The sequence below is a fragment of the Rhinatrema bivittatum genome, chromosome 6 (genome assembly GCF_901001135.1).
Source record: "Rhinatrema bivittatum chromosome 6, aRhiBiv1.1, whole genome shotgun sequence".
NCBI classification, from domain to species: domain Eukaryota; kingdom Metazoa; phylum Chordata; class Amphibia; order Gymnophiona; family Rhinatrematidae; genus Rhinatrema; species Rhinatrema bivittatum.
This window is the reverse complement of record NC_042620.1, coordinates 198,023,734-198,095,822: the sequence shown is the minus strand read 5'-3', so window position 1 is coordinate 198,095,822 and position 72,089 is coordinate 198,023,734. Positions and strand designations below refer to the sequence as shown.

The window sequence follows — 72,089 nt, the reverse complement described above, 5'->3', positions numbered from 1 at the left end:
CCTGAAAACCTTTAAGTTCTAAAATTTCCCCAAGCAGTGCTTAATGATTCTTTTCAGTCACCAGCAAGGTGATCCTCTCCTCTTAATGCTCCCACTGGATTGTTAATCAAAATTGTTCCTTATTTATATTAAATGTAATATCCTACAGAATGCAATCTAGTAAGAACAGTATGCCGTGCATAAACTGAGGGTTATTACATGCATAGGTTACAATTATTTCTCCCATTAAAATATATAAGTGTATTTTTATAAAATAAGTGCACAAACTATGCGGATCCCTACATTTAAAAAATTGTACGCATAATGACACATATGTGTACTTTCGTGGCAGAGAGCTTTGATATTTTATAAACTGAGTGACTGACTGCCACCAAATAAATTATAAAATACAGCCTTACCTTTAGACTCACTAACATATGGGGTCGATTTTCAAAGGGTTATGCGCACAATATACGCATGCAACCCTTTAAAAACCCTCCTGCGCGCACCGAGCCTATTTTACATAGGCTCGGCGGCACGTGCAAGCCTCAGGACGCACGTATGTCCCAGGGATTTGAAAAAGGGGCAGGAAGGGGGCAGGGCAGGGGGAATGGTGGCTGTGCCGAGGGATGGCACGCTGGCAGATGGCCGGCGCACGCAAGTTACACCTGCCTCAGGCAGGCAGGGGGAAGGTGGGGGGAGCAAAAGGAAAGTTCCCTCCAGGCTGCTCCGATTTTGGAGCAGCTTCGGAGGGAACTGGGAAAGCCATCGGGCCTCCCCTAGGGCTCAGCTCGCACAAGGTGCACAAGTGTGCACCCCCCTTGCGTGCGCCGACCCTGGATTTTATAACATGCTCGTGGCAGCACGCACGTGTTATAAAATTGGGTGTACATTTGTGTGCCAGGTAGCGCACACAAATGTACCCCGCACGCGCTCCTTTAAAAATCTGCCCCTATATGCGCTGACTTACGCACACTGGGGCAGATTTTCCCTGCACGCGCCGAGCCTATTTTACATAGGCTCGGCAACGAGCGCAAGCCCCAGGACACGCGTATGTCCCAGGGCTTTGAAAAAGGGGCGAAAAGGGGGCGGGGTTGTGGGCGGGCACCGGTGCGTGGGTAGGGGCGCTAGTCGGGGGCGGTCCGGGGGTGGGGCCGAGGCTTCCGGCACAGCAGCCAGCCGGTGGCGCAAGTTATGCCTGCCCAGAGGCAGGCGTAAATTCAAAAACAAAAGTAGGAGGGGATTTAGGTAGGGCTGGGGGGCGAGTTAGATAGGGGAAGGGAGGGGAAGGTGGGGGGGAGCGGGAGGGAATGGGGAAAGCCATCGGGGCTCCCCTAGGGCTCGGTGCGTGCAAGGTGCACAAGTATGCAACAACACGAGCGCCGACCCCGGATTTTATAACCTGCACGCGCATGTTATAAAATCGGGCGTAGGTTTGAATATCTGGCCCACTATTATTTTATCATTTCTTAATAATTGTAAATCTGTGATATTTTTGTCAATATATTTTGACTGTATATAAATTCAAATTAAAAAAAAAAAAAGAAAGAAAATTAACCTCCTTAAGTAACTCTTGCTCTAATTAGCTTATCTCAAATATCCTGCCAGATACTAGTATACCAGACTTTTTAAGTAAACTAATTCTGTTTCTGATTAGCCTGCTTAGATGCTCTACTGGGTACCAGTATGAAACTGGAAGAAACATATCTGTATTCCCAGTTTCTAGTATGTAACCTAAAATAATCATATGCGCCACCACCTTTCTGCTTACTGATTAGACCTCTCACCTCTGCTCATTCTTCTACACAGCTACAAAATGTAGGTCAAGACGTCTTCTATAGCAACATTATATATTAGGGTCAATTTTTAAAATGTTTCAGCGCACAAAATTAGAAGTTACACTTGTAAGTAACATGTACATTTGCAAGCAATATTTTGCAAAAGCCAGAAGCATGGACACATTAGCAGTGTCACATTTAAATGTTAAAGGGGGGAAAGGGGCAATTTAGGGGCATTCCCAGGTGGGGGTTCAGTAGTTCACACACAAGTTGATATTTTATAAGTGGTATATGTGCCTACATTACCAAATTATGGGGATAATTTTCAAAAGGCTTTACGTGTGTAAATGTAACTACTATTATAGCAATTTTCAAAAGCCATTTACCCACATCTCTTCGTGTCCAGAGTTCTACGTTGCTTGCCATGACCTCCGCATGCCGCCGGTCCTGATCCTAGCCTTTCAGTGACGCCTCCTCTAGCCTATTCCCTGGACGTGGACTCACAAGGCTCCAGCCTTTCTTTGCTTAAGCATCTCCAGTTACTTTCTGTTCCTTTGGCGCCTGAGTTCCTGCACCGAACCTAGTCCAGGGTAGAGCTACGCCACCTATTGACTGCTGTCTCTGGGCTTCACCTATACCAGCCCTCGAGGGGAACGAGGGCTGGTATAGGTGAAGCTCCAGCGGCCTCTACCTTCAGCCCACTCCACCTGCCGATGATGGGGACCCATAGGTCCCTACCTATGGGTTGCATCAACCCCACCTCGGCCCAAGGGTCCTCCTCCGATGCAACATGACCTGGGGAAATGTCAGGCAGCATCAAAGGAGGTTATATTGGACATCAGGGAAAAGGAGGTTATATTGGACATCAGGGAAAAGGAGGTTATATTGGACATCAGGGAAAAGGAGGTTATATTGGACATCAGGGAAAAGGAGGTTATATTGGACATCAGGGAAATGATTGTTTGGATGAACAGGCAAGTGATGGAGAATGTTGGATTTCGGAGCGGCCTCAGAGGGAACAGAAGCAGGCTGCGTGGCTCGGCATGCGCAGGCTGCCGATTTTGGGCAGCCTTGCGCGCGCCGACCCCAGATTTTAATGGATACACGTGGCTACACGCATATCTATTAAAATCCCGCGTACTCTTGTTCGCGCCTGGTGCGCGAACAAAAGTACATGTGTGCGCAGATTTATAAAATCTGCCCCAGCACATTTAACAGTAAACTGAAACCAGAAAAACTACTTATTACAAACGACATCAACATTTATAACAGGGTATATCTGTGATCAAACCACATTTATTGGGTGAGTAAGTCTGGGCAATGATCATTAAGTATTTTCGAAAACATTCTAGCATAAAACGTTCTGTGTCATAGTCTTAGGGGTGATATTACATTTCCGAAAACGGTTATGTATTAGAAAATGTTATGTGGTATTAGAGTATATGGTACTGGATGAAGATATTTGTCTAATAGGCATCTCAGAAAATGGATGGGAAAAGGAAAACCAATGGGAAACAGTGATACCAGGATACAGAATATATTAAAATGACAGAGCAAATAAAAGTGGCACGAAAATATTTTTAAGGATTCAACAGACTCAAGTAATCCATATCCTTCAGGAAACAAACTATACTCTGGGGTGTTTATAGATAGAAATGTCATACATGGCAGAGAGGAGAATAGCACTAGGGGTTTATTACTATCCACCCCTCCAGGATGCTGAGTCAGATTGCAAAATGCTAATAGAAATTAGACAGACTGTTAAGCATTGAAACCCGACAATTTTGGGAGTTCTCAATTACCCCTAATATTAATTGGGTGAATGTCCGTCTCATTGGGGCATGGCAGGGAGGTTAAGCTTCTAGACTCTTCATACGACTACTTCGTGAAGAAATTGGTTCTAGAACCCACAAGAGGAAGTAGGGGCGGGCCCTATTTTAGATCTAGTTCTCACTGGAAAGCAGAATTCAATACATGAGGTAACCGTGGTGAAGCCACTTGGCAGCAATGATTATAAGGCAATCAGGTTTAAGATAGTCACTAGGGGAAAAAGAAAAGTATTGCCATTACATGGAATTTTAAAAGAGGAGACTATGATAAGATGAGGAAACTAGTTAGACGAAAAATAAAAGGAGCATTACATGGCTTAAAAGTAGCATAAAGCATGGAGACTGTTTTAAAAATATCATTTTGGAAGCCCAAATAAGATGCATTAAGAGAGGGTAAAAAGAGCAAGCACCTGCCAGCACAGCTAAATGGAACTGTAGTGTAAAGGAGGCTATCAAAGTCAAAAAGTCATCATTTGAAAAATGGAAAGCAGGGCCAATTAAGGAAAATAGGAAGGCACATAAGGACTGCTAAACTAGATGTAAAACACTTATAAAGCAGGCCCAGAGAGAATTTTACAAAAAGGCAAAAGCTAATAGAAACCTTTTTCAAGTACATTAGAAACAAAATACCTGCCAGGCAGTCACCTGGGCCTAAAAGAGGTACTCCAGCAGGATAAGATTATAGCAGAAAAACTAAATTAATTCTTCACTTTGGTCTTTACTGAGGAGGATGTTGTGGAGATACCCAAAGCTGAATCATTCCTTTTTTTTTTGGGTGACGACTCAGAAGAACTGAATCAAATCAGTGTGAATCTGGAAAAGGTGCTAGAACAAATGAGTTCTAAATGAACTCAAATATGAAATTACAGACCAACTAGTGGTAATCTGTAACCTGTCATTCAAATCTGCCTTTATTCCTGAGGATTGGAAAGCAGCAAATATAATGACAATTTTCAAAAAGGGATCCAGTAACTATAGACCAGTGAGTCTAATATTTGTGTCTGGTAAAATGGTGAAAGTTATAAGTAAGAACAAAATTACTAATCATATGGATACATATGGTTTAATAGGGAAGAGCCAGTATGGATTTAGCAATGGAAATCCGTGCCTTATTAACCCACTGGAATTCTTTGAATGAGTATATAAGCATGTGGAAAACTTATTGAGGTGGGCTTTATACTAGGATCTTCAGGGATAGACGAACAAAGTCCTCAGGTAAGTAAAACATTTAACATTTTTTAGAAATGGGGAAAAAGGGCAACATTTGGAAAGCTATTTACATTAATGCTCACAGTATGGGAAATAAAGTTCTGGATTTAGAGGCAGTCATGGAAGAAGATGACTTAGATGTAATTGCTGTCATGGAGCCATGATATATGGAAAACTATGACTGGGATATAATTGTACTGGGCTACAATCTATTAGGGATGTGAATCGTTTTTTGACGATTTAAAATATCGTCCGATATATTTTAAATCGTCAAAAATCATTAGAGCCGCGATACAATAACAAATCCCCCGATTTATCGTCAAAAAATCGTAAATCGGGGGAAGGGGGAGGGGAAGGGGGAGGGGAGGGGAAGGGGGAGGGCGGGAAAACCGGCACACTAAAACAACCCTAAAACCCACCCGACCCTTTAAAATAAATCCCCCACCCTCCTGAACCCCCCCAAAATGCCTTAAATTACCTGGGGTCCAGAGGAAGGGTCCCGGTGTGATCTTTTACTCTCGGATCTCCGTGCGTTGTAGAAATGGTGCCGGTGCTACCTTTGACCTATCATATGACAGGTCAAAGGTAACACCGGCGCCATTTTGTTTTTTTGTCCCCCGACGTCAGGAGTGTAGGAGATCGCTCCCGGACCCCCGCTGGACCCCCAGGGACTTATGGCCAGCTTGGGGGGGCCTCCTGACCCCCACAAGACTTGCCAAAAGTCCAGCGGGGGTCCGGAACGATCTCCTACCGCGAATCGTTTTTCTGTACGGAAAATGGCGCCGGCCATACGCTGTATGGCCGGCGCCATTTTCCATACGGAAAAACGATTCGACTGCAGGAGGTTGTTCCGGACCCCGCTGGACCCCCAGGGACTTTTGGCCAGCTTGGGGGGGCCTCCTGACCCCCACAAGACTTGCCAAAAGTCCAGCGGGGGTCCAGAACGACCTCCTGCAGTCGAATCGTGTTGCCGTACGGCCGGCGCCATTTTGCGCAAAATGGCGCCAGCCATTTTGAATCGGGGGAATTGTTATTGTATCGCGCAATTGTTATTGTATTGAGCAAAATGGCCGGCGCCATTTTGCGCAAAATGGCGCTGGCCGTACGGCAACACGATTCGACTGCAGGAGGTCGTTCCGGACCCCCGCTGGACTTTTGGCAAGTCTTGTGGGGGTCAGGAGGCCCCCCCAAGCTGGCCAAAATTCCCTGGGGGTCCAGAACGACCTCCTGCAGTCGAATCGTTTTTCCGTACGGAAAAACGATTCGCGGTAGGAGATCGTTACGGACCCCCGCTGGACTTTTGGCAAGTCTTGTGGGGGTCAGGAGGCCCCCCCAAGCTGGCCAAAAGTCCCTGGGGGTCCAGAGGGGGTCCGGGAGCGATCTCCTACGCTCCTGACGTCAGGGGACAAAAAAACAAAATGGCGCCGGCGCTACCTTTGACCTGTCACAGGTCAAAGGTAGCGCCGGCGCCATTTCTACAACGCACGGAGGTCCGAGAGTAAAAGATCACACCGGGACCCTTCCTCTGGACCCCAAGTAATTTAAGGCATTTTGGGGGGGGTTCGGGAGGGTGGGGGATTTATTTTAAAGGGTCGGGGTGGGTTTTAGGGATGTTTTAGTGTGCCGGTTTTCGATTTTCACGATTTTCACGATATTTAAAAAACCCAAACGGTGACAATCCGATTCCCTCCCCCTCCCAGCCGAAATCGATCGTTAAGACGATCGATCACACGATTCACATCTCTACAATCTATGGAGGAAGGAAGCAGGGTAGGAAAAAAGGGAGGTGGTTTGTCACTTTATATAAACAATATATGAAAGCAACAGAACTGCAGGGTTTACGAGGAAAGAAGGAGGAATCGTGGGTTAATCAGGAAAGAGAGAATGGAATATCAATTGATTTTGGTATACAGACCTTCATTGCAGACAGAAGAAATAGAGATTTAATGGAGGATATTCACAAAATTGTTATGAAAAGATAGGATATTCACAAGATTGTTATGATAGATATGCAGTAGCTAGGGAATTTCAATCTGCGGGATGTTGATTGGGACATCCCAGCTGCAGTGTCTTCAAGAAGTAGGGAGATCCTGGATGCTCTGCAGCATGAGCTGTGCCATCAATTGGTAATGGAAGTCACACAGGAGGGGGTGATATAGGACCTGGTGCTTACCAATAGGCTCAGTGCTTCTGGTGTCGTAGTGGATGACCATTTGGGATCTAATGATCACTAAATGTTGTGGTTCAACAATACAGCACAGGCAGAGATGCTTCATTCTAAGGCAAGGGTCTGAGACTTCCAGCAATCTAAGGTGTCTATTTACTTAGCCATGACAAAAAAAGAGCAAATATCATGCATTATTTCAGGAAGATACTGCTCTGCAAAAAGTGGGCATGTTTATTTATTTTATTTTTATTTAAATAATTTATATACCGGAGGTTCCTGTATAATATACATATCACCCCGGTTTACATAGAACAGTAACAATCGCTACATTTTGCGGTTTACATAGAACAGGATTAAACAACAGGATTTAGGCGAATAAACCAAATAGTTCTTCTGTAGTTATTTTACTGCTTCGCACTATATTTGTATAAATAACGTGCAAAGTGTTAAAACTCACAAAGTGCTAAAACTCACAAAGTGCTATTTACATACCATATGATATTTTACTGCTTTACACATTATGTTTTTGGCCTGTAAAGGCTAGTCTTCTGCAGCTGCTTCTTTGAGGATCTGTCAAGCATTAGAGGATTGAAAGGAGGGAGAAGAGGAAGCTTTTTCAAGAATTACCTGAGTGGATTGTCTTCTGTTTATCTGTTTTCCTATGTATTTACCTTTCCCTTTGTCTGGTGTCTGTCTGTTTGTGAAACAATCCTGTGTGTTTGTTTTGTCTGTCTTGTTCATCTTGTGTCTCTTTTGTTTAGAGAGCGAAAGAAGGGTGTGTGCATGCTAGGTGTGAGGATGGAGAGTGGCAGGCGTGGGCGTAGACATGAGAGGCATGTTCATAAGACAAGTAAGATTAGGAAGGAGAGAGAAGAAGTCAGTCAGGTGAGGAGGAAGGGCCTGGAGAGGGAGGTGCAGGAGAAGGGCAGGAATGCTAGAGAGGAAATGTTGGCAGAGAGGAGCAGCAGAGGAGTAGAGTCAGGGAGGTGGGGGGGGGGGGGGGGAGAAGGAGGTGGATGGAGAAGACTGGAGGGAGGAGAAAAGCTGAGACAGTTTAGCAAGAGGAAGAGGCAGTGGACAGATTAGGTGCAGGAGACAGGGGAGGAAGGGATGGGAGCAATGAGTAGGAGTGTAAGAAGGGAGAGCAGTGACTCCTCCAGAAGTAGCAATCTGACATGAAGGCAGCCAACCAGAGGGCAGGTAGCATGTATGTGGATGCAAGTTTACCGTAAACAATTAAACTCAGGTAGGCTAATTTTCAAAGCTGCATCTTCTTTCCCAAATACACATGTGCTCTATATGGGTGCATGTAAAATTGCTACAGTATTTTATAACCTGGGTGCAAATGATATGCAAATGTTATAAAATATGAGTACATATGCGAGGAAGATTGTCCAGGTAATGTCCAACAGGACAAAGATCATACAAGAGACTAAATGCTCAGTAGAATCTATATGGGTAGAAATCCCATGTGTGTTGGAAAGAGTATAGTGATAGGCGTATACTACCATCCACCTGGACAAAATGGTCAGATAGATGAAATGCTAAGAAAAATCAGGGAAGCTAACCAATTTGTATTATAGGGATGTGAATCGTTTTTTGATGATTTAAAACAATCGTCAGATATATTTTAAATCGTCAAAAATCGTTAGAGCCGCAATACAATAACAATTCCCCCGATTTATCATCAAAAAATCGTAAATCGTGGGAGGGGGAGGGGGAGGGGGAGGGCGGGAAAACCGGCACCCTAAAACCCACCCCGACCCTTTAAAATAAATCCCCCACCCTCCTGAAGCCCCCCCAAAATGTTTTAAATTACCTGGGGTCCAGTGGGGGGGTCCTGGCGCGATCTCCCGCTCTCGGGCCACGGCTGTGTTAAAAGAAATGGCACCGGTGGCCCTTTGCCCTTACCATATGACAGGGCAAATGTAGCGCCGGCGCCATTTTGGTTCCTGTCACCCGACATCACGAGTGCAGGAGATCGCTCCCGGACCCCCGCTGGACCCCCAGGGACTTTTGGCCAGCTTTTTTGCCCTCACTATGTCGACATAGTGAGGGTAAAAGTAGTGCCGGCGCCATTTTGAATATTGGCAATACGGCCCGCGTGCAGGAGGTCGCTCCCAGACCCCCGCTGGACTTTTGGCAAGTCTTGTGGGGATCAGAAGGCCCCCCCAAGCTGGCCAAAAGTCCCTGGGGGTCCAGCGGGGGTCCGGGAGCGATCTCCTGCACTCGTGACGTCGGGTGACAGGAACCAAAATGGCGCTGGCGCTACCTTTGCCCTGTCATATGGTAAGGGCAAAGGGCCACCGGCACCATTTCTTTTAATGCAGCCGTGGCCCGAGAGCGGGAGATCGCGCCGGGACCCCCCCCCCCCCCCCATTGGACCCCAGGTAATTTAAAACATTTTGGGGGGTTTCGGGAGGGTGGGGGATTTATTTTAAAGGGTCGGGGTGGGTTTTAGGGTGCCGGTTTTCCCGCCCTCCCCCGATTTACGATTTTTTACGATTTAAAAAAAACAAAAACCATGACGATCAGATTTCCCTCCCCCCCAGCCAAAATCGATCGTTAAGACGATCAATCACCCGATTCACATCCCTAATTTGTAATGCAGTAATAATGAGAGATTTCAATTACTCCAATATGGACTGGGTAAATGTAACATCAGGACATGCTAGAGACAAAGTTCCTGGATGGAATGAATGACTACTCCATGGAGTAATTGGTTCAGGAACCAATGCGAGAGGGAGCTGTTTTTAGATTTAATTCTTAGTGGAACACAGGATTTGGTGATAGAGGTAACAGTGGTGGGGCCACTTGGCAATACTGATCATAACATGATCAAATTTGAACTAATAACTGGAAGGGGGGACAGTAAGTAAATCTACAGCTCTAACACTAAATTTTCAAAAGGGATACTTTGATAAAATGAGGAAAATAGAAAAAAACTGAAAAGTGTAGCTGCAAAGGTTAAGTGTTCAATAGCTGTGGACATTGTTTAAAAATACAATCTTAGATGTGCATTCTAGATGTATTCCACGCATTAAGAAAGGTGGAAGGAAGGAAAAATGATTACCAGCATGGTTAAAAGGTGAGATGAAAGAGGCTATTTTAGCCAAAAATATCCTTCAAAAATTGGAAGAAGGATCCATCTAAAGAAAATAGGAAAAAGCATAAGCACAGTCAAGTTAAGTGTAAAACATTAATAAGACAGGCTAAGAGAGAATTTGAAATGAAGTTGGCCATAGAGGCAAAAACTCATAATAAAAACTTTAAAAAATATATCCAAAGCAAGAAACCTGTGAAGGAGTCTGTTGGACCATTAGATGACCAAGGGGTGAAAGGGGCTCTTAGGGAAGATAAGGCCATTGCAGAAAGACTAAATGAATTCTTTATTTCTGTGTTTACTAATGAGGATATTGGGGAGATATTGGTTTCAGAGATGGTTTTCAAGGATAATGAGTCAGATGAACTGAACCAAATCACTGTGAACGTGGAAGATGTAGGAGGCCAGAATGACAAACTAAAGAGTATCAAATCACCTGGACCAGATGGTATGCATCCCAGGATTCTAAAGGAACTCAAAAATGAAATTTCAGATCTATTAGTTAAAATTTGAAACCTATCATTAAAATCATCCATTGTACCTGAAGACTGGAGGGTGGCCAATGTAACCCTAATATTTAAAAAGGGATCCAGGGGCAATCCGGGAAATTATAGACCAGTGAGTTTGACTTCAGTGCTGGGAAAAATAGTGGAAACTATTCTAAAGATCAAAATCACAAAGCATATATAAAGACATGGTTTAATGGAACATGATCAACATGGATTTATCCAAGGGAAGTCTTGCCTCACAAATCTGCTTCATTTTTTTGAAGGGGTTAATAAACATGTGGATAAAGGTTATTGGTAGATGTAGTGTATTTGGATTTTCAGAAGCGTTTGACAAAGTTCCTCATGAGAGGCTTCTAAGAAAACTATAAAGTCATGGGATATGAGGTGATGTCCTTTCATGGATTACAAACTGGTTAAAAGACAGGAAACAGAGAGTAGGATTAAATGATTAATTTTCTCAGTGGAAAAGGGTAAACAGTGGAGTGCCTCAGGGATCTGTACTTGGACCATTGCTTTTCAATATATTTATAAATGATCTGGAAAGGAATACAACGAGTGAGGTGATCAAATTTGCAGATCATACAAAATTATTCAGAGTAGTTTAAATCACAAACAGATTATGAAAAATTGCAGGAGGACCTTGTGCGACTGGCAGATAGGGCATCCAAATGGCAAATGAAATTTAATATGGACAAGTACAAGGTGTTGAATATAAGGAAAAATAACTCATGCTGTAGTTACATGATGTTAAGTTCCATATTAGGAGCTACCACCCAGAAAAAGATCTGTGCATCATAGTGGATAATACATTGAAATCGTCAGCTCAGTGTGCTGCGGCAGTCAAAAAAACAAACAATGTTAGCAATTATTAGGAAGGGAATGGTGAATAAAATGGAAAATGTCATAATGCGTCTGTATCATTCCACGGTGAGACAGCACATTCGGGCGGATTTTAAAAGCGCTGCTAGCGTAAATCTGCCCAGATTTACGCGAGCAGGGCCCTTGCGCGCCGGCGCGCCTATTTTGCATAGGCCGCCGGCGCGCACAGAGCCCCGGGACGCGCGTAAGTCCCAGGGTTTTTTGAAGGGGGCGTGTTGGGGGTGGGGCCGAACGACGCGGCGTTTCGGGGGCAGGATGCGGCGTTTCGGGGGCGGGACCGGGGGCGTGGTGCCGGCCCGGGGGCGTGGTCCAGGCCTCCGGAACAGCCCCGGGGTCGGATGACGGCGCGCCAGCAGTCCGCTGGCACGCGTAGATTTACGTCTGCTTCTCGCAGGCGTAAATCTAGGGACAAAGGTAAGGGGGGGTTTAGATAGGGCCGGAGGGGTGGGTTAGGTAGGGGAAGGTAAGGGAAGGTGAGGGGAGGGCGAAAGAAAGTTCCCTCTGAGGCCGCTCCAATTTCGGAGCGGCCTCGGAGGGAACGGAGGCAGGCTGCGCGGCTCGGCGCACGCAGGCTGCCCAAAATCGGCAGCCTTGCGCGCGCCAATCCAGGATTTTATAAGATACGCGCGGCTATGCGCGTATCTTATAAAATCCTACGTACTTTTGTTTGCGCCTGCTGCGCGAACAAAAGTACGCGATCGCGCTTTTTTTAAAAATCTACCCCATTGAGTACTGTGTACAATTCTGGTCACCACATCTCAAAAAAGATATTGTTGCATTAGAGAAGATACAGAGAAGGGCAACCAAAATGATAAAGGGGGTGGAACAGCTCCCCTATGAGGAAAGGTTAAAGATGTTAGGTCTGTTCAGCTTGAAGAAGAGACGGCTGAGTGGGGATATGATAGAAGTCTTTAAAATCATGAGAGGTCTAGAATGGGTAAATGTGAATCTGTTATTTACTCTTTCGGATAATAGGACTGGGGGCACTCCCTGAAGTTAGCAAGTAGCAGATTCAAACCTAATCAGAGAAAGTTCTTTTTCACTCAACCCACAATTAAGCTCTGGAATTTGTTGCCAGAGGATGTGGTAGTGTTTTAAAGTAGCTGGGTTTAAAAAAAGGTTTGGATAAGTTCATTGAGAAGTCCATTAACTGCTAATATTCAAGTTGACTTAGGAAATAGCCACTGCTATTACTGGCATCAGTAGCATGGGATCTACTTAGGGGTAGATTTTCAAAGGGTTACGTGCGTAACCATCGAAAACCTACCCCAAACCCCCTCTGCACGGGCCGAGCCTATCTTGCATGGGCTGCCGGCGTGCGCAAAGCCCCAGGACACGCGTAAGTCCTGGGGCTTTCCTGGGAGGGGCGTGTCGGGGGCATCGCGGCCGGCGCATCATCGGGGCATGTCGGGGGTGTGTCACGGCGGTGCGTCATCAGGGGCATTCCGGGGGTGAGGCCGCGGCCTCTGGACCAGTCCCCGGACCAGACCATGGCGCGCCGGTAGCTGGCCCGGCGCACGCAAGTTACGCCGGCCTTGGGCAGGCATAACTTGTGCAACAAAGGTAGGGGGTTTAGATAGGGTTAGGGAGGGGAGGGTGCGGGGAGGTGGAAGAAAAGTTCCCTCCAAGGCTAATTTCGGAGCGGCCTCAGAGGGAACGGAGGCAGGCTGCATGCGCCGACCCCGGATTTTAGCGGCTACGTGCATATCTATTGAAATCCGGCGTACTTTTGTTTGCGCCTGGTGTGCGAACAAAAGTACGCGCGCGCGTAATTTTATAAAATCTGCTCCTTAGTGTTTGGGTATTTGACAGGTTCTTGGAGCCTGGTTTGGCCACTGTTGGAAACAGGATGCTGAGTTTGGTGGACCCATGGCCTGTCCCACTATGGCAATTTCTTATGTTATGTGCTGGTACCATTTTGCCCCATTGTGGGTCATTGGGCACTTTATGTCAGTTTTAATGTTGTGTTTACAGTCTTGTTGGCATCCTTTTCTCTTCTATCCTAAAATAGGATGCATTGCTTCTCCCATTGACTATAATGGGAAACAAATGAATGAATAAAATATATGAAAAAATATTTTTTGTTTGATCAAACCAAACAAATGACTGCAACCTACAAGACAAATAAATGAACCAAAATATGTTTTTCGCCTCTGCACTTGCCTATTCAACCTGTAGCATACATCATGGACATTTCTTCATCAAAAGAAAAACAGTGACCCACTAACCCTCATTACCTACCGCCCAGTCTCAAACCTCCCATTACTAGCTAAATTAATAGAGAAAACAGTACAGAAACAGCTAGCTGAACACCTAGACAATAATAACATACTGTACCCTTCACAACACGGCTTCCGAAAACACTACAGCACTGACACATTACTTCTCTCACTAACAGACAACTTACTAAGAGGTTTTGATAACAGTAAACATTACATCCTTATAATGCTCGACTTATCTGCAGCCTTTGATACAGTAAACCACAAAATACTACTAAAAAGACTTGAAGAAATTGGATTATGTGACAAAACAATAAACTGGTTCAGATCCTACCTAAACAACAGGTTCTTTCAAGTCCAGATAAAAAACACATTATCAGAAAAATTTAAACTTGAAACAGGAGTACCTCAAGGTTCAGCGCTGTCTGCTACCCTCTTTAACATATATATGCTACCCTTATGTCATCTGCTGGCAGGCCTAGGGATAATACATTACATTTACGCAGACGACATTCAATTAATTCTACCAATAGACGACACAATTGAAAAAACATTAAATCTAGCTAACATGTACCTAGACATAATTAAACAACTACTAAACCAAATGGAACTGGTTATCAACACTGACAAAACTGAATTCCTTCACCTTACGAGAAAACATACTGAAATCATTCAAACACCGATAACCCTAAGAAATAACAAAAAAATTGAGCTAGCTGAAAAAGTAAGGAACCTGGGAGTAATAATGGACCCAGAAATCAACCTGAAGCAACACATATCTATAAAAGTAAGAGAAGGCTACGCAAAACTTATGGTCCTCAGAAGATTAAAACCATTACTCACACCTGCCCACTTCAGAACAGTATTGCAAACACTTATCTTTTCCAGCACTGACTACTGCAATGCACTCTTACTAGGACTCCCAAGCACATCGATAAGACCACTCCAGATACTTCAAAATACTGCAGCCAGAATACTGACAGGAAAAAAGAGGAGGGACCATATAACCGAAACTCTAGCAGACTTATATTGGTTACCCATCGAATACAGGATAAAATACAAGGCCTTATGCACCATACACAAACTAATATATGATAAAGAAGCAGACTGGCTAAACACAGCCTTACGAGTACACTTTCCACAAAAAAACCTCCGCTCAGCAAACAAAGCACTACTAGCAATCCCTTCAGTAAAGTCAGCAAAATTAACCCAAGTGAGAGAAAGGGCTTTATCATTGGCTGGGCCCATACTATGGAACACGATGCCCCCTGAACTCAGATTACAGAATAACCTCAAAACTTTTAAGAAAAATTTAAAAACATGTCTCTTTAAAAAAGCCTTCACTAAAGAGTGTGGAGGGTAGAGAATGAAAGTACAGGGTAATGCAGATGAGAATGAATTTACTCAATCCTACATTTAAGAAGTAATATCTCAAAGAGATAGTAACTCAATAATATACCTGGACTTGACCAACATTACTCAAATAATGATTTTATTTATGAAATTGTAACCGAACATTATTGGCACCTGTTAGAATGTACGATATCCTACATTTACTTACCTTAGTCTATGTGCCTATTTGTAAACCGTTGCGATGGTATATAACTTAGCGACGGTATAGAAAAGTTTTTAAATAAATAAAAATAAATAAATATTTTAGCTCTGTGACACATTTCCAGAAGCTAGTACCTCAGAAGTGGCACAGACTGAACCCAGAACTTCTAATAAATGCAACCCTAATTTGCATATTCCCACCTATTTTCCCAAGACAATGAATCTCATTAACTATTTTGACGTACTACATTGCCACTGAGCATACAGTCCCTATGGTCTGAAAAATTCTGTAGCCTAAAAAACTGCTTGCCACTCTACTTCTTGATTCCAGCCCATCGGGTTTAATGTTTGTCACCTGTTAATAAAAAAAACTGTTCTCATAGTAATAAACTTGAAGACACGTCACCTCCATGCTTTGGAGATAATTTTCAAAGGACTTACATGCATAAATGTGTTTTTTGAAAATTGCTACTTTTTACACACAGAAGTCTGTAGAAAATTCACTCCATAAGGCTGAAATTTCAAAAGGTTTTACATCCATAAATGGACTTTATGCATGTAAATGGGCTTTTAAAAATTGCTACGATATATGCTACTTTTACACACGCAACTCCTTTGATAATTTACTCCTTTAAATCAAAGAATTTCAATTGTTTGGGGCATGTGCATCCAATGTTCAAGTGGTACTAGTTAAGGTAATTGGTTGCTGTAGAAAAATGGGCAGGGATATGCAGATTAGTATTAGATTTATAAGAAGTTCTAAGTTCAGTCTGCACCACTTCTGAGGCTGAAAAAACTGAAACAAGGGAGGGAGAGGAGAAAAGACCTTGTTGGGGTGAGGTTCCCGGCCCCGTTGCCCTGCTCCACCTTCCTGACGTCATTGACTGCGACTACCTTTTGCCTACAAAAACGCCGCTGCTGCGGTAGTGTCTGAGGAGGGAGAGGAGAAAAGACCTTGTTGGGGTGAGGTTCCCGGCCCCGTTGCCCTGCTCCACCTTCCTGACGTCATTGACTGCGACTACCTTTTGCCTATAAAAACGCCGCTGCTGCGGTAGTGTCTGAGGAGGGAGAGGAGAAAAGACCTTGTTGGGGTGAGGTTCCCGGCCCCGTTGCCCTGCTCCACCTTCCTGACGTCATTGACTGCGACTACCTTTTGCCTACAAAAACACCCCTACTGCGGCGCGTAGCGTCTGCCGGCGCGTCGTCGAAGCCGCGCACCATCTAAGGGGCGCGCGACTTATTTTCGACTTGCTTTCGACAGCTGGAAGACGGCAGAGAAAGTATACATTTTTCGTTTGTAAGGAAGTTTGTGTGGTAGGAACCTTCTTTCTTTTTAATTGATTATTACTATGCCACATACTAAGCGAAAGGGGCGATTGCATATGGATTCCTCTGTATCTGCACAACCCCCCCTCGAACAGCAAGTGATAGAGGGTTTCTTCACACCAATCGCAGTATCGACACCGGGAGCTGGGTCCGCTGAAGGTTTAGGGATGGAGCAAAACCTTACCTTCCCTTCCTGGACATTCAAACTTCTCTAAGCCCCGGAGCACCTCAAATACCCGCACACCCAACCCCGGGACACTTTCAGGGTTCACTTCATGAGAAGCAGACAGATGTATGCAGTCTCATGAATACAGAGGAGAAACCTGGAAGTGCCATTATAGGGGGAAAAATAATATCAGATAGGTGTGATGGAAACCTGACAACAGAAATCTCACAGATTTCACAAGTTTGTCAGGAAGGAGTGGTGTCATCTAATCTCATTATGGAAAAATTAATACAACCAGAGGTGATTACACTGGACTCCATATGGAAGTCCTTGATGACAACAGAAAATTCTATAACATTGTTAACCAAATCTATAAATGTTTCTAATAACAAAGTGAATGATATTAATACCGTAGTGAATACTCATGAGGTTAAGATGAATGAGATTTCTGTCCAATTGTCTGCTATGAAAGATATACAAGTTAACTTGATTAAATCTGACGAGTTAATGAAAAGAAATTATGAAAGAATCGAGAACAGGATGAGATACTTAAACTTGAGAATAGTTAATTTCCCAAGTATGAAATTAATTTCATCGAAAGAATTATTTAAAAAATACTTGGTTAATGTTCTCTTGATTCCACAAGATAAAGTACCAGTTTTCTCAAAAATTTACTTTGTCCCAAATATAGGAGAAAGAAAAGAAGTTAAAGTATCTGATGTTAATATAGAAACAGAATTAACAGCTTATCTTAAGGCACCCTCGGAAGAGCAAATAGATTTTAGAGGGACATTGCTAGTTTCCTTCGTAAATGAAATGGATAGAGACATGATTTTAAGAATATTTCTTCAAAATCGTGAAAAAAAGTTTTATGATCAAAAGTTATGGATCTACCCAGATCTTACGAAGGATACCCAGATAAGAAGGAAAAAATTTGTAGAAATGTCACAAGAGGCGAAATCCTTGGGGATCCAAGTAGTAATCAATATCCGTGTAAATGTACGTTTACATTTAAGAACAATAAGTACGTTTATTATGAACCAGTACATTTGAGGGAATTTATAGATAAATGTAAGAATGAGAATAATGACACCCAAGCCAATTGAGGTGTATATATAGAAGGGATTCTGTCTAAACTTCCTATAAATTTAATTCAGAATTTTCTTTGTATGCTCCTGTTAAATCTCTGTGGTCCTTGTTTGCCTTAAAAAAATGATACAGAAGAATGGCTTATATTGAAAGCTAAGATTTCCTTCTTATTAAGTTGAAGTGTTAAATAGTTGTAAGCTAAGTTATAAGCTTATTTCTTGTCTGTAAAGTTGTGAAAAATTTATAAATAAAGAATTAAAAAAAAAAAAACTGAAACAAACTCATCAGAAGGAAACTCTGGGTCAAGTGTTTTTTTTCTCAAAAAAAAAAAGTGTTAAATAAAAAAAATAAATAAGTAAAAAGTTTGCATCGCTAATTTTTTAATTGTTTATAAACTTTTCTTGCAGAAATAGGAGAAAGCTGTAAGCATTTGAAATTGAATGTAAGTGTTTAATCAATGGAAGGTTTATTGGCTTCATGAACAATAAGATACAGTAAGTGTAGCTTTGTTAAGAAAATAAGAAAAATTATTTTTTGCCATTTAAATTTGGAGTTTTCCCGATGAAGCCAGTTTTGCTGGTGAAACAACGGCCTTTTGTTGGGATGTTGTATTCAGATTTTCATTGGAATTAATAGAATACAACAAGGGCATATGACATTACAAACATGCTTATTTCTATGGATACAAAACTATATACAAAATTAAAGCCGCGCGCATGTTATAAAATCAGGGGTCAGCGCAAGCAAGGGGGTGCACACTAGTGCACCTTGCGCATGCCGAGCCCTTGGGGAGACCAGCTGGCTTTCCCTGTTTCCCCCCCCCCCCCCCCCCCCCCCCCCGGGAAAAAAAAAAACAAACCTGTACCTTTGTTTTGGAAGTTACGCCTGCCAGAGGCAGGTGTAACTTGCGCACGCCGGCCGAGTACTGTGCCGGCACACGATCCCCCGGCTGCTGTGCCGGAGTCCTCGGCCACGCCTTCCGGACCACCCAGGACCACCCGGCCATGCCCCCAGACCGTCTGCCCATCCTATCCTGCCTGCCCATTCAGAAAAGCCCCGGGACATACGCGCGTCCCGGGGCTTTACGCGTGCCACCGGGCCTTTTGAAAATAGGCCCGGTGTGCGCATAGGGCTTTGAAAATCTGCCCCTAAGAGACTTAGCAAGAAACTGTTTGGTTAGCTCTTTTATTTTTGGAGAGGTTTCCTAATTAGCAACACTAACACCTGTTTTGTTTTGCTCAGTTTTTCATATTATTGTTCTGTCCCAAGTAAATTATTCTTGCATGCTGCCACTGAACAGTGCTGAGTCATTTCTGTTTCACAGTGATTGTTTCTCTTTCAGGCGAGGGGGATCCCCTGCTGCACACACCCAGTACTAACCCTGAACCACTCTATTGAGCCAGACCGGTACCAGAAACACCCGGACACCTCTTCCTTTTCCCAGATGAGTCTGTCATAATCCTCACTAGAGGGGTCTCTGTTCCCCTTTTCAAAACTCACTCAGTTCCATGCACACTCAAAGGAGTGTTCTTATACATGAAATGTAACATTGCAGTTCCTCTACTAGAGAAAATACTACTAGTGGAGAACCCAGGGGGGTCCCAGTATCAGTATAGTACTATATTAATGGTGAGCTAAGTAGTGTTGCTGTCTGATATCAATAAGTTATCTATACAGTGGAGCAATTTTTCAGTTAATTGGTGTCACTATGGTAGTTTAACACTATAAAATCATAGAAATTCCCCTATCAATGTTTCCAGGTTTAGACTGTTCTTCTGCACCATTTATATTGGAGTTATAATGCACTCACTAGGGAGCATGAATTATTAAGTTCTGCTTGGTTGGATAGAAACAGTCACAGCTAAGGCCTAATTATGTTTTATAAATGTCACTTTTTCTGAGAAACCATAAAATTTTTCAATTGGTGAAAAAAATAATAATAATGTATTCCACATACCCAAAATAATAATTGACTACTGAAATGAAAAAAGAGAGACATTTACTCACTTCGCAGATGAGGTTCTTCTAGTCATCTGTAATCAATTGCTAATAACAGTAGTAAATAGCATCCCATATCCTGAAAATTTGTAATGTTAGTGCATTGTGTAACTGGTGGTTGGACAATATTTTTGTACATGACATTGCTAAATGATAATCAGTATTATGCTGAAATGAGACAACAGTCCCAAAGGGGGAACCCCACCAACATGTTACTTGATGCGCTGCAGTGCTGGTGGTCTTGCTGGTGGGGGGTGGGAAACCCACCAGTGTATCACTCGCTGTGCCATGGTGTTGGTTTTCTTGCTGTTGGGGGACGGGGGACGGGGGGGGGTGGGGGGAGGAACCCTGCCAGGGCATCATTCAATTGTGCCAACACTCTGACCTTCCTGCCTACATGCCTGAGATTAGCAGGGGCCTGATGTTGCATGAGCCACATATAATATAAATTATAGGAGAGATAGATGAGCCGCAAGAAAGATTGTGATGGGCCAGATTTGGCCTGTGGGTCAAAGTTTGCCCACCTCTAAACTATAACTTCAAAGAAACTGTCCCCGTTAGTCAGCACCAGGTCCAGAATCTCTCCCTTCCATGTGGATTCCGTTACCAGTTGACAGAACAATTTTCCTTGAAGAATATATTAAGTATCTCCCTCCTTCTAGAAGACACTGCAACTGGGATGTCCCTATCAACATCTGGCAGATTGAAATCCCCTAGTAATAGCAATTACAATTGGACTGTGATTTCACTAAGCATACAAAATTCATTTAAAGACCGATGATTATACTATTGCTGCTATCAAGTTCATGCTACTTAGCATCAGCATTTATGCCCACTTATGAGGTCTACCAAATGATACAAAAAAATCGTTATCCATGGTGATAAATTTTGGTTGTAAAATTTCTGGTACTTTAGCCTGTTTATGTTATTACTGTATATGACTACTACTTAACTTTAATTATTTTTGAGAGACATTTGTGATAACTATATCCCAGTCATGGTTTTCAGTGTACTAAATCTCCATGACAGCCATTACATCCAAATTAGCTTCTTTAATGACTGCCTCTAGATCAGAGACTTTATTTCCCATACTATGAGCATTAGTGTACATAGCTTTCCAAATATTGTTCTTTTTTACCTAATTCTATAAAAGTATTTGTTTTACTTATCTTAGAATTTTGTTCACCCATCCCTGATGATTCTCGTTTAAAGCCCTCCTCAGTAAGTTTGTCAGTCTATGTTGGAAGACGCTGCGTCCCTTCTTCGACAGGCCTCTATCTGTGCTCAGCAGACCTTAAAACATCATCAAATAGTGCAGGAAGCCAAAATGCTCTCATTAACACAATCTATGCAGCCATTCATTTATCTCCAGAGTACAAGCTTCTGTGCCTGGGCCTTTATCCTTGACTGAGAGGGTGGAGGAGAATACCACCTGTGCACCTATTTGCTTTACCCTCTCTCCCAGAGCTATGAAGTCATTTTTGATACAGTCTGTGTGGTACCTGGCAGTATCATTTCTGCCAACAAGGATGAACAGCATCAGTAGTCTTGAGGATATTTATTAATCTCTCTGTAATGTCTTGCATTTTAGCACATGTCAGTCAACATGTCTGGTTGGAAGAAGGATGCTTCATGCCCCTCCTGAAGTGAATCACCAATCACTACTACCCTCCTCCTCTTACATGCAGTGACTGTTGAGCCCACAGCTTTGGGGGTCTGTATGGTTTGGTTCCTCCTCATCTTGGAATGGCTTCTCCCACTCCACATTCAGGGCTGCACACCGGTTCTTCAGCTCAAAGGAAATCAAAGTCAGGGTGTAGGGTCCAACTGTCATTCCGTGGTCCAGTTACAACTTCTCCTCTGCTTGAACTCTCCATCTTTGATACCTTGATAATCATTTTATTGATGATGTCTTCATTCTCCTGGATGCTTCTCAGTCTCACCACCTCCTCTCTGAGTTCCACTACCAGTTTCCTGAGGGAGTCAATCTGCAGACATATTTTACACTGAAATGGTTCCTCACTGTGAATTAGAATATTTGTTTGGACTTCAGTAGAAATGGTAACAACTGTGACAGCTTTGGCAGTACGATGTTTCCCTGTCATCTTTCAGTTGTTGGTAGCTTCTGGTATATGTTGAAAGAAATGAGAAAGACCTTATTGACTCTTGTTTTGAAATAATTCCCTGTTAATGTATCAGCAGGTAGAGCAGGACTTGTGCCCTTCTTCACATAGGGGCCACTCATTGCTAGAACACCTCAAAGTCATGACTGCCTAGACATTTTTGACCACCAGCAGCTTCCAGATACCTCTAGAGGTCATGGCTGGAATAAGCCAGCCTGTCACCTCCATATATATCAATCAGTTCCTAGCAACATTTCTTAGGAAAACACATCATTATATATCTTTCCCTCAGAGATGACAGCAACAACAACAAATAATGACTGATTTCTACAAAATTGCATTCTTCCCCTTTGCCTTGATGACTGCACACACATCCCTATAAGGTCATCAGGTGGTGACGAGGCCACCTACTGCAACCCCAAGAGTTTCTTCTCCCTCAACAATGGTGATCTATAATGTCAAGGGGTTCATCAAGGAAACAACAAAGAAGTGGATGCCACAAAAAAGTCTTTTTCAATTCTTTAATAGTGGAGACGAGTAGTGCTTGTTAAAAGTTGCCCGACTCTGGCCGAGTTTCGCCACATCAATTTTGAATTGATGTGAGGAGAGGCGATCTGAGTTTGCATGCAGAGAAACGATATATGTGCACTGCGGATGTTTATTTGGAATTCAATTTTGAATTTTATCAATGTGCTTACAATTAAGCCCCTGAGGCAGCCACTACATGTGGCGAAACTCGGCCAGAGTCGGGCAACTTTTAACAAGCACTACACGTCTCCACTATTAAAGAATTGAAAAAGACTTTTTTGTGGCATCCACTTCTTTGTTGTTTCCTCACGGCTTTATTGGATCACCTACCTTGCTGTTTTTTGGGCCTAAGGGGTTCATCAAGGACATTGTGCCTAAATTTTCTGGATCCTTTCATGATGCGTACATGCAGTCAAGAATTCATGACCACTTTCAGGAAGGGCATATCATTGGAGGATGGCTTCTAGGTAGGAATGCAGCTTTCACTACCACCACACAGCAACTAACCTCTTCTCTTTTCTCTTCCTCATATCTAAGTAGAGTTACAGCATTGGCCCAGGAGGCCCACTCCAACTTCCTCACTGCATAACACTAAGGGATATCTGTTCTTCTCTACCTTCTCCCCTACAGGTGATAGAGGGTATCCACACAAAACCTAGCTCAAGATACCCCTAGCTAACCCACAGACATGAGCAGATGCTCACAATAGGGCCCACAAGCAGAACAGGTCAGTCATTGAGAGAGCCTTTTACCTACTCAAAACACATTTCCTCTGTCTGGACAGATCTGTCCTTGGTTTATTTTTGTTGAAGGGTAAAGCCTCTGTGGGCTTAGGGAATGAGTCCTGGTTCAAATGAGGAGTCAGAGAGCTTTCCTTCATTTAAGGACCATGTTTATAGAATTTCTTTCCACTGAAATGGGATTTTTTTTCTACTCTCCATTACTTTCACTGGTTTGTAATTATTTGGGTTTTATTGAGTTTTTCCATTTTCTAGGGGCTCAGTTATATTTTGATTTAATATTTAAAGAAAAGGTAACATCATTGAGAGGAAACCCAGGATCATCCATATCCTTGAGAAGAGATGGCTTACAGTTGTCCAAAAGGGGATAAGAAGAAATAAAGGATGAGAAGTGTCATCATAGATCCCTACTAGGGTTCACTTATAGCAATTTAAGATAATTGGAGAAGAGGAGAATATTCAGTACCATCCAGAAAATATGAATTGGGAAAAGATAAGATCAGTTTTACTGGAGAGGTAGGAGACAAAAGAGTGTGTCACTGGATACATCTACACTGGAATATAACCTTAAGTTGCCCACTACATAGGAGAGAAGCTAAGTCTTGCTTGCACCCGTGTATGAAGGGAAAAGGATGAAATTCTGGACTGAACAATTTGGGTTAAGGTGATTTCATAATTTAATAACAGAAGAGAAGGATCAAATTTATGGTTAATGGTGTAACATAATGACTGGGAGTCATCACTGTAAAGAATGTTTATCATGTCACTATAATTCAGTAATGATTATGCTGGAAAAACTCATTGTTTCCAGTGTAGTTATCCTGCAGTGTACCCATTAGAGAGATCATCAATGCTGTTTACATGAAAGGATATAGAATAAAGCAACAACAGGGCCCAGGAGAGCCTTCTTCCCCATCTCAGGCAATCATAGACACTCAGATATTTTAACAATATAGGAAGACTTGACTATGAGAACTGGACCTTTGTGGGCCTTTATCCTGGACTATCAGCCCAAGAGTTACATATATGTATGGTATTAGAGATTATTATTGTCATTACATACTAGCATTTTATATGCTTTTCTGTTATAAACTGCATACAGTGGTGGCCTTCAGAACAAGAAGTGTCCAGCTCTTCTACACTTCTCACATTTGCCTCAAACATGGTGCTGAGGATCATCCATCCTGGGAAGAAAGTAATCTGGTTTGCAGGCCCTACTGCCTTCATGCTTCATTTTTACCTGACATTAGAGGCCTTGACACTTGTAACATAGGTCTTACATACTCCGATTACTGCAGAAAACCACATTGAGCGGATCTTCTCTCAGTTCTGCTCTTTCCTATATGAGCCCACTCTCCTGGACTGTTTTCTATACAAGACATTCTGTACCTTCACCAGAATGTCCACCTGCCTTGGCTAGAAGTTAGGTTTCCTAAGCAGGGCTCCCCTTCTTCTAGACATGTGGGTTCAGTATTCAAAACTGGACGGTTAAGTAGCTTAGCCGGTTAAAACATATCTGGCTAAGTTACATTGTACATTCAGTGGCAAGGCTATCCTGCTGAATATACATATATAACTGAGTGCTTAGCCAGATAAGTCTAACTGGCTAAGGTTAGACCTGCTTTACGGCATATCTAGCTTAGCCTTACAACTTATGCCAAATAACAGCAGTTAGCTATATAAGTTGTACAGTCAACTCACTCTGCCCCAATCTGCCCACAATATATGAGGCTAACCTTTTAGCCATATTAGTGACTTATATGGCTAAGCAGCAGCCTTTGAACATAGACACATATTCAGTGGCTGCAACTTAGCCACGAGCCCCTGAGGATTGTCTTAAATGGCTGGATCCCTGCCTAAAAGGGAGGTTTAGGTCAGTTCACAGTGTGGTCTTTTGAGCTGGTGCTCAGAGAGTTAGGAGTTGTTTTAGTTGTCCCTGTCCGAGTTAGGGCCTACCCACCTAATTTGGGGTTTTGACAAGGAGCAGATTCTTTTAAAGTGTACTCTCTACCTGTGAAGATCTGCCTCAGAGTTTAGAGAAGAGATTTGTAGGACTTTGGAATTTTTTTGGATTTTTTTTTGTCTGAGGGTAAGACCCTAGTTTACCCTTGGGGGAGAGACATGCCCTGTATCTGGCAGCCAGGAAGAAGAAGATCTGAGGACCCTCACCTGTTCAGTGAAAGGAGTTGCAGTGACTGCATTCACCATCAGTGGAAGAGTTGTAACTGTTGAAAAATGTTTTTCCCTTTTTGGTTGTGAAGAGGTTCAGAACCAGCCCTCTTCACAGTTGTTCCCTTGTGAAAAGGGATACCATGGAAGTTCATGAAGTGCCTCTGTTCTGGGGTACTTTGGGCCTGGTAGCAACACATCTAGGTGCATTAAGGGGGTGCAAAGAGACATGCTACTCATTCCATACATCAGTAGAAAACATATGTGCATACCAGTATGGAGGTCACAGTAACAGTTACAGCGTATACTCAACCTTGTATTCCTATTTCTCCGTATAAATTGAGGACCTGAAGAAGTCATCCTGGGAGCTGCAGTGGAAAAAAGCAGACATGGCTAGACCAGCTACAGGCCAAGCAGAATGGCACTGGATGTAAGTTCATGATATTGTCATCAGGACAATTTCCACATGGTCTCTCTATGTCCCTTTTCTGTCACCAGCCATGCCTTGAGCTTTAACAAATCCTCATGCTATAATAATAAAATCCTGGAATATCTCTGGGTAACAGGCAGCACTATCACAAAGCAGTACGTCTTCAGGCCTAGCTGCAAACCCTTCAGGGTATTCACACCCACTCCTAGATTTATGACAACTGAAAGTATATTCCCCCTATCCTAGAAACATCTATATATTATGAGCCACATCATGGCCCTTGATGTCTTGCTATGTAAACCACAACTCAATGCTAACAACCCCGACACAGAGTCTACCTCTGAACTCATATCACAAGTGAAGCACTATCTAGTTAAATACTGCTGAACTGAAGCTTTCATATTTCAAATAACTATTCTATGGCCTTGCTACCACCCATATAACATAGGTGTCCCATATTTAGAGCACTTCCCCTTGACTATACCTTTCCCAGAAAATGAATGCCCTCTAATTGCCTGCAGTGGAGCACAGGACTTGGTGAGAGAGGTGACGGTGGTGGGGCCGCTTGGCAATAGTGATCATAATATGATCCAATTTGATTTAATGACTGGAAAAGGAACAGTGTGCAAATCCAAGGCTCTTGTACTAAACTTTCAAAAGGGAAACTTTGATAAAATGAGAAAAATTGTTAGAAAAAAACTGAAAGGAGCAGCTAAAAAAGTAAAAAATGTCCAAGAGGCGTGGTCATTGTTAAAAAATACCATTCTAGAAGCACAGTCCAGATGTATTCCACACATTAAGAAAGGTGGAAAGAAGGCAAAACAATTACCGGCATGGATAAAAGAGGAGGTGAAAGAAGCTATTTTAGCCAAAAGATCTTCATTCAAAAATTGGAAGAAGGATCCAACAGAAGAAAATAGGATAAAGCATAAACATTGGCAAGTTAAATGTAAGACATTGATAAGACAGGCTAAGAGAGAATTTGAAAAGAAGTTGGCTGTAGAGGCAAAAACTCACAGTAAAAACTTTTTTAAATATATCCGAAGCAGAAAGCCTGTGAGGGAGTCAGTTGGAACGTTAGATGGGCACTTAGATGGGCACTTAGAGACCATTAAATGGGCACTTAGAGAAGATAAGGCCAACGCAGAAAGATTAAATGATTTCTTTGCTTCGGTGTTTACTGAAGAGGATGTTGGGGAGGTACCCGTAATGGAGAAGGTTTTGATGGGTAATGATTCAAATGGACTGAATCAAATCACGGTGAACCTAGAAGATGTGGTAGGCCTGATTGACAAACTGAAGAGTAGTAAATCACCTGGACCAGATGGTATACACCCCAGAGTTCTGAAGGAACTAAAAAATGAAATTTCAGACCTATTAGTAAAAATTTGTAACCTATCATTAAAATCATCCATTGTACCTGAAGACTGGAGGATAGCAAATGTAACCCCAATATTTAAAAAGGGCTCCAGGGGCGATCCGGGAAACTACAGTCCAGTTAGCCTGACTTCAGTGCCAAGAAAAATAGTGGAAAGTGTTCTAAACATCAAAATCACAGAACATATAGAAAGACATGGTTTAATGGAACAAAGTCAGCATGGCTTTACCCAGGGCAAGTCTTGCCTCACAAATCTGCTTCACTTTTTTGAAGGAGTTAATAAACATGTGGATAAAGGTGAACCGGTAGATATAGTATACTTGGATTTTCAGAAGGCGTTTGACAAAGTTCCTCATGAGAGGCTTCTAGGAAAAGTAAAAAGTCATGGGATAGGTGGCGATGTCCTTTCGTGGATTGCAAACTGGCTAAAAGACAGGAAACAGAGAGTAGGACTAAATGGGCAATTTTCTCAGTGGAAGGGAGTGGACAATGGAGTGCCTCAGGGATCTGTATTGGGACCCTTACTTTTCAATATATTTATAAATGATCTGGAAAGAAATACGACGAGTGAGATAATCAAATTTGCAGATGACACAAGCAGATTGTGATAAATTGCAGGAAGACCTTGTAAGACTGGAAAATTGGGCATCCAAATGGCAGATGAAATTTAATGTGGATAAGTGCAAGGTGATGCATATAGGGAAAAATAACCCATGCTATAATTACACAATGTTGGGTTCCATATTAGGTGCTACAACCCAAGAAAGAGATCTAGGTGTCATAGTGGGTAACACATTGAAATCGTCGGTACAGTGTGCTGCAGCAGTCAAAAAAGCAAACAGAATGTTGGGAATTATTAGAAAGGGAATGGTGAATAAAACGGAAAATGTCATAATGCCTCTGTATCGCTCCATGGTGAGACCACACATTGAATACTGTGTACAATTCTGGTCGCCACATCTCAAAAAAGATATAATTGCGATGGAGAAGGTACAGAGAAGGGCTACCAAAATGATAAGGGGAATGGAACAACTCCCCTATGAGGAAAGACTAAAGAAATTAGGACTTTTCAGCTTGGAGAAGAGACGACTGAGGGGGGATATGATAGAGGTGTTTAAAATCATGAGAGGTCTAGAACGGGTAGATGTGAATCGGTTATTTACTCTTTCGGATAGTAGAAAGACTAGGGGCCACTCCATGAAGTTATCATGGGGCACATTTAAAACTAATCGGAGAAAGTTCTTTTTTACTCAACGCACAATTAAACTCTGGAATTTGTTGCCAGAGGATGTGGTTAGTGCAGTTAGTATAGCTGTGTTAAAAAAGGATTGGATAAGTTCTTGGAGAAGTCCATTACCTGCTATTAAGTTCACTTAGAGAATAGCCACTGCCATTAGCAATGGTTACATGGAATAGACTTAGTTTTTGGTTACTTGCCAGGTTCTTATGGCCTGGATTGGCCACTGTTAGAAACAGGATGCTGGGCTTGATGGACCCTTGGTCTGACCCAGTATGGCATTTTCTTATGTTCTTATGTTCTTATGCAGATGTACAGCAGGAGCTATGGGGCATTTGTGATGCTATGGAGGCCCAGATTGCATTGTGGAGAAAGGTTCTTCAGAGAATACCTCCCGGCAGCTGCAACCACCACCAGGTTATTACTATGTGATTCCCCACTAGATGCAGCCACCACCAGGCTGGATGGCTCCTCCCCAGGCCAGAGCTCCACTTGCCAGCTAAATCTATTCCTCCACTGCTGCCCATTATGCTACCATCTTCTCTAATGCCACTACCACCTCACCCAAGCTTTCTGCAGCATCACCACCACCACTAACACATAGAAATGCTCCCACCTCTTGGATGTAACAGGTATCTGAGGAGGAAAGGCCTACCACGGCTGCTGGCCCATCTTCTCAGCTGACTCTGAGCCCTGCAGGCCTTTCCAAAAGCTATGTTGATGTCACTGGCCCCAGGTCCTGTGTCCTCTGAGAGCAGTGTCAGCTGTGATAAGACACTGCTGCATAGGAATGCCAGAATTGGACAATCAAAGGCACCAGACTTTTCCCTACCCTTGAACAGAGGGCAGCCAAGGAAACACTAAATAGATGTATTTTATTAGTCTGCACATTGAGCACACCAAGTAAATAAATGCACATTCAACTTTGAAAATGTCTTTGTATCAAAATGTTCCTTTCTTCTATAACCTGCTGGCAATGTATCTCCTGCAGTTTCTGCTGATTCAGCTTTTCTTCCTCCTCCCCTTCCTCTATCTAGATGATCTTCTAGTCTCTCTGGAGAAGGCAGGCCTCTGGTTCTGGCTAGGTTATGAAGCATGCATCAGGCTAGAAAGATCTCAGACTTTAAAGAGGTTGTAGAGAAGGCATTCCTCAGATCTGTCCAGGCAGTGGAAACATGTTTTTTTCAGTAGGCTGAAGGTCCTCTCGAGGACTGCCTTGGTCTCCGGTGGACACTGTTGAAGCAAACATCTGCAGTGGTTTCTGGGTTAGCCAGTAGGATCATCAGCCAGATTTTGAGTGGATATCCTGTCACTTGTAGGGAAGAATGCAGAAAAGAGCAGTTAGATATGCCTTTTGGTTAGGCATGGAGCAGTTCACTGGACAGGGTTAGAGCAGTCTCCCTGGGTCAAAGCTGTCAGTCCATCTAGATATGAAGGAGAAAATAAGAAGAAGTTAGTTGGTGTGTGGTGGTAGTGACACTGATAAGTGCATTCCTCCCTAAAAACCAGCTCCAAGTGATGTGGCCTTCCTCAGTCAGGAATTTGATCACTTTCAGGAAGAATGTAGGCATTGTGAATGGATCCCAGAAACCTAGGCATGATATCCAGCATGATGCCTTTGGCATCTCAAACTACCTGTATATTGAGGGAGTGGAAGCCGTGGCAGTTGTGGCAGGTGACCCTGGCTCACCCTGATAACCTTATAGGGATGAGAGTGCAATCGATAGCCCCCAAGACAGAAAGGAAACATGCAATGTGATAGAAATCAGTCATGAGTCGTTATTGTTAGTGTCGACTCTGAGGGAAGGATATATAGCGATGTGTTTTCCATTGTAACACAGCCAGGAACTGCTTGATACACATGAAGGTAGCAAACTGGTTGATTGCAACTGCAACCCTTAGAGGTGTCTGGAAGGTGCCAGTGGCCAAAATATGCCAGGGTATTGGTGAATTGACATGTACTGGCAAGGCATAGTCCCCTTCAGGTGGTAGGTGCAAGTCCTGCTCTAACTGCTGGTATAGGTAAGTATGGTTTCCTTGTTGAATCTGAACCTGTGCAAGACTTGCTCCTCTTAAAGATCCAAAAAACGGTTCCCTAGTCCTTTACACTGCTTTGTAAGGGGGACCTCCTCCTACTCCTCTTCTTTTCTCTCTCTCTTCTCAGCCATTGTGACATGAATATCCAAAAGGCCATTAGAGTCATATTAAAAACGTTATCACCATCACTTACTCCCACCCCCCAGTAGATCCTAATATGGCCTAGTAACACGCAATCCGACCACCCTGTATAGCCTTGTATGTCTCAGTTACATTTAATCTATTCCAGTTACTCCCAGTAGAAAACAGTGTGTCTCAGTTACCACCCAGTATGGCCTCATCTATCCCAGGTACCCTAAGAACTTAAGAACATAAGAACAATCCATACTGGGTTAAACCACTGCATTCTGTCTCCAACAGTGGCCAATCTAGGCCATAAGAACCTGGCAAGTTCCAAAAAACTAGTTGCTAGTATTAGTAGTGGCTATTTTCTAAGTCAACTTAATTAATAGCAGGTAATGGACTTCTCCAAGAACTTCTCCAATCCTTTTTTAAACACAGCTACACTAACTGCATTAACCACATCCCCTGCAACAAATTCCAGAGTTTAATTGTGCGTTGAGTGAAAAAGAACTTTCTCCAATTAGTTTTAGTATGTGCCACATGCTAACTTCATGGAGTGCCCCCCAGTCTTTCTATTAACCGAAAGAGTAAATAACTGATTCACATGAACCCGTTCTAGACCTCTCATGATTTTAAACACCTCTATCATATCCTCCCTCAGCTGTCTCTTCTCAAAGCTGAAAAGTCCTAACTTCTTTACTCTTTCCTCATAGGGGAGCTGTTCCATCCCCTTTATCATTTTGGTCACCCTTCTTTGTACCTTCTCCATCGCAACTATAACTTTTTTGAGATGCGGTGACCAGAATTGTACACAGTTTTCAAGGTGAAGTCTCACCATGGAGCGATAGAGGCATTATGACATTTTCTATTTTATTCATCATTCCCTTTCTAATAATTCCCAACATTTTGTTTGCTTTTTTGACTGCCGCAGCACACTGAACCGATGATTTCAATGTGTTATCCACTATGACGCCTAGAACTCTTTCTTGGATGTAGCTCCTATTATGGAACCTAACATTGTGCAACTATAGCATGGGTTATTTTTCCCTATATGCATCACCTTGCATTTATCCACATTAAATTTCAACTGCCATTTGGATGCCCAGTTTTCCAGTCTCACAAGGTCTTCCTGCAATTTATCACAATCCACTTGTGATTTAACTACTCTGAATAATTTTGTATCATCTGCAAATTTGATTACCTCACTCCCCCCCCCTTCATATGACCCAGGTGTGTCCTAGTTTGGCCCCAGTAGGTATACTCACTCCCTCCCTGCTCCTATGTCCGCTCACCAGAGAAGCCAACCCATCAAATGCTAAGTCAAAAATCAAAATGGAAGTTTGCACTAGTGCATGTAAATCAGCAGTAATAAATTAACACACATAAGATAGATAATGTTCACACATATGTCACTTTTAAAATACATTACACACAAACATGCAAACCCCTCTCTGACTCGCCAATAACATGCCCTTTTTTACGCATATAGTTTTGCTCGCATACATGCATATATACCCATATGTAGCCCCTTTTTACAATATACATTATATGTGATTGGGTCACATACATGTATATATGGCTTTTTTTTTTTTTTACATGAGTAAGCCTTGAAAAGTTACCTTTAATTGTCATTGTCTTGCTTCAGTTCAGGATGCCTGGGTATCCTGAACTACTATATGTGAACTTGCTATATGCAATATCCTGAACTTTGCTGTATGCAAAATAAAACAGAAGGAAGTGATTTCCTGTCTAAATCTCAATGTATTTATTTACTGCTCTTCTATTTCTGCTTATTTCAAAATGAACGAATTAATTGCAGTTTAGAAAATAAATATATATAATCAAAATTAACTAAATAACATAAAACCAGCTTATAACAAAAATTAAAGAACTAAAATTATAACATTATTAAAACCATATTAAAAACATGAACATAACTATCTTAAAACTGTAAGCCTGTCCAAAACGTTTTAGGGATCATTTTCAAAAGCATTTACACACTTAAAACTGGTTCAAAACCTATTGCCAATCCTTATGACCTGAGGCAAGTCACTTCAACCTCCATTGCCTTCCCCCTGCCCTGGCCCTTGGTGATTTCACCTACATCAGGCCATGGGGGGAAGGTGCCATTTCATCCTTCATCTCAGGCAGCAGATTGCCTTGAGTCACTCCTAGTTCCCGGTGAGACCTTATTTGCAATACTATGTACAATTCTGAAGACCAAACCATCAAAAGAATATAAACTGGTTGACGTCATTCTAGAGGGTGGCTACCGAAATGGTCAGTGTTCTTCATTCTAAAGCATATGAAGATAGACTTAAAGATCTAAACATTTATTTGATTGTTTTATTCTGCTTTTTGACATTTCAAAACAGATTACATTCAGATACTGTAGGTATCGCCCTATCCCCAAAGGGTTTACAAACTTAAGGCCTGATTTTAAAAAGGATTTACACATGTAAATACCCTTAGAAAATTGCTACAATAAATGCTATTGAATTGTTCATAGGATTTACTTGCATAAGTGTACTTTATATTTGTAAATCCTTTTGAAACTTCACCTGTTAGTTTATACCTAAAGCAATGGAGGATAAAGTGATTTGCCCAAGGTCACATGGAGCAGCAGCAGGATTTGAATGCTAGTTTTCCTGGTTTGTAGCCCACTGCTCTAAACCACTAAGCTACTCCTCCATTCCCTAAAGGAGAGGTGAGATAGGGGAGATATGATAAGAGATATTTAAATATCAAAGGTTTCCATGCACAGGAGGAGAGCCTCTTTCAACGGAAAGGAGGATCTAGAATGAGGGGTTATTGGATGTGGGTGAAAAGAGGAAGACTCAGCAGTAATCTTAGGAAATATTTCTTTATAGAAAGGGTAGTGGATGGTGGTGGAGACAAAAATGGTATCTAAATTCAAGAAAGTCTGGGATGAATTCAGGGGATCTCTAAGAGAGTGTTGGGAATTGTGGGGCTGAACTGGTTGGGTGGCTGGGGCTGACTAGATGGGCCATTCAGTCTTTTTCTGCCATCATTTCTATATTTTTTTGTTTCTATGTATTGCCAATAGTTTTTATTTTTGGATCAAAGAGAATGACAATAAGGCTTGACCAACTCAGTAAGAGGATGATTTCAAAATGCACTGCTTTATGTAATATTAACACTTTGAACTACAGTCTTTCTGTAATGGGTAGCTTTGCTACCCTATTTTGCACAAGCTGAAGAACTTTCATTAACATGTTAGGTCATCCCATGTATAAGGCATTACAATAATCGAGTTTACTCAGAACTACCATCTGCATCATTGTACACAAATCCATTTTGGACATGTCATATTTCAATTACTGAACCATCCTCAATTTGAAAAAGGCAGTTAGCGCTATCATTTTTATATGGGGCTTCAAACTCAACTGGGACTCCAAAATCACCCCTAAGTATCAAATTTCTGAACAATATGGATAGTAGAGTCTTTAAATCTTACCTGTTCAATGGAGGTCTGCCTATCCATCTTAAGGTTGATAGTTATTTTCAAAATAAGAACTAATCTATTTTCTTCCAACCAAGGTCTCTCAGTTTCTAAGCATTGGTAAAAATCGCTGGCTAGGCACATTGCTGATATTATGTTTTTCAGAGGTTGCTGTTGGATTAGAACTTGAGTGAAGATGTTTATTCAAGTATCTCTATTTGTTGATTGTGTATTATTGAATTGTATGTTATTGATTTTATGTATGTTTTATCTGAAATCTACTTTGAACTATGTCTGTGACAAGTGCAGAATATAAATTTTAATAAATTCAAATTCACTACCATCATGATTGCAATGTAAATAGAATTGTAAATCATCACCATATAGAAGGCTAACACTATGGGGTAGATTTTAAATATTTACGCGATCGCGTACTTTTGTTCGTGCACCAGGCGCGAACAAAAGTACGCTGGATTTTATAAGATACGCGCGTAGCCGCGCGTATCTTATAAAATTCGGGGTCGGCGCGCACAAGGGGGTGCACATTTGTGCAACCTGTGCGCGCCGAGCCCAGCGCGCGCTGCCTGTTCCCTCCGAGGCCGCTCCGATTTTGGAGCGGCCTCGGAGGGAACTTTCCTTCGCCCTCCCCCCACCTTCCCCTCCCTAACCCACCCCCCCGGCCCTATCTAACCCCCCCCCCCTTACCGTTGTTGGCAGATTTACGCCTGCTAAAAGCAGACGTAAATCTGCGCGCGCCAGCAGGCTGCTGGCGCGCCGTCACCCGACCCGGGGGCTAGTCCAGAGGCCTCGACCATGCCCCCGGGCCGGCGCCACGCCCCCGGGCCTGCCCCCGAAACGCCGCGTCGTTTCGGGAACGCCCCCGGACATGCCCCCTCCTGCCCCTTTTTGAAAGCCCCGGGACTTACGCGCGTCCCGGGGCTTTACGCGCGCTAGCGGCCTATGCAAAATAGGCGCGCCGGTCTTTTAAAATCCGCCCCTATGTGTTGTACATAAATATTAAAAAGAACTGATTACAATGCTGATCCTTGTATAATTGACTTCCAGAAGGAATGGCTATTACCTAATCTTACTTGCTATCTTTTTCCAGATAGGAAAGAGGCAAACCATATAAAGGCAATGTTACTGAATGCACTCATTTAGCCAGAACCAGTTTTAAACTAGCCGCTGGGTTGTTGGGGTTTTTTTTTTTTTTACTTTTGTTCTCAAGAAAGAAACTTTTATTGTTCATTTTCTTTTTATTAGCTAGCCAATTAACTTTCTCCTGATTAGTTGAATTTTCACCTTCACTCACTGTTCAGGTGACTTGAAACTGTCAGTTCTGCTTGGTCAGCTCTTCTTTAATTAGAGACAAATTTTCCTACAGGGAGATTTCCAATCTTATTAGCTGTATCTATATTTTTTTTCTCCAGTTCACTTTGTCTGGTAAAAATGTATTTGTCAGCTCCAAATTTTTTCTTACAAGAAGCAGATGATTTACTTTCCCCCACAGTTATGCTTCAATAATAGTATAACTGCGCCTATTTCTTACCTTTTCAGGAAATTATTTCTCACATTTGATCAAGATCATTCACACATCACACTCAAATTTCCCAATCCTGATTAAAATTCCCAACCAAAATAGAATAGTATAGGTGTATTATGTTTTCACTTAAAATACACTTTATCTGCATCGCAGACAGTTCTTTTTTAGGAAAATTCTGTTAATTCATCAGTGTCCAAACAACAGTGTAAAAAATTTAAAAACGTAGGAAAATATATATTGTATCTCACAAACTATTAAAGCCAAACTTCAAGTAACTCAAATTCGCATAGTCCCACAGAAATTCTCTCCACCGCCACCATTCCCCCCTTTTAAACCCCCCACCAAACACAGAGCAGCATAAAGTGTGACGGATCGTTAAATACTCAATGAGTTAATTTTCAAACTACGGAGTCTATGAGAGATCAAGTTCAAGAAAGGAGTCCATACTTTCAAAAACTGTTGCAGACGTTTAACATTGCTAGTAAGTACAGTCATTTTTTCCATGCGCATCAAAACATACATTTGATTGCTCCACATTTCCAAAGTAGGTGCATTGACATCTTTCGATTGTAATAAAATATATTTTATCATACAGCATGCCTTCTGGACAAACAAGGGATTATCAGTCGTATCATAATCATCAAAGATATCTAACAATCCCAGTGTGACATCCAAAGGAACACCACTGCCCACCCAATTAGAAATATGAGCAAACACCACAGCCCAAAATGGTTGAATCTCTGAGCAGACCCAGAAATAAATGAAAGAAATGCCCCTCCAAGGACCCACATTTTAGACATTTACCTTCTAAAATTATCTGAGCTTTTTGGGCTCGCAAAGATGTGAAATATAATCTGTGAAGGATTTTAAACTGCATTTCACATACATTACTGGCTTTCACAAGCAATTGAGAATAAAATGCAAGTCATCCGGCTCCAGAACCACACCCAGTCTACTGAACGCTGGATTGTGCACTGTAAGTTGCATTGCACTGCTGATTTACAGTAATCTGTTCCTTGATGATTCTACAACACTAAAACACATTCAAGAATCATGATTATCTAAGCCCCTGAGGCAGTGGCTACTGAGCTGCGAAACTCGGCCTGAGTCGGACATTTTTAAAAGAAAACGTCTCTACTTTAATAAAATAGTTGAAAAAGATCAAGGCATCTATTCTTCTTCTAGGTAAATAAGGTGTACAGGTCGAGGATAGCTGTAATCTTTTCATTAGAATATTCCAGGCCCACCTAAGAGGAGCTATCAGTGGGTTGGAAGCCACCAATGGGGGCAGACTGCCGGAAGGTGCGTGCAACACATACTTAGGATTCAGGCAATTCATAAGTAAAAAATCACTGTCATTCGATGTAAATGTTCCTCCTTCATAAAGCCAGTCTCTCACCAAGCACAAGATACTTGCCAAGTTGTATCCCTTCAAGTCAGGTAGGCCCATACCCCCTCGGTGCCATGGAAGTTTCAGCCGCATTAAAGCTACTCTGGCCTTTTTCCCAGACCATAGAAAGCGCCCAAGCATTCTATCTAGCCGGCATAAGTCTTTCCCTAAAATGTGCATAGGTAGAAGTTGGATGATATAGACCCGTTTAGGGAATAATACCATCTTAAATAAATTGACCCTACCCCCCATGGATAAAGGTAGGGAGTGCCAGAGAGTCCATTTTTCCTGAGTCGAATGAAGTAAGGGGCCAATATTAAGGTTATATAATTGTTTTAATTGTAAAGAAATTCAAATTCCTAGATAGTGGAAGGAGCCCTCAGCCCACTTTGGGGCCGATGCAATATTAAATGTGGAAAGCGGGTGCAAGGGGGGGCACCATGTAATAAACAAATTAGGGGGTTGCGCTAGCAAGGAGGCGCTAGGGTCGCTTGCGCAACCTTAGGCCTCCTTGCTAATGCAACCCCACGGTTACCGGCAGTCTGCCGGTTAAGAAAACCGACGCCGAGCGCACTGTATTGCATCAGCCCCTTTAAAGGGAAACCTTCTTCCCACTGTGCCTGTAAAGAACTTGGAAATTACAATGCCTTGGACTTATCTTTATTCAACTTATATCCTGAGAATTCACCAAACGTCTGAAAAAGACGCATAAGGTGGAATAGAGATGATCTGGGGTTACACAGAAATACGAGAAGGTCATCTGCAAAAGCAGCATATTTAAAGATATCAGAGCCCATGGGTAGCCCCCAAATGTCTTCAGACTGTTGGATTGCCAATAATAATGGCTCCATAAATAACAAAAATAGTAACGGTGACAGGGGACATCCTTGCCTAGTCCCACGTTTGATAGGGAAATCTGGGGACAATGCACCACTAACAGTGATAGCGGTCATCGGGTCCGTATATAAAAATTGGATACCCTGTAAAAAAAAAGGCCTTTTGTTATAATAAACATGTGTGAAAAATTATATTAAATAGTAGGGTGACTGAAATCAAAAGATTCCAGGGATGGCGAGCAGGAGATTTTTTAATCCTTATTAGTTTTAATTATTGGGAATAATTTGATGTTTCTGCTCTTTTGAAATATTTAATTTGGGGGGGGGGGAATAGTACATTTTTTAATTATTGGATTTTTATTCATCAGATGTTTTGAAATATTTCATTGGTGTTTGGGAAATTTTGGATACTCTTATTCATTAACTGGTTTGAAATAGTTTATTCTTTTTACGAATATGATTTTACTATTATGATTGATGTTTTATATTTCTTGCTTTTATTATTTAATGTTTTATGAAGAATGGCAATGTTCCTGTTTTTCCATTGTTGCTCTGCTTATAGAGGCTGGTTTGTTATGGGTTCCAGTTCAGTTCTTCTCAGCAGGTTTCTGTTTATACTTTCTGATCTCTTAATTCTGTATTTGGTGAGGGTCTTGTTGCACACACAGGCCTTGGCAAACTGTTGCGGGAGTGCTAGGGAGCGATCCCGCTTCCGGGAGACGAAGTCGTGAGGCCTTGGCTATCTGTAGCTCTCAAAGGCCTTGGAAACCTGTTGCGCTGCAACGAGTGAAGTGTGCCCTTGGACCTCGGCGAACCGGGAGAGGAGCTCTGAGGAAGCGCTGAGGCAGGTGAGACGGAACCTTGTCTGGGCGGGACCGGAAGCCCAGGCCCCCGCCGACCTCCATGAGGCCAACCACGCAAGGTTGGTCTCTGAGTAGTCCTCCAACCACTCCAAGCCCTTTAGGATCTGCCGCTGGGTAATGGCAGAGGCGGCAGGCCGGACAGGAGACAAGGACGGACAAAGACTCTGGAGCTGAAGACTCAGAAGAGAAACTTGGAATGTGGAGACTCAGGCACAGGTGAGCAAGGTCCCTCAGGTGCCCTACACAGCCCAGGCGGGCTGGTAGCAGACCACACTGTCCCCTACGTGCCCTATATAGCCGGTTGGCTGGTCGCGGACCACGAGGGGAGCAGGGCAAACTCTGGACATCAGATACGGGACTTGGAAGAAGTAGCCCCAAGATCCTCTGAGGCTGGAACAGGATACTCTGAACTTGGAACTTGGAACTTTAAAAACAAGAAACCTCTGGAGGCGCGGGCTGCTACCAAGGAGAACATCAGGACTTGGAACATCAAGACTGGATCACGAAACATCAGGACTGGGTCATGGAACATCAGAAGCATGGACGAAGAGGACATCAGGATCATCTGGAACAAGAGAGACATCAGGAACATCTGGCAGGTGACAGGACAAGACGAAGGACATCCAGTGAAAAGACCAGGAACAACGACGAGGGATCCCAAAAAAAGAAAATGGAATGCCAGGCAAGAGCAGAAGCGAGAAGTCCAGAAGAGAACTAGCTCTTTGCCAAGGCAAGGAAGAACTGGAAGCAAGGCCTTAAAATAGGGCTGAGGAGGAGGAGACGCCCAGGGAGGAGTTCAGGTGGGGCCCGGGGCATATCCGACCGCGGGCCCTTTAAATATAGAAGGAAGGCGCGGCCTCACCCCTTAGGGGAAGTGGGCAGGACCCTGGACAGCAGCGTCCCTGCCGCTGCATGCAGGAACAGGGCTGAGGAACAGGCCCCAACGTTGGAGGCGGAGCAAAGGCGGCATCCTGCCGCTGAGGAGCAGGCCTCCAGGCCTGAAAAGAGACGGCATCCACGGCGGCTCCATGCCGCAAAGAGGTCAGGGACTGCGGCCTCTGGGCCGCGGAGCGAAGATGTCAGCAGCTCCTGCCACTAAGGCAGGATGACGGCAGTGGCTCTAGGCCGCGAAGAAGCACAGCGGCAAGGCCCAGGGTGGCATCAGGCAGGCTAGCAGCTCCAGCCATACTAAAGAAGCGTCAGCGGTCTCCTGCCACGTGGAAAGGTCCAGGGGCGGCTCCATGCCACGGGAAGGACAGGCGGCAGCAGCCTCTGGGCCATGAGGTAAGCGTCTGCTCGCGGCACAGCCCGCAAGCAGGAGTGCAACAGGTCTGTTTGTGTTCTGCATATGTGATGGAGGGGAGGGGGAGGAGGCATGTCAGTTTTTAAAAATACAAATTGCAGGAGGGAGCTGGGCTTTATTTGATGGGCCGGGACAGAGACTGAATAAATCGGGGGGTGGGGCAGCAACATAATTGTTCACACTGGGCAGTAGAATACCTAGCACTGGCCCTGGTGCCAGAAAGCTGCTTTTTTGCCACAGCTTTCCCCAGTGTTCACTGTCCCTCTCTTTTTACTGCCACAGAACCCTTTAAACCTGGGCCTAGCAGCAACAAACAAAAATACATTTACAAAAAGAACAACAAGGTTCCTTTCAGAGCCAAGGCAACCCTGCTGCTGAGAAGGCACATAATTTAAATTTTTCATACAAATGATCTTGAAAATGTGTTCTAGCTTTGATCGGAAAGCAGTGATGTTTTCAAAACAGGAAAAATAGAAGCTCTACGAGGACACCCTGCCACAACTCAGCCAACAGCTTTCTGGGCCACCTACAGCCTATGTGTGAGTCTCTCAGGGAAGCCCACACACAGGCTATTACAATAATCCAATTGCGAGGTCACGCCTGAGTCACAGTTTTAAGAATTGGTGTAATTTCTTCACTATTTTTAACTTCCAAAATATATTCCAAGTAACTTCAGAAATATGTTTATCCATAGATAACGCTGAGTCCACTTGAATGCCTCTCTGTAACTACAAATGTGGCTTTAATAATCTCAATACTAACCTTAAGAGAAATAGGCTCTGATTCTGAATATTTGTCAACAACTAGTAACTCAGTTTTTAATGTTCAGAATTACCTTGTTCCTCAAGAACATAAGAACATAATATATGCCAAACTGAGTCAGATCAAAAGGTCCATCAAGCCCAGTATCCTGCCTCCAACTGTGGCCAATCCAAGTCACAATTACCTGGCAAGTACCCAAACATTAAACAAATCCCATGCTACAAATGCCAGCAACAAGCAGTGGCAATTCCATATTGATTAACAGCTGTTTATGGACTTCTACAGGGAATTATCCAACCCTTTTTTAAACCCAGCTATACTAGCTGCCTTATCCATATTCTCTGGCAACAAATTCCAGAGCTTATTGTGCATTGAGTGAAAAAGAATTTTCTCTGATTTGTTTTAAATGTGCTAATTGCTAACTTCATGAAGTGCCCCCTGGTCCTTGTATTATCAAAAAGAATAATTAACTGTTTCAGATTTACCCATTCAAGTTCCTTCATGATTTTGTAGACCTCTATCACAACCCACCGCAGCCATCTCTTCTCCAAGCTGAACAGCCCTAACATCTTTAGCCGTTGTTCGTAGGGGAGCCGTTCCATCCCTTTATCATTTTGGTTGCTGTTCTCTGTGTTACAGACCCCAGAATCCGAGAAACCCTCCTGGGGAGTGTCACAGGACTGCAAGGCAGGATTCAGGGCAAGAAGAGGGCTGGTCTTCTGCCTAACCAAGACACTCCCACGCAGGTTGAGTAGGTCTCTGCGGCAGAAGTACCTTGTAGTGGCGAGTCCACACAGGCAAGGCTTGGACACAGCTGGCTGAAGACAGGGCATGGACAAAGGCAGGCTTGGATGGCAGGACAAAGACAAGGTTGGATACTAGGCAGGACTTCGAACTAGACAAGACAAGGATGAGACAAGGCAAGGACAAGATTCTGGTACAAGCAAGACTGGAGACTGAAACAGACAGAACACAACCAACAAGGCAGACTGGGGCAAGACTCTGATGCATTGCAGACAGGGCAAGAGCAACAAGGCAGACTAGGGCAGGAGTTAGACAAGGCAGATAAGGAAATCACAGAACAAAGAATTGGCAGCAAGGCTTGGAACAGACAGAAGGCAGCAAGGCTTGGAACACACAGAATAGACGTGAAGGCCTCAAAGAAGGATACAAGAGATAATAGGCCCGAGGGCCTCAAGGCAAATCAAGGCAGAAGGCCCATAGGCTACAAGACAAGGCGAGAATAAGGGTCAGGTCACAGAGCCAGAAGTGATACCATGAGAACACAAGGCTACTATGGCAAGACGCGTCAGGTGCTCTATCTTCCAAAGTCTCGGGGGGGGAGCTGGGAGTACCCAACCTCCTGTGGTACTACAGGGCAGCTCAGTTATGGGCTATACTTGAGGAGGTAGGGGCTGGGAGTTCACACCCAGCCCCTACCTCCTCACACAAGCCACACCCAGCCCCAGACCCATATCCTCGAACTTTACCTCCCCTCCCACCCACCTGCTAAACTTTTCCACTTCATTTTGACTGGGATTTACTGATGATATTTTTCAGCTGGGGAAGCTGTCTGGGCTGGGCCTGCTGATAGAGAAGAAAACCTAGTCATTCTCTTCTCCAGAAAGAAAGCTCCAGAAGCTGCAGGCAGCTACAAGGGGTAACGCCTCAGGGTGCTGTCCGTTGGGAAACTGTTTGGTGGCAGGACTCCCCTGTAGATCAAGAAAGATTAAAGAAAGCCACTCTAACAATTGGAACCAAGTGCTCAGTTTAGAAAATCCGATTAAGCACCTCTCTGGTGTTTTGCTTTCAGTTGTTTATTTGGATTTATTACCCGCATTTTTTAATTCAAAACTTACCCAAAACAGAATTTTAGAATAGGAGCATAGCAGTCATTTGCAGCTTTGCAAACAGCACAGTGTATAACAAATTAGGGGCCTTATTTACCAAACATTTTTCCCATATACACAGAATAGGAGAAAAGCCTTAGTAAATCAGACCGTAGAAAAGCAGCAAAAATGACATTACAATTTGGCACTAAAAAGATGGGTAATTGCCAGGTTCTTGTGGCCTGGTTTGGCCTCTGTTGGAAACAGGATGCTGGGCTTGATGGACCCTTGGTCTGACCCAGTATGGCAAGACTCTAAGAGGAGACTCTAAAAGGAGATTTATCTCATGCCTATCTACGTGAATAAAAGACCATCCTTATACATGGACCCTTGGTCTGACCCAGTATGGCATTTTCTTATGTTCTTATGCCCTTTGGAACCCTAAGGGGCAGATTTTAAAAAGCATTTACTCAAATAAAACTGCTTTTTACTCGAGTAAATGCACTTTACTTTTGAAAATTGCCACAATATATGCCATTGAATTGTCCATAGGATTTACTTGCATAAGTGCAAGTTACTCAAGTAAATGGCTTTTGAAAATTTCTACAATAGTATGGTACATTTACACACATAACTCCTTTGAAAATTATCTCTTAAGATTCCTGCTCGGATCTTCCATGTCAATTCCAATAAATTATTTTTTTTTAGGGGATATTTATTTTTCAGTTCATTTTAATGTTTATTTTGGTTTGGTTCATTTATTAAATTGAAATAATATAAAAAAAAATAAATTTAAAAATGAGGCCTCCTTGAACCCCTACAAGCATTTCTGGAGTCTCCTTTGGGCTCCCAATATCAATCTGTAGGGATAATTCAGAGCAACATTTTCTGAGTTTATCTTAAAAGAGCTACCGTAATTCTCTCTGAATTAAAGAAAATGGAAGCATACAGCAAAGCATTATGGACATTCTTCTATGTGTGCTAAGACTGAGAAATGCAGGCCTTGCAGAAGGAATACATAAGTTGTAAAACCTATCCTGGCACTGCCGCCACTCTGTCTACCTTAGCTTTGCTTGAAACAAAGGGTTTTGATACTGATTGAAGGACACTTATTTCTAAAGACAGTCAGAAACTATGAAATTCTTCATAGAAATGATGGCAGAAGAAGACCAAATGGCCCATCCAGTCTGCCCAGCAAGCTATGCACTTTTTTTTTTCCTCTTTGCCTTCACGTTTATAAAAAGAAGCATGAAACTCCGAATCAGAGAGTGGTGCTTGGCCCTCATCCATATCCATTGACTGAGCATGCATTATGCATATTCACTGCTATAAAAGTGATTGAAACAAAGGCAAAAAAGGAAGCCTGCCAAGATTGAGCCATTAAAAACATCTATCAGAGAGTCGATCATCAAAGGGCTCCTCCCAAGACCAAAAAACACCACCCTTGGGACCAGATACCTGAGTTTGCTTGCAGCTCTGCTGATACGTTGCGCAAACAGATGCTGATTAGAGATATCTGCCAGATGAGCTTTCCTGACCTGCACACAGGGGTACACAAATGCAGATGCCTTCACACAGAGAAAAGCTACCCAGCTCCGTCAACTGCTATTTGCCAGCATGGTGTGATAAACTAACTTTAATTACGATGTCTAAAGTAACCTTTAGCTGGGGTAGATAATTGTGATTGCTCTAAATTAAATCTGTACAAACTACCAGTCAAGAACTTGTAGTGCTACTATAGAAACTGTGAAACTACCTTTAACATTCTCAATTACTTAAATGATTATATCATAAATCTCTAAATTAGACAAAATGAATGAGTCCTTGATCTGATTAAAATGAACTCTGATCAACCTTAGCCTGAGTAATTCATAAATACTGTGCATTATGCAGTTGGAGGTTCCAGTATCAATAATTACTCTATAATTAGTGGTGCTACATTACCTACAGATCCAAGCCCCCCACCCCCACCCTTTGCCAACAAGCCAGGGCCAACCCATATGGGCTGAGCCAGGCCCTGTTGGGGTCTCCTTGGGCCTCCCTAATCCTCCCCAACCTTTGCAGCAGCAAAAAGGGTCAAGAGTGATTTCCAGTTCCTCCTGTCCCACAGGCATCCCTTTAAAAATGACCCTGGCCAGTCCTGAGACAGGTGCCAAGTAGCAGCAACAAAATGGCACCAATGTCAGGGCCAGTCAGCACCATTATCTTGTATAGCCATGCAAAAATACAGCTGAACAAAAAAATGGCACCAGCTGCCATGAGACCAGTGCAATTTTGTTAACATCACCTTGGCTCCCGTTTGCCTCCCATTACAGCAAGCACTGAGTTGGCAGCCAGAGTGTAGAATAAGGCTTCCCAAACATGTCCTGGGGACCCCACAGCCAGTCAGGTTTTCAGATATCCACAATGAATATGCATGAGATAAATCTGCAAAAATTGAGTCTCTGTGATATGCAAATTTATCTCATGCATATTCATTGTGGATATCTGAAAACCCAACTGGTTATGGGGTCCCCAAAATAAGTTTGGGAATCCCTGGTGTAGGAGAAACAGCAGGAACATGTGAACCAGCTCCCGCTGATAACTGCTGTTGGGACAGGAACAACAGGGAATTACTCCTACCCCTTTCTTTTACTGCAGACTGCCACTGAAGGGATAAGAGGGTGATAGAAGGAGGCATGAGTAAATGGGGTTGGTTTTTTTTACTGGTAATAGCATGCACTATTTGCTAAAACAAAAACTTCTGAAAATGTTCAGGGTTTTCGGACTTGGAAGGGATTTGGTTAATTTGAAACCAACAAACAAAAATGGCCATTTTCAGTTCAAATTCCTTATTCATTTCAAACAAATGCAAATCCCTAATGTATTCCACTTTGTTGGATTTTATGAAACTGACTAAAAAGCTTAACTATGGAGCTAATGAACAGCCTAGTATCGGGAACACCCAATTCAAACAGAGGAAATGTCCAGCTCTGGGATCTGTTCCATGATCTGAGTGTAAGTACTTTTATACTTTTACACTGTAGTAGGATAGTCAGATTTCCTGTTGACTCCATAGTCACCAGTCTTGATTGGCCAGCATGTTTAATTTCTGGTTCTTGTTTGGATTCATTGCTAGTTCAGCAACTCAAAGAGACTGGGCACATTGTTTCTATATACTTCTCCTGTTTTCCAGGCCTCTATTCCTGTGCTTCCTGAGTCTGCATGAGAACTCATTCTGTTTTATTCCTGCCTTCAGACTATTTCTATTTATGATCAAGATGTCCTGTTTCTCTTCCTGAACTTGACCCAACTTTCTAACCTCACCTTGTTTTGTATACAAGGGTTGTTTGCCAGCTTGAACTACTTAAGGTACTGTCCCTAACATATATAACATATCTGTGAAAACTGTGTTTTATTCAGTGCTCATTTGCACTCAGTTAAACCCAAACTTGGCTCCTGGGATCTGAGAAAGTAACAGCATAACTTATTCCCTCTGGGCTCTCTCTCAATCATTTGTCAGAAATTATGCCTACAATTTAATTCTGCCTTAAGAGCTCCCAAATGGCTCCTTCTCTGACAAATCATTGAGTCATAGCTGAGAGGGAATGGGAGATGCCATGTCCAGGCATTCTGTATTTAACTGAACACAGTTAATTCATTAACTGGATCTGTATTTTTACATAAACACAGTACCATGCCATAAAAGTTTCACTTGCAGGTACTGCCACCAAAATTGCTCCAATTCCAGTCAACCAAATCCAAGTTTTATTCTTAATTTGATAAAAACATTGTCTGGTCACTCATGCAACAGAACTGAGGATCCTGGCAAGCATTTTGCTTCCTGCTTCTTCTGGGAAAGCAAAGCATACATAAGAATATAAGTTGTCAGACCAAGGGTCCATCAAGCCCAGCATCCTGTTTCCAACAAAGGCCAAACCAAGTCACAAGAACCTGGCAATTACTCAAACACTAAGAAGATCCATTGGGATACTCTACTCTGCAGTATAACAGAAGTATTCTGGTCCCACATAGGTTAAGGAGGGGTAGTAAGGCCACTCCTTCACATACCCACTTTCTTAGATTGAACCCATTAGGGCAAGCATTTTCACTCACCCTGGATCCCAACCAGGGAAGTGCCTTCACTCCCCAATAGAGTATTTCTGGCTTCCTGCCAGTTAAACTCTTGGTTGTGGCTATAGGGTCATGCACCCCCTTTTGTGCTAGGGTTTCCCACAAATAAAGCCATCACATTACCCAGTGTCCACTCCCCAGTCCTTCACATGAGTCCATATGCAGCTCCAGGTTTCAATTCTCTTCTGGCAGGACTATGTGGACTTTTCTTGGGTGCTCCCCTGATGGCTTATTTTCCAGTCGGTGTACAACTCACCCTCTTTCAGGTTTCTACTCTTGTAACTGTTGCCACAGCATTTTCTGACTAATCTGTGCCATGTCCACCTGCAGCGCCTCCCTCTGGCCATTATGCAGTGGTTGTGTTTGGGCACTCTAAGCACCTTCCTCTGGGTTCTCTTTAACGTTTTTATCTGGGCTCTCTGCAGCACCTCACTCTGGGCTCTCAACAGTGTCTCCAACTGGCTACTCTGTAGCACCTATCACTGGCCCTTCTTCAACACTGTCTTCCGTAGGCCAGGATGAACAGCCCCACCATGAACTTTCTTGTAACTCAGATTCAGTCACTACAGCTTCATCACCTGACTTTCATCCACTTTTCTTGCACTCCACTGTGCCTGCTCTTGCCCCTTGATTTCTCATTCTTCACTCTTTTTTAGCACGATAGTTTCCTCAGTTGTTTGCCACCCCTTGCTCAACAGTATGTCCACCTCTGCCAGAATTCCCTTTATTTCATCCAGCAGCTGTATACATTTGTCATCCTGCCATTGTAGGCATTGACTTATTTTCCTATTATGGATTTCTGGGAGTGGATTCTCTGACTCCACTACCTTGGTTTACTTCTCTAGCTGCCATACCTTCAGCCTCAGGTTCTCCCTCCAGTCTAGCCCTCGAGAGATGGGAACTCCTACCAAGCAAAAGTACATAGCTGTTCACATCTTTCAAGCACTCTGGCTTCTCTACCTTCACCTGTCCTGCAGTGCTCTGGCTCCACTCCAGATTTTCTGTAGCACTGCTCCAAGTTTCTTTTGCAGCTGTACTCCTTGAGTTATAGAGCTACTCATTTGCTGCTTTAAGGCCTTGTCCTGTTCCCTTATATACAAACAGCCAACTCTGGCAGCTTCAATTCTTCAGAGCCACAACTTGTTCAAGCCCAATCTTGTACCAACTGTTTCTCTCTTTTTGCTCTCTCTCTCTGAGCAAAGGCTAAAAAAAAAGCAAAAAAAACCTCCTGCTTTTCCAGCTTTAACATTCACTTTTTTTCTCTCTTTCAGATGAAGCTAGTCTCCTTAGCCTGTTTAAATCCTAATACTCTTATGGCTGTCCCTACAGCCAGGCCCATTAAAGCAGTTTCCTCTCTGTCCTAAAAACTTTTAAACTGTTAGGCTTTGTGCTCCTCCCTGAGCCAAAGACTTTTACGGACCTCAGCACACTTCTGTGCTCTATACCCTATTTAGAGCAAACGTTTCTCCTCAGTGCTCTGTGTTTCAAAAAAATCTTTTTTTTCTCTCAACTATTTTCCTTGTACTCCCTGAGTCACATCCTTTTAAACTCTTCAGTGCTCTGGTGAATACTGTAACACTGCTTTACCTCCAAACATTTTGGCAGGCCACACATCCAACAAATTCTCTCCCTTATCTCCACTGGAGACCTGGGTTTTCTCTGTGCCTTACATGGAGAAAAATACCCAAACTTACACCATATGTGGCACAGTAAGTGAATGATTGAGGCTTCTTTGAGTACTTATATCTACAATGCACATGAAATCATAGCACATCTGCTTACCTTCACCAGTAATTACAGTAGCAATCACCATTCACATACAGGATTCCCTTTAAGTCAACAATGTATACAGGAGCTGCCTTCTTCTGGAAAACCAAGTCACCTTTAGAACAACAATGTGTACATTAGCTGCCTTCTCCTGGAGACCTGGGCCTGGTCTGCTGATCCCAGCTGGGTCCTGCCCAGTAGAGCTCTCTCTACATGTGGTGATTTAAGTTTGAACCAGGAATCTAGCCTGGTCCTGTACAGATTAAAGAGGGGTAGTAAGGCCACTCCTTCACAGAGTATAATGCAATATCTTTGAGATACATATTACAGTAGTCCTGACCAGGATTTGTTTCTTTTCTGCTAATTCAGTTTTGTTTAGGCTCTACCACAACTTCTGAGGACAATGCCACCAAGGGTTCAAATGTTTTATTCTTAGTCTACACACAGATTATGCAGCAAAGCAGCCTGACTATAAACTCCATTGCATAATTTTATAAATCTGCCTGGTTTAGTCTCAAACTTTGGTTTTGATTCTTGAAGCATGGAGGTGCTACGCTGACTTTGAGGACAACAAAACCAGAACTATATTTCCATAGGAGCTGCCCACCAAAAGAGTAGATTTAACCCTTGGGGAAACCATAACATAAAAAGATGCAGAAATCTAATGCCAAGGCAACCTGCAGTGCTGAGAGAAAAGAAAAGAAAGTATTATTCTATTGCTTCATCCTATTGCAGTTTTGTTTTTTTTGTTTGTTTGTTTTTTTTTGCTTCAGAAACCAAAAGTCAATTCACTGTTTCATAGACTCAGGTTTTGCCTCACTGCTGGTTTTCCCTCCAAAACCCTAAGCTTACTTACAGCACAAGATATGTTTCCAGCTGTTATCCTGATATGCCCTCCCTAAGCAAGCAGGTAGTACATAAGCTGCTGTTTCTCTGATAATGGAAGAATAACCTAGTGATTAGTGATTAGAACAGCACTGCTGCTCCTCTTGACCTTGGGCAAGTCACTTCATTCTCCATGCCTCAGGGTCTGATTTACGATGGTTTTTCTCTCATTCTGTGTATAAGGAACAAAAAGCTTAGTAATCAGGCCCTTAAAGGTGAATTTTAAAGGCCTGGTGCATGCATCAATTGGGAGATGTGCGCACAAGTCAGGCTTGCACACACTTACCGTATTTTCAAAACTCGGGGATGCATGTGCATCTCAGGCTGTGGGCACATCTCACCAAGTTTGAAAAAGGGGGTGGGGTGTAGGCATTCTGGGGCGGGGGCCAAGAGATGTGTGCATATGTACCTATGTGCCTGGGCATGCGCGCAGGTCCACTGTCACGTACGTTTTCTTCTGCTATGGAGGAGTTTTAAGTTAAAAAAAAGAAAACAGCCAGTTTAGAGGGGTTTAAAGGGGCTGGGGTAACTGGGGAGAGTGCAGGCTATTAAAACCAGGGGGTCGTGGAGGACTTAGCTCTTTTGGGTGAACTAATGGACAAACTGGTGAAACTGGTAATGGCTTGAACACACGACAGTTTCAAAATAGCCTGACTTAAGCGGCAGAATATGGATTTACGCCGTTAGGCCCACGCCCATTTAAAATTTGGTACACATGTGCATGCGCTTAGTGTATTTTATAACGTGCACGCACATGTGCTTGCACGTTCTAAAATTGCCATGGAACTGGGCACATGTCAACACATATGCGCCACCGTGCAACTGCACGCCGGTTTGAAAGTTACCGTCCCTGATTGTAAGCCCTCTGGGGACAGGAAAACCCACACTGTATATAAATAAAGCTCACATCGAGCTCTCCATGAAAAGGTATGAGCAAATAAAAGAATAAATAGTGAGTTTATTTTATTTGTTGTACCAGGTGCCTAATTTTCTGGCATTCTTCGTTCATAAATCTTCTTCCATGACTGTAATTAATTTGGAACAGTGGGTAGAATGGCTAGAAATTCTATTCACCTTGATGGGAAAAGATAACAGTACACAAAACAGGCCAGATTTCTTCATTTTGTATACATCAAGCTCCCATGAACAAAATCACTGAGACTGTTCCAACCAACCGAGATCTCTTTGGGTCACAGTTAGCCTAGATTAAGTAATAGACCTGAGTTTAAGGTTTGGACAAGTTTCTAGAGGACAGGTCCATTAACAGTTATTAACCAGGTAGACTTAGGGATCACAACAGGATGGATCTCCCAATTTGGATCAGTTGTGTACTTCCAAATGACACTGACTGGCCACTATCAGAGACAGGATGCGGGACTTACTAGACTGATTGATTTCTTCCTCAGCCTCCGCTTTGAATAATGCGTTATTACATGTATACTGCCCTCTCTGCCATCTAAGGTCCTCACAGAGAGGTCTTCTGGATATGCCATCATTACAACAAGTGCAGCTCAGTACAAGGGTCTGTGCCTTTTCATTTGCAGCCCCGATCTTCTGAACTCCTTTCCTGAGGTATTGCGTTTGTCAGACAGCTTGAAAACTTTTAAGTCTTTGTTAAAGACATTTTTATTAAAGCAAGCATATTAATTTTGTCAGGAAGTCAGATGATTAAGACCAGAGCAGTATGTAGTTTTGATGCGGAGATTTATGTATTGTGTGTTTTTATTCGGTGCATTTCAAATGTTTTATTATTGTTTTTTGTACATCACTTAGATTCATGTTAAATGATTCATAAATTTTAATAAAGAGAAAGGTTTAACCCAGCATGACACGTATGTTCTTAAGCTGCCATCAAGATGACTGCAATGGATTATTATGCTACATGGAATTTCCGTACAATGTTATGGACACCTCCACACAACAGACAAACTTTTACAGCAACTGAAGTTTTCTCCCCCATTTCTACCTAATAATACCACTTAGTTTCCCTGTTCCCATCACAAAAATATTATTCAGGAATTGCACTGGATCCAATTAGAATTTAAGAAACAGCTAGAAATTAGAAAGGCAATGTACAAACAAGTGGACACTAGAGGCAGGAAGACCCCACATTCACAATGGGTCAGAAGGTATGAGTATTGGCCAAAAACATGTGAACCAGATTATATTGTGCATTTTAGGTTCATATATACTTTACCCCAGCAGATCAGCTCAGTTACATTTTAATTGAAGTTATCACAGCCTGAGAAGATATCCTATATTGCACATGTCACTATTAAAACCCTTCAGATAATTCAGGTACCTTGTCACCAGATACTTTTTCCCCAACCCAAAAACAGACGGTTACAACAGTGATTAGCCTGAGTTGCAACATTCAGTTGGATAACCTGGGATTCCCAGATGCGGGTGAATTGATTCCTTCCCTGAGGAAGGAAAGCTTTTCTGAAACAGTGCAGTGTCAGGTGGAAGCAAGTTTGTATAAAGGAAATTATCGGGTATTCCTGCACTCATACTCTTTGAGTTGTTCCTATTTCCTAGACCTACAATCATTTGAGATAAGTGCAGCATTTTGTTTGCAACATACGTTTATTTTAAATGCTAGAGAAAAAATGCTTTAAAAACTAGTTGGACTCATACTTGATGTCCGTTGACTCGTTAAAAATGTAGTGACCAATGATTACAACTATAAGCACATTGAAGGGATTCATAGAAACACGAACATTATCGTGTCTGCCCAGTGCTATATGATAGCCATATAGATAAGTCGACGTTTTTTCATTCTTTCGCATTGAGTGAGATATTACAAGATTGTTATACTTACACATTCTTATACTCCTTGGGTTCCTGAATATCTGATAAAAATTCCAATCATGTCATGCATTAGACTCCCCAAAGTCAAGCCTATAGAGCCCAGAGGTGGCCTCTGGAGGGACGGGGGTATCAGAATTGGCTGCAGGTGGGTCTTAAACTGGGAACTGCCTGGGCAGACAGAAAGACAGACCAGTGCCTTAACCATCCAGCTATACAGCAACCCACAATAGACCCAGGATCCCAGGATGAACTGGCTACCAAAAGCAAGGAACTACACGCCCTTGTGAGAAGATTAGTCCAGGGATCAGTTACAGGGGTAGATTGGGAAACAAGAAATGTTCCCTGCAACTTGATTGCTGCCTAGATGTTCTTCCATGGACCCTTGCTTTACTGATTCTGTAATAGCTGTATTATTTATTTATTCAATTTACATTCCATCTTTCATTTGCTTCAAAGTGGATTACATTCAGGTACTATAGATATTTCTCTGTTAGGGGAGCTGCGAGGAAGAGAGTAGTACACAGGGCATTTTCCATCCCCCTGAGAGCTTCAGAGGCTGTTCCTCACCATCTGGCCAGCCCCGGACTCCTGCAAGGGTGACTTCATCACCAATGCGACTGCCAGCTCTTTAAATCTGCTGGCCTAGTGGCTCATTGTTGGGGAGCTGTGAGGAAGAAAGGAGTACACAGGGCACTTTCCATCCCCCGAGAACTTTGGAGGCTGTTCCTCACCATCTGGCCTGCCCCGGAATACTGGGCCTGCCCCAGACTCCTGTAAGGGCGATATCATCACCCGTGCGACTGCCAGCTCTTTAAATCTGCCGGCTTAGCAGTGCACCACCGCCACCCGCCACACCACTGTCTGATTTTTTTCCCTTTTCTTATTTATCTGGCTGTTTAAATGGGGAAGAAGAGAAAGGCCAGAATTTTTACTTCCTCTCCAACTTCTCAACTTAATCGCGGTCCTATGGACATTCACTTGATTAGAGTTAGTGAAATGCCAAATGATGACTGTGTTGTAGATACTTCTAGTGCCTCCTTGAGTCCTGGCAGCGGTCCTTCTCCTCCACAACCACTTGGGGGCTTATCCGGTGAAGTTCATCAACCGGAAGAGTTGTTAAATCCTGACCGGAATGGATGTGAGTTCCCAGTAGAGATCTCTCAATTTGTGAGGATCCCTACTGATCATCATCTTGGAACAGTGAGTGAGTCTATTTTGTTACCTAATATGGATACAGCACAACAACGCTCTGATGAGCCTATTAATGTTACAGTCAAGGATGTTAGCTAAGTTGGACTCTAATGTCTCTCAAGTAAACGCTCATCTTTCCTCTTTAGTTAACGCTAATAGAAAATCTTCTATTGAACACATAGCAAGAAAATTTCTGAGTTAGAAATATCTGTTTTAACATTAAATTCTTAAGTTCAATTGCTGAAAAATGCTGAGAATATGCACATTAAGGATAGTTTGCTACTTCATACTGAAATGGAAAATATTGAAAATTTGATTAGATCAAAAAATTTGCATTTAGTTAATTTTCCTTATTCTAGCTTACTCTCTCCTTATGAAATGTTTAAGAAATTTCTTAAAGAAATTTTGTCTTATAACGATAATATCTAAAAAAAAAATTCTGTTTCTCTAAGCAGAAAGGTAGTACAAATTTAGATCAAACAGAAAATGAAGAGATAGTTTCTAGCCCAGGAATCACTACCTTCTTGGAAGAGTCAGTGGATGTAATAACTAAAAGAGCTACTCTTTTTGTATCATTTTGCTCGGAACAGGAAAAGGATTTGGTGTTTCAGAAATTTTTTAGGTGTAAAGATGTTTCATTTTGTGGTCAGAGGATTTTTCTATTTCCTGATGTTTCTAGAACCACCCAGGCTCTTAGGAGGCATTTCCTATTATTGAAAAATAAAATTCCAGCTATTGGTGCAACTTTTTTTTTTTAAGTTTCCCTGTAAATGTTTTGTTACCTTTCAGGCTAAGAAATTTATTTTCACTGACCCTTCCCATTTAGAAACATTTTTAGTTGATGATAACAACTTAAGGGATAGTCCTTCCTAGCATAATTAAAGTTATAAGGACCAGTATGTATATTTGATGCCTCTCTACCTATTAATAATTATTTCCTATTTGATGTAATACTTTCCTTTCTCCCCCATTTATTGAGTCCAGTTATGCAGGTATAGTATTTGTTGAAATAATTTTTTACCTTGTGATATATTCATTCTTTACTGCATAATTGTTTTCTTGTATTATTTATATTATATATATTGAAAATTTAATAAAGAAAAAAATTTAAAAAAAAGATATTTCTCTGTCCCCAGAGGTCTCACAATCTATTTGTTCCTGAGACAATAGAGAGTGAAATGATTTGCCCAAGATCACATTGAAAGCAGGATTAAAACCTTTGCTTTCCTTGTTTACAGCCCTCTGCGCTAACCATTAGACTACCATTGGTCATACCTCAAGTGACTAACTCTGTGCCTTCTGCAACAGGTATTTCTGCCTAGCTACATTAGGAATTAATACCCTAGAATTCTGATGCTTACATAGCCCAGATTGAGAGACAGTTTGAGTGTAGAGGGTTACAGCCTTAGAATTCACTCTTGGACGATAAGCCCAGTTAAGAAACCCAACACTCTTTGTTTTATTTATTTTCATATTTGTATACTGCTCATCCCAGAAAGGCTACAAAGCAATGTTCAATCAAAACAATACAATCACAACAATAATATAAAATACCTCAAATCTATATAACAATTAACAATATGAATATATCAAGTAATAAAAATAAAATACATTACAATTAACTAAAACTCAAAATCTAAAAAATGTATAAAGTAAAAATCTCAGAGAATCATCAAATGCAACAAATTATCCCAGATGCTTTCAAATAGCCAGACCTTACAAAGTTTCCTGAAGGTATTAGGAGCTTTTAGAATTTTGAGCTCCTGCAGAGTGGAATCCCAAAAGACAGGCCCTATTCTCCATCTGTACTCTTCTCATCTGATCTCTTTCATTGTCATTATCTCTTTCCCCCTTGGCTGTAACTCCTTTTCTCTTCTTCTCATATTTCTCACTTTTCTCTTCTACCTTCTATGCTTTTCTTTTTCCTGTTGCAGTGTGGCTCTCTCTGAATCCTACTCAAAAAACTCTGTTTCCATTTAACAAAGCAAGCTAAATCCAATTTTCTGATATTACTAGAACAATTTAAGTGGCGATTACTATGAGGATTTAAGCATTAGATCTGCATGCTCTAGAGTTCCCCTGCTGATGCTCGATCTGCAAGACTTCTCTGGAAAATTTGAGACAAATATTTATTTGGGGGAATAGTTATTGTCCCAGGCTTTGCCAGACCTGGACTGTTATAATTTCACTCCGCTTTTCTACCATTAATTAGAGATATAAAGATTTGCCAGTTATAGGAAGAGAATATTTGAAAAGAATAAAACTGATTAGAGAAATTCAGCCTCTTGCATTTGAAGTAGTAAAGAATGCTTATCATTTAACTGTGACTAGAATTTCTAATTATTTTGAAAATTGTACACTTTAATGAGAACTGCTCAGTAAAGATAATTACACATATAGGGGTAGATTTTTAAAAATTGCACGATCACGTACCTTTGTTCGCGCACCAGGCGCGAACAAAAGTACGCTGGATTTTATAAGATACGCGTGTAGCCGTGCGTATCTTATAAAATCCGGGGTCGGTGCGCGCAAGGGGGGTGCACATTTGTGCAACCTGCGCGGCCGAGCCCAGCGCGCGCTGCCTGTTCCCTCCGAGGCCGCTCCGATTTCGGAGCGGCCTTGGAGGGAACTTTCCTTCGCCCTCTCCCCACCTTCCCCTCCCTTCCCCTACCTAACCCACCCCACCGACCCTATCTAAACCCCCCCCTTACCTTTGTTGGCAGATTTATGCCTGCTAAAAGCAGACGTAAATCTGCGCGTGCCAGCAGGCTGCTGGCGCGCCATCACCCGACCCGGGGGCTGGTTCGGAGGCCTCAACCACGCCCCCGGGCCGGCACCACGCCCCCAGGCCCGCCCCCGAAACGCCGCGTCATTTCAGGAATGCCCCCGACACGCCCCCTTCCCCACCCCTTTTAGAAAGCCCCGGGACTTATGCACGTCCAGGGGCTCTGCGCGTGCCAGCAGCCTATGCAAAATAGGCGAGCCGGCGCGTGAGGGCCCTGCGCGCGTAAATCCGGTTGGATTTACGCGCGCAGGGCATTTAAAATCCGCCCCATAATGAAGTTTGATTTCCAAGCCTGAGAAGAAGATGTCTACTAATTTTATGCATTCATATATTTTATTTATTTAACTCTTTTCTATACGACATTCATGATCTCGATCATATCATATCGGTTACAAGGAACAAGGGGTTGGACATTAACATAAACATTACCTTTATCATAGAAGAATAAGCAAAGATACAATAAAACAGGGTCGTGGGAACTTGGGAGCTGAAGTAGCTAGAGGCTACGGCTAGACGAAGAGAACTTGTATGTGTAATCCCCTATTCCTAATCTTGACCCTACCAAAAGCCTGCATTCATGGAAAGTGAAGGAACAAGCTGTTTTTCATTATTAATGTTGCAAGAGACAAATAAATGGTTGCTTGGATACTCTGGAGATACGACTATTAAATATTTCCGGACTTGAGATAAGAGCGGAGTATATGGGACCAATTATGCAGGAGAGGCAATTTTTCTGATCATCATGTGATCCACTTTAGCAGATTCAGTGTAACAGAAGACCCCTTGGCATTGCTGCTGCTGCCTCTGACTGCCCACACCCTCAGGTGCTTGACATTTTAAATACTACTTAAAATACCTGCCACTAAGACACCATTGCTGTAATACAACAGTAATAGCTGGAAAATGATTTAAAGAATAAAGTTAATGAGCACTCTAGAGTGAATGGCCCAAGGTTAGGCCTTAGGCAATATCAAATAAGCATGCTGTTAACTGTGTTAGCAACCAATTGTGACAGGGATCATTCTCATTTAAAAATAGTATTCATCATATTTCATTTTTAGTATAATGATTAAGAAAACACTGTGGAAAATGAAATATTTAAAGAATGTGTTTCTCTCTATTAAAATGTGCAATATTTAATCCTAGAGAGTTAAAATTGTACATACTAAACTTATTTCTACTTCAAAACAACTTTTCTTGGTACCATCAAGGATTAATTTTACTAAAAAGGCAAAAAAAGAAATTAGAGACAAATTGGCAGAAGAATAAAACATATTTAAACTTTCAGGAATGCAACATATGACAGGGCCATTAAATCTGCTAAAAAGAATTTTTAAGGCACAGTTTGCAAAGTGGATAATCATCCATGACAGCTTTTTAAAATTGTAAAGAATTTATCCATCAATGATGATAAGAGCCTAATTCTGAGGCTGGAACTTCAACAGTCAATGAGCTGGCAAATTACTTTGAGCCTAAATATTAGATATTTAAAGAAAGTTCCCAGATATCTCTAATAGTCAAATGTTCTGCTTTTAATAAAGCGTTGATATTGATCACTGAAATAAGTTTAATAGAAATGAATTCTACCATTTCAATTTTAGGTCTTACACTAATCAGGAAAAAACACAGGTCCATACCCAATGATTGATCCAGCAAAATAGAATTTATTACAAGGTCCAAAAATGCTCAGAATTCAAATGGAAAAATACAGGAAAACTTAGCATAAAGTCCAAGCAGAGAAAAAAAAGACAAAAAGGATAACACTTACAGGTTGAGCTCTTTAGAATCCTTATTCAAATCAATTCTCTCCCTCTCTCTTTTCAGTTAACCTAAGGGCTTTGGGCTAAAGCTCACAGATCCTCAGATATCTTCATTACTACTTTAACTGTGGGCTCGCCATGACAGGATAGGCACCAGGGGCAGACTGTAGGAAAATATCAAAATATCAGCCTGGGGGATTTTTTCAACAGCTTGTGAGCTGTCTGTGCAGCACGTCTTTCAACAGCTCCCAAAAGCATACCAAGCTGAGGTATCCATCATGAGAGGTCCATCATGTGACCTGCAGCCAAAATATCTCCAATGTAAATTCCACTAAATAACTAAGAAGTAGAGCATACCCTAGACCAGGGATGAGCAAACTGTACTACAGTGCCACTTCCATCTATTCAACTGGATGGCCCGTGCCCCTCACAAGTCTGGTAAACACAGTAAATGACAGCAGAAAAAGACCAAAGTGGTCCTTCCAGTTCGCCCAGCAATGTGGGGGGTTTTTTGTTTTATGTCTTTTAAGGCAATAACTACTGTTCCATGCGGGTTACCTCTTTTCCTCATTTCCATCCTTTAGCTACTATGGATCCTCTGTGTTTATCCCACACCATTTTGAACTTCATTACCTTTCTTATCTTCATCACTTCTTCCAGGAAAGCATTCCATGTATCCACCACCCATGGAGAAATATTTCCTAACATTGTTCCTATCCCCTTAGAGTTTCATATCATGACCCTAGTTCTACAGATTTCTTTCCATTAGAAAAGCTTTTATTCTTATGTATCATTAATACCTTTCAGGAATTTAAAGGTCTGCAACATATCTCCCCTATCTCTCCTCTCCTCCATGGTATACATATTCAGGTCCTTCAGTTTCATCTCATACGGTCTTTGAAGCAGATCCCATGCTATTTTGGTTGCCTTTCTCAGGGCTGCTTCCATCCTGTCTCTATCTCTTTTGACAGCACCTAAACCAAACAAAACGATTACCGGCATGATTAAAAGGTGAGGTGAAAGAGGCTATTTTAGCCATCCTTCAAAAATTGGAAGAAGGATCCATCTGAAGAAATAGGAAAAAGGAAAAAGCATAAGCATTGTCAAGGGTCAAACATTGATAAGAGAGGATATGAAATGAAGTTGGCGGTAAGAGGAAAATCTCATAATAAAAACTTTTTAAAATATATCCGAAGCAAGAAAACCGGTGAAGGAATCGGTTGGACCGTAAGATGACGAAGGGGTTAAAGGGGCTCTTAGGGAAGATAAGGCCATTCAAAAAAACTAAGGGTCGGATTTTAAGATTTAGGCAAGGGCATAGATTTGTGCGTGCAACCTGGCGCGCACAAATCTGCGCCCGATTTTATAACATGCACACGCAGCTGAGCGCATGTTATAAAATCTGGGGTCGGCGTGCGCAAGGGAGTGCACACTTGTGTACCTTGCGTGCGCCGAGCCACACAGCCTTCCTCCATTCCCTCCAAGGCCGCTCCGAAATCGGAGCGGCCTTGGAGGGAAATTTCCTTCCACCCCCCCCAACCTTCCCCTCCCTTACCTTTAACTTAGAAGTTGCGCCTGCCTCCAGGCAGTTGTAGGTTGTGCGCACTGGCCGACGGCCGGCCCGCGATCCCGGGCACAGCAACAAATGGCCACTGTGCCTGGAGGCTCCAGCCCCACCCCGCCCGCCCCCTTTTTCAAGCCCCGGCACATACGCACATCCTGGGGCTTGCGCGCATCGCCGGGCCTATGCAAATAGGCTCGGCACGTGCCAGGAGGGGGTTTTAAAGGGTTACACGCGTATATTACACACATAACCCTTTTAAAATCCGCCCCTAAATGAATTCTTTGCTTCTGTGCTTACTAATGAGGATGTTGGGGAGATACCAGTTGCAGAAATGATTTTCAAGGGTGATAAGTCAGAAGAACTGACCATATCACTGTGAACCTGGAAGATGTAGTAGGCCAGATTGACAAACTAAAGAGTAGCAAATCACCTGGACCAGATGGTATGCATCCAAGGGTTCTGAAGGAACTCAAAAATGAAATTTCAGATCTATTAGTTAAAATTTGTAATCTATCATTAAAATCATCCATTGTACCTGAAGACTGGAGGGTGGCCAATTTAACCCCAATATCTAAAAATGGCTCCTGGGACGATCAGGGCAACAATAGACCAGTGAGCCTGACTTCAGTGCCAGGAAAAATAGTGGAAAACTATTCTACAGATCAAAATTGTAGAGCATATAGAAAGACATGGTTTAATGTAACACAGTCAACATGGATTCACCCAAGGGAAATCTTGCCTAACAATCTGCTTTATTTTTTGAAGGGGTTAATAAACATGTGGATAAAGGTGAACCCGTAGATGTAGTGTATTTGATTTCAGAAGGTTGTTTGACAAAAGTCCCTCATGAGAGGCTTCTAAGAAACTAAAAATTCATGGGATAGGAGCAATGTCCTTTCGTGGATTACAAACTAGTTTTAAAAGACAGGAAACAGAAAAGTAGGAATAAATGGTCAATTTTCTCAGTGGAAAAGGGTAAGCAGTGGAGTGCCTCAGGGATCAGTTCTTGGACTGGTGCTTTTCCATAAGGGCCAGATGGTTAAGAGGTTACGCGCAGCATAGATTTTGTGCACGCAACCTGGCACACACAAATCTATGCCCAATTTTATAATATGTGCTCGCAGCTGCACGCATGATTTTCCAGCTGGATTCCAAGCTGGATTTTCACGCGCAGGGCTTTTAAAATCTGCCCCTAAATTTGTTAATGATATGGAAAGAAATATGATGATTGAGGTTATCAAATTTGCGGATGATACAAATTATTAGTTTAAATCACAAGCGGATTGTGATACATTGCAGGAGGACCTTGTGAGACTGGAAGATTGGGCATCCAAATGCAGATGAAAATTAATGTGGACAAGTGCAAGGTGTTGCATATAGGGGAAAAATAACTCTTGCTGTAGTTACACAATGTTAGGTTCCATATTAGGAGCTACCACCCAGGAAAAAGATCTAGGCATCATAGTGGATGATACTTTGAAATCGTCAGCTCAGTGTGCTGCAGCAGTCAAAAAAGCAAAAGAATGTTAGTAATTATTAGGAAGGGAATGGTTAATAAAACGGAAAATGTCATAATGCCACTGTATCGCTCCATGGTGAGACCCACACCTGGAATACTGTGTACAATTCTGGTCACCGCATCTCAAAAAAGATATAGTTTGCGATGGAGAAGGTACAGAGAAAGGCGACCAAAATGATAAAGGGGATGGGAAACAGCTACCCTATGAGGAAAGGCTGAAGAGGTTAAGACTGTTCAGCTTGGAGAAGAGGATGGCTAAGGGGGATATGATGAGAGGTCTTTAAAATCATGAGAGGTCTTGAACAAGTAGATGTGAATCGGTTATTTACACTTTTGGGATAATAGAAGGACTAGGGGGCACTCCATGAAGTTAGCAAGTAGCTCATTTAAGACTAATCAGAGAAAATTCTTTCACTCAATGCACAATTAAACTCTGCAATTGTTGCCAAAGGATGTGATTAGTGCTGTTAATATTGCTGGGTAGTTAAAAAAGGTTTGGATAAAGTTCTTGGAGAAGTCCATTAACTGCTATTAATCAAGTTGACTTAGGGAATGGCATCTGCTATTACTGGCATCAGTAGCATGGGATCTTTCTTAGTGTTTGGGTACTTGCCAGTAGGGATGTGAATCGTTTTTTGACAATTTAAAAAAATCGTCAATATTTTTTAAATCGTCAAAAATCGTTAGAGTGCACGATACAATACAAATTCTCCCGATTTATCGTCAAAAATCGTTAAATTGGGCACAGGAATTATTTGGGAGGAGGGCGGGAAAACCGGCACACCAAAACAACCCCTAAACCCACCCGACCCTTTAAAACCAATCCCTTACCCTCCCCCACCCCCCCCAACCCCCCAAAATGTTAAATTACCTGGTGGTCCAGTGGGGGGGTTCCTGTGCGATCTCCTGCTCTTGGGCCATCGGCGCCATTTTGGCTGCCACTATAAATGGCGCTGATGGCCCGATAAAAAAAAACCCACCCGACCCTTTAAACCGACCCCCTTAGCCTCCCCCCCCCTCCCGACCCCCCCCCCCAATACCTTTTAAAATTACCTGGTGGTCCGGGGGGGCGCGGGGAGCGATCTCCCGCTCTCGGGCCATCGGCTGCCACTCATAAAGATGGCGCCGATGGCCCTTTGCCCTTACCATGTGACAGGGACCAGCCATTGGCACAGATACCCTGTCACATGGTAAGGGCAAAGGGCCATCGGCGCCATTTTTTTTTAGCGCAGCTGATGGCCTGGGAACGGGAGATCGCTCCCCGCGGGCCCCCTGGACCACCAGGTATGTGTAAAAAATTTGGGGGGGGGGTCGGGAGAGTGGGGGAGGCTAAGGGGGTAATTTTAAAGGGTTGGGGTGGGGTTTTTTTTTTATCGGCGCGGGCCTCACTAAAAAAAATTAGTGATATGAATTGGAATCGGAACCAATCCCAATTCACATCTCTCACGATCAGATTCCCCCCCAAGCCGAACCCGATCGTTAAAACAATCGGGCACACAATTCACATCCCTACTTGCCAGGTTCTTGTGGCCTGGTTTGGCCTTTGTTGGAAACAGGATACTGGGCTTGATGGACCCTTGGTCTGACCCAGCATGTCAACTTCTTATGTCCTTATGTTCTACCTACACTTTTTGTTAATTGCTGTGGATAAAATCTGCTCGATATACTCAAATAATTTAATGAGTGGATGGTGGTAGTTTCACATGTATACTATTTATAGGTACCATCCCATTTACCAAATAGTATTAACTTTAAAATCATAAACACACCACCAACCACCTAATGTATTTATACTTCTCACCAGCTTAGGAAGTTTACCCTCACTTTATTGAACTTTTCATGACCTACCTCGAATGGAAGAATCTTACACCTTGACAAAACAACTTTGCAGTTAACCCATGGCAAGGTCACACCTGGCCCCAGAAGACAAAAAAAATGGGGAACTGTAATGTGAATCACATTTTGTACACATATCATGGTGTATTACAGAAAAGAAACATGGATTAAACTCACACACATTTAGAAGTCAACAAGCTTTTCTATCCCTGGATGCTGCTCACTAAATGGTACCTTCTCAATGATTTATGTGTCTTGCACAGAACAGCATTCAGGATTAGAAATGTTAGGTAAAATGATGCCACCTGCTTACCTAAGTATTTATCAAACTACACAGAACAGTTAACATCACAGATATTCTTTTTTTCCTCTTAGTCAAGGAAAATTACATCAATTTAACTTTTACAATTACATCGGCAAATAAACCTCATGAGATAGTCTTTTGTACTGAATTATGAGCTATCATCTTGAAGCCTGACTCTGACATCCCAACAGAACAAAAGGCATGCCAAAACCATCCACAACATCTTGGCAGAAACACTCAAAAGTTAGCAAAAACATGTTCACTTTTTCAACTCTATCCTCAAGTCACACAGGGGACTAGGAAAAAAACTCTCGTAGCAAACATCTCCAGTGGGAGATAAGATGCACATAGCCACCTATAAAATCTCTAGATTAGAGAAATTACTACACTTGGGTATTATCTTCATGGAGAAAAACATCTTCACAAGTTCACTTAAAGGTGAATTTTCAAACATTGCATGGGTAAAATTCAGCATATACACATGTAAATAGCATACACTCATGTATATGCTATTTTATAAACCTCAAAATTCAGGAATAAGTAAGGGTCTGCAAGTATATTTGTCCTTATAAAAAAAGGGGCGGGCCAGGGTTGTTCTGGAGCACGGCCAACAATTATGTAAGTTGATATTTCATAAGCAATTTATGTATGTAGATTTGGCAGCTTACTCCTGTATATTTCACCTGCTTTATATCTGGAATAAATGATAGTAAACATCTTTAAAAGTAAAATACTGGGTCTGGGTGCTATGGGAGGAGTTGAGGCTGAAGATCCAAGAGTATCTCGATGTCTTGCAGACGGACTGGGAGAACTGATAGACTAATTGGTAAAACTGCTAATTTCAATGTCACGCACAAGTCAGAAAATCCCCTGACTTAAAAGCCGACTTACGGGAGATAAATATGTGTAAGCTACACAGAAAATATCTACGTGTATATTTTAAAGATAGACATAAAAATATATGCGTATAGTAGTTGCGTGCTACTTACCTGGATAAGTTCCAGTTTAACCTGCTAAGTCTTGAAAGTGGCACTTACCCAGATAAGTTCCAACCTGTCCAAGCAGCGAAACCTATCCAGACAAATTCCAATTTATCCGGCTAAGCAGCAGCAAAACAGATACTTAGCTGGATAAATTTTAAAACGCTACTTATTAGGCTAAATCAGGTAGCCAGATAGGTCTTAAATAGTGCTACTTATCTGGATAAGTAGCTCTATTTGAGACTTATCCACTTATCACTAGAACTATCAACTAATTTTCCAACTAGAACTGCTGCAGACATTTTTATGCTGCTACATTTTCAGGCTCTGAAAAACTGAAAGAAAAGAAATTATTTTGGTGTACAGATTGCTGCTCCTGTATTAAATAAAAACAAGAATTCTGCATTTTGTTTATTTCAAAACAAAATCTACAAAAGTACTACAAACTGCCAGGAGTGGCTAACACCCTAGAACAGCCACTGGCACAAAATATGCAATTGTGCTGTAGGCGCTATAATTGAAAGAAAACAAATGATTTTGGTGAATAAATTGATTGTTGCTGGTGTGGACCCTTGCACCGAGGTAGAGTTGTTGCAACTTGCAGGGAGGAGCCCTGCAGGTTCCCACCATCTGTGGGCAGAGCTGGCTGAAGCAGAGATCCAATTGGAGCTTCACCAATACCAGCCCTCATTCCTCTTAGGCTGAGCCCTCGGGTGCTGGGGCAGCTAGGCTTAGGCGTGGGCCTCTGTGGACATGAAGATCCATGGTGTAGAAGACATTGCAGACCAGCATGCATTTGCAATGGTTGAGCACTAACTGATTCACTCCGCATCAGACGCACGTTAAATAGGCGTTAATCCCTCTATTGCATTAGGGGGTGGACTAGCGCCTATTTAACCCACATCTGACAGCGGGTTAAACAGTGCACTCGACTGAGCGCACTGTATTGTATCGGCCCCAGAGGGAGGAGCCCTTTGCCCAATAGTCCTGACCCCATGGAGGAGCTCCTGATTCAACGACTGGGACCAGACATGTTCGAGGGGATGGACGAGGCCCTGGAATGAAGCAAGCTGTGGCTGGTAAGTTGACATCACCTGTAAATGTCAAGTCTGTTACAGATGTCCACATATTTTAGCATAAGATCCTCACAGATTGATTGATGTAAAGTGCACATCTTATGCCAAACAGTACATGTGTACTTCTTATATCGTCTTCTTTGTTTCCACAGCTCTCACCCAGGAAACCCCCCCATCCCAGCCATGAAGCCCCACAGACCAGCAGTACAGCCCTATGTTTCAGTGCAGCCTTGCAACTGGATGCTGAGGCCCAGTGGAGCGAGGAAGAGGAGGAGCAGCAGTAGCAGCAGCCAACAGAACAGCATCAGCCCCTACAACCACTTAGCTCATCACTACACCTCTACAGAAGCTTAAACTTCTCCAGCTTTATGAACGGGACATCCTTGCCATGGGAGGAAGCTGACCAGTCCCCATCTGCCTCCATGACTAGCGGGATGCACCAGAGCCCAGTCATGCCAGCATTGGAGCCATAGACAGCACCTCAGCCACCACCAACCACAGTTCCTGCAACACTAGCAGCACTGGATCATGCAGTACAGAACACATTCAACCACATCAAGAGGAGGCATGGGCTCCACCTGCACCATACATGGGCAGCGATGCTGCAGTTGAGGAAGACTCAGATCAGCCACACCCAGGCCGTGCAGGTGCACATAGTAGCCCTTATGCAGGGCCTAACCACTATCTCCACCTCACTCAACAATTTGACCACAGCACTAACCCAACTCATTCAACGATTGCCAAAATCTGCACTCATGCCATCCCCATCCTCTCAGGAGTCCACTGCGCAAAGCAGTCTCTCAATCTGAGGATGGCCCGGGGGCAAGCAGCCCAAAGAAATGCCACTCCCAACTACCCAAAAGCCCAACAGAGAAAAAGGCCCATGAGAACCACCATTGTAAAGGCTACAAAAATTCACTCAGAGATCACTTGTCCAAACAAGCCAGGCCAATCCTCTGTACAGAGTTCCTGTGCTAGCTAAATCAAAGAAGACTGCTGGGCCTGCCCTAACTACAGAGTTCCTGTGTCGGCTTGCCAATGTGGATGGTCTGTCTTCCTGTGTTGTCCTACTGCTTTTTTGTTATGCCTGCATTAGCCCCAATCATGGTCCTCCTGGTGCCTCTTCTCATCTCCTGCTGCTGCCTCCATGCTGCTGTCTCATTTCCTGGGGCTCCTGCCTCCATGTTGCACTCTCTGGTCCTGCTCCTGCTGCCTGCCATTTGAACTTTGCTGCTATGGTCCTTAGGCTGTCCTCTTAGAGTGCACTCTTTCAACATGGACTTTTTCGGCCTTTACTTGCCATCACATACAGGCCGATACAGAAAGAAACGCAGGAGATCGGGCGATCACCCACTCTCCCGGCGTGCACACAGGCCAGTAACCTGTCTGCGCGATCCAGTAAATAAAAATATGCTAATTAGTGCCCACAGTAAAAGGAGGCGCTAGGGACTCTAGCGCGTCCCTAGCGCCTCCTTTTTGACAGGAGTGGCGGCTATCAGTGGGTTTGACAACCGACACTCAATTTTGCCGGCGTCGGTTCTTGGACCTGCCCACAGCCACGGGTTCGGAAACCGGACGCTGGCAAAATTGAGCATCTGATTTTCAACCCACGAGCCGCGGGCTGATTTTAAATTTTTTTATTTTCTTATTTTTAATTATTTTTTACTTTTGGGACCTCCGACTTTAGAGATGTGAATCGTGTGATCGATCGTCTTAACGATCGATTTCGGCTGGGGGGGGAGGGAATCGGATCGTCGCGGTTTTGTTTTTGTAAATATCGTGTAAATCGTAAATCAGGGGAGGGCGGGAAAACCGGCACACTAAAACATACCTAAAACCCACCCGACCCTTTAAAATAAATCCCCCACCCTCCCGAACCCCCCCAAAATGCCTTAAATTACCTGGGGTCCAGAGGGGGGTCCCGGTGTGATCTTTTACTCTCGGGCCTGCGGTGCATTGTAGAAATGGCGCCGGCGCTACCTTTGCCCTGTCATATGACAGGTCAAAGGTAGCGCCGGCGCCATTTTGTTTTTTGTCCCCCGACGTGAGGAGCGTAGGAGATCGCTCCCGGACCCCCGCTGGACCCCCAGGGACTTTTGGCCAGCTTGGGGGGGCCTCCTGACCCCCACAAGACTTGCCAAAAGTCCAGCGGGGGTCCGGGAGCGACCTCCTGCACTCGAATCGTGTTGCCGTACAGCCGGCGCCATTTTGCGCAAGTCTTTGGGGGTCAGGAGGCCCCCCCAAGCTGGCCAAAAGTCCTGGGGGTCCAGCGGGGGTCCGGGAGCGATCTCCTACGCTCCTGACGTCGGGGGACAAAAAAACAAAATGGCGCCGGCGCTACCTTTGACCTGTCATGACAGGGCAAAGGTAGCGCCGGCGCCATTTCTACAATGCACCGCAGGCCCGAGAGTAAAAGATCACACCGGGACCCCCGCTCTGGACCCCAGGTAATTTAAGGCATTTTGGGGGGGTTCGGGAGGGTAGGGGATTTATTTTAAAGGGTGGGGTGGGTTTTAGGGTTGTTTTAGTGTGCCGGTTTTTCCGCCCTCCTCCCCTCCCCTCCCCCCCCCGATTTACGATTTTTGACGATAAATCGGGAGAATTCCTATTGTATCGCGCTTCTAACGATTTTTGACGATTTAAAATATATCGGACGATATTTTAAATCGTCAAAAAACGATTCACATCCCTATCCAACTTAATATCGCCATGATATTAAGTCAGAGGGTGTACAGAAAAGCAGTTTTTACTGTTTTCTGTACACTTTCCCAGTGCCGAGAGAAATTAACGCTACCTTGGGTAGGTGCTAATTTCTTAAAGTAAAATGTGTGGCTTGGCTGCACATTTTACTTAGTGAATCGTGCAGGAATAACTACTAGGGCCATCAACATGCATTTGCATGTTGCGGGCGCTATTAGTTTGGGGGGGGGGGGGGGGGTTGGACGCACGTTTTCGACGTGCTATTTCCCCTTACTGAATAAGGGGTAAAGCTAGCGCGTTGAAAACGCGCATCCAACCACGGGTTAACAGTGCGCTCTGAGCACACTGTACTGCATCGGCCTGATAGTTGTGCTGGCATCAGCTCTAACATTAGAGCTATACTGTAGCTAATCGGTTGCCACTTCTACTTTCTAAATTCTTAACAGTAATCATGATTTTGTAAAAGGATAAAATCATAATACTGTATATGTCATGTTGCCATTTGTAACAATGTATATATATATGTTTCCACTAAATGTGCTGGTCATTTCAGTTACAAAGTCATGTTTGCTGTTTGATATCTTGATCTTGCAGAATGTGATTATCAAAGACGTTGAATTGCTTGATTCTGATGACAAAATGTTATTTAAAGTGGTCACATTGTTTGAAACTTCACTTTCTGGTTGTGTCTATTCCTTTTGTAGTTTTTGTCTTAAGGGATCACTGGGTTAAAGGTTTGGGACCCACATGACCTTGCATGCTAGAGTGCCACTGGCCATTCTAGCTAGGCACATTTCTCACATGCAAGACCATATGACCTAGGCCATAAAACTGAAAGGAAGACAGTAAGAGCAAACCAAGAACTCCTTACTGTGGAGCTGCACAGTGGCTTGTGTTGCCTTTTCCAGAGAGCATATTTTTAGCTAACTCTTGGGAATAAAAAGATTTGTATGTGAGATGGGCACTATCTAGCCAGTTTTCACGTCCCAATGATGTCCAGTGGTAGAACTGTACAAATGCTGGCTGGAGGTGTTATAGCATTGTCTTCACTCTGATGGTTACCAAATGGTTGTATAGCTATGTGAATGTCATAGTGCAGCCAGTACAACCAGTGGCCTCTTCCATTGTGAAGATCTATACCTCTGACCAAACAATGGGCCTTCTCTCTGGGTCAGTGTATGTGAGTTGTCTGACTTTGGAAATGTTTAAGCATTCTATATAACCACAAGAATTTCAACTATGATCATCTACCACTGTAAATCTAAGAATTTGATATACATCATTTTATGTCCTTGTGGATTAATCTATGTGGGTGAAACTATTTGTTTTTTAAAAACACGGATTGAACATCGTAGTAAATTTGAAACATGAACAGATTGAAGAACCATTGGCACAGCATTTGATAGAGTCTGGACACCAAATCATGGACTTGTGCTTTTTGCTTTACAGAAGGTCCGACCACACCCTAGGGGTGCTAAATCCTCAAGATCTTTAGTAAAGTTTGAACAAAGATGGATTTACTGCTTAAAATCGGTGGTTCCCTATGGGCTTAATCAAAAGATTGATTGGGGTATTTTTCTTTACATTTTGCTGGTATATTTTTTGAAAGAGGATGGATAACTTTGTGGTTCTTTTCTCTTTGATTCTGGAGGGTGAGTTGTGATTGGTCAGTTACTATTATGTAGCCTGGGTTGATTGGTAGTTTTGAATGACATTGTAGGTTTATAAATGTAGGAGTGTTACAAGCTTTCAGACACCGAGTTTAATTATTTGTCTGGTTGAACGGAGGATGGAAGAAACCTTTTGAGGTATGCTTACATGAATATTGTAGGTATAAACTATATTATTGTTGCTTATGGTGATATAGTGATTTCATAATGGGGAATTCTTATGGAATTGTTTCTCTTAAAATAGCTATTTGCACCAAAGTACTTTTATGAGAAGCGATTGTCCAGAATTTTTTATTTTACTCGACATTATGCTCTAGGAGTCTTTTCTGTTTATAAATTTGAGCATTTTGTTTATGGAAAATAATGGAATTTTTTTCTTTTTGTCTGCATTGTGTTTTTAATTTCAGGATGGCTTTTCAGCTAGTAGTGGATGCCGATGCAGGTATTCAGTAAGAATGTTTCTATGGCTGAAGTTTAAGCGAGCATCGGGTTAGCCTTTAAAGTTTGTAAGTAAAGGTCTAAATATTTTTTTTTAAGACCATATGACTGTGTTTTGTTTTTTGAGTTTTTCTGAATCTGGGCTTTTTGTCATTTCCTGGTGTTATAGTTCCCCTGAAGCAGCCTCGTTTTTGAGATGAAACTTGGGCACTAGTCAGGATCGGTTTGCAATTAAAGCGGCATTATTGAGCATCAGCCATTGTGTATGTAATTACAAACCGAATTCAGCAGGCCATAGGAAGTTGTAATTGTTTGTAGGTTTATCCTGTTTTTAAACTGTACATGATATTTGTTTATGGTTTTGTATATGTTTAATAGAAGTATGTGGCTAATGATCATGGGAGTATTTGGCTAATGACTAACGGGGGATTTTAAAAGCCCTGTCGCGTAAATCCGCCTGGATTTACGCGAGCAGGGTCCTGGCGCGCCTATTTTGCATAGGCCGCCGGCGTGCGCAGAGCCCCAGGACGCGCGTAGGTCCCAGGGTTTTTTGAAGGGGGCATGTCGGTGGTGTGTCGGGGGCGGGGCCGGATGACGCGGCGTTTCGGGGGCGGGGCGGGGGCGTGGTGCCGGCCCGGGGGCATGGTCCAGGCCTCCGGACCAGCCCCCGGGTCGGATGACGGCGTGCCAGCAGTCCACTGGCGCTCGTAGATTTACATCTGCTTCTCACAGGCGTAAATCTAGGGACAAAGGTAAAGGGGGGTTAGATAGGGCCGGGGGGTGGGTTAGGTAGGGGAAGGGAGGGGAAGGTGAGGGGAGGGCGAAAGAAAGAGGGAACGGAGGCAGGCTGCGCGGCTCAGCGCGCAGGCTGCCCAAAATCGGCAGCCTTGCGCGCGCCGATCCAGGATTTTAAAGATACGCGCGGCTATGCGCGTATCTTATAAAATCCTGCGTACTTTTGTTTGCGCCTGCTGGGCGAACAAAAGTACGCGATCGCGCTTTTTAAAAAATCTACCCCTATGGGAGTACTTTAGGATGTGTATGTAGGTGTGTATGTGATTGAGACTTTTATTAGTGTTTATTAGTGAGGGACCTATTGTGTAATGAATTGTTTCTTAGATAAAATGCTATATATTTCTATATGAATATACATAAAAGTTTTTCACATATATCATATATGTTTGCTAGCCTGTATTGGAATTTGTATATGTGTTTGTTTGAATAAAAATGTATTTATAAGTTAAGCCTTAATTTAAATTTACTATATGCTTACCTCTATTTTGTTTGTATTTTACTTGTTGGGGAAGCAATTCTTGTTTCTAGCCAGTTAGTGTTTTTCCTTCTATATTACCCCATTCACTGGAGTTTAAGACACTACTGATTAGATGCCCCAAATTCTTTTCAGCTACTAGCTCTTCAATATCCTATGATTCAGTGAATCCAAGATATGATTCTTCTTCTGAATCAGTTTTTGAAAAAATGGCTTCCATTAACTGAGAAGCAATAATCATGGAGGAATGTAATATTAGTTTTCATATTGTACTTCTGCTGCCCCTGCCTCTACCCTGCTCATGCCAGCCTTCAGTGGCTCTGCTCTCTTTTGTCCCTGTTGTAAAACATGAGAGAGAGGAGCAGGCTGAGGTGGCACATTCTCTCCCAATTTTAATTTCTTATGGTTTCAGCCTACCACTCCTAGCTTTCTGCAGTTAAAAAAGTCTCACTTTAGCTTAGGGGAGGGACTGCTCTTTTCTCACTGTTACTATGACCATAATTTCTGCTTCCAGCAGGCTTACCTATCTCTGCATGAATACTCATTCCTCCTCCTTGCCATTCCCTCCTCCTCCTTTCCACACAGTGACATGATGGGGCGGATTTTAAAAGCCCTGCTCGCGTAAATCCGCCCGGATTTACGCGAGCAGGGCCTTGCGCGCCGGCGTGCCTATTTTCCATAGGCCTGCCGGCGTGCGCAGAGCCCCGGGACTCGCGTAAGTCCCGGGGTTTTTTGTCGGGCGTGTCGGGGGTGGGACCGATCGATGCGGCATTTTGGGGGCGGGATGCGGCATTTCGGGGGCGGGCCCGGGGTGTGGTTTTGGCCTGGGGTGGTCTGGGGGCATGGCCGCGCCCTCCGGAA

The 72,089-nt window shown here is 42.9% G+C and overlaps 1 long non-coding RNA gene across 1 annotated transcript; it reads right to left on the bottom strand.

Annotated features, from left to right (window-relative positions):
• Positions 1–29,266: 29,266 nt before the first annotated feature.
• LOC115093935 lies at positions 29,267–63,891 on the bottom strand. Its single transcript, XR_003857441.1, has 2 exons — positions 62,803–63,891; positions 29,267–29,834 (listed from the first exon to the last, which is right to left on the bottom strand). It is a non-coding gene; the product is annotated as an uncharacterized LOC115093935 (long non-coding RNA).
• Between the last annotated feature and the right edge of the window lie 8,198 nt (positions 63,892–72,089).